General features: G+C 37.9%; 2 protein-coding genes across 5 annotated transcripts in view; one reads left to right on the forward strand and one right to left on the reverse strand.

Annotated features, from left to right (window-relative positions):
• Window positions 1–5138: 5138 nt before the first annotated feature.
• Window positions 5139–58730, forward strand: ANKRD42 (ankyrin repeat domain 42). Of its 3 annotated transcripts, none has more exons than XM_037042835.1 (12): window positions 5139–6047; window positions 7533–7699; window positions 13361–13468; window positions 17752–17871; window positions 19595–19730; window positions 27367–27567; window positions 31978–32103; window positions 36544–36649; window positions 39387–39562; window positions 49651–49777; window positions 53965–54109; window positions 57993–58730. In XM_037042835.1, exons 1-12 carry the CDS (start codon window positions 5990–5992, stop codon window positions 58080–58082), a joined length of 1560 nt encoding a protein of 519 aa, XP_036898730.1. In that variant the 5' UTR covers window positions 5139–5989; the 3' UTR covers window positions 58083–58730. The 3 variants fall into 3 exon arrangements, with proteins under 3 accessions (XP_036898730.1, XP_036898731.1, XP_036898732.1); XM_037042837.1 differs by lacking the exon at window positions 5139–6047 and adding an exon at window positions 6543–6706; XM_037042836.1 differs by lacking the exons at window positions 13361–13468; window positions 17752–17871.
• A 5365-nt stretch (window positions 58731–64095) lies between these two features.
• Window positions 64096–72089, reverse strand: part of CCDC90B (coiled-coil domain containing 90B) — a 16986-nt gene continuing 8992 nt past the window's right edge. For both annotated transcript variants that reach the window (XM_037042838.1, XM_037042839.1), the window contains exons 4-9: window positions 72076–72089; window positions 71144–71185; window positions 70978–71049; window positions 70825–70878; window positions 69667–69781; window positions 64096–64668 (exon numbers count right to left, since the gene is read on the reverse strand). The exon at window positions 72076–72089 is cut by the window's right edge and continues 88 nt beyond it. In XM_037042838.1, the coding sequence (XP_036898733.1) occupies window positions 64613–64668; window positions 69667–69781; window positions 70825–70878; window positions 70978–71049; window positions 71144–71185; window positions 72076–72089 (353 nt within the window). In that variant the 3' untranslated portion in view covers window positions 64096–64612. The remainder of the gene's footprint in view (window positions 64669–69666; window positions 69782–70824; window positions 70879–70977; window positions 71050–71143; window positions 71186–72075) is intronic.

A 72089-nucleotide genomic window follows, 5' to 3' on the forward strand; every position in this document is an offset into this window, starting at 1 on the left:
TGAACTAGTGGGAAAAACTGATTTATGGGGGATTTTTTGGGACAAACTGATTAATTACCTTACTTTGGGAAACCTAAGGTGGAGGTGGAAGAGGACTAGCCATTTTTACTAATTGAAACCATAATCTTCCTGCTTACAAAGGGTTCCATTTCCTTAGAATGCTGAGATGCCCACTTCAGTGTGTTCTGACACATTTTTTCACTTGAGAAACTTCATGTCAGTCCATTACTTACCTTAAAATTCTGTGCAACCTGGTTTTTACATCTTGACCACTTCATTAAAATTGCTTTGAGTATCATCAATGACTCCTTGCCAAAACCAATGTACTTTTCTTAGCCTCTTAATCTCTCCTGGGTCATATACCCCTTCAAATTATCTTTTGCTTTATATTTATGTGACAGTGCATGCCTTTCTGTACATCTGTATTTTTACTTAGGAAGAATTAAACTTCAGAAATCAAATACAAGTATAGAAAATAGTCTTTCATGTCCTTTCTTGTTGTATAAGGTAACCACTGAGTTAACAATCTGGTATAGATCCTTCCCAAACTTAGAAAAAATTTTTACCAAGTTATTTTTAGAAATTAAATGAGATCACATACATATATCTATCTAGTTTTTCCTTTTTTCATCTTACAAACCTTCCATGTTAATGCATGTAGATCTGTATGTCTACTGCTATGCATTTCCTATCATGAATATAACATACTTCAGCCATTCTTTCACTGATGGATACTCAAAATTTCTAGTTACAAACTGCTGCAATGACTATCCTAGTACATTCATGTCAGCCAGTTAGTTTGAAGATTTTACAACTTGAAAGCTGCTGGTTCAAGCATAGTATCTATTTAGAATTTTGACAGGTGTGAAATTGTCCTTCATGGGTCACACCTGAGTCTTTCACCAGCAGTCTTGAGTGCTTTGTTTAGACAACATCTTGCAACACTTAATGTCCGTAGTTTTTATCACTGTGCTGCTCAAACAGCCTATGAATTCGTTCTTCCTTTTGTTAATTTCCACTTGGTATTTTTATTGTTTTTTGCTCATGATTTTGTTATTTTCTTGACAAATTTTTAGAATAAGTGTCTTCTCCGATCTTGACTTTAGAGTAACATAGGTTGTAGCCTTTTAAATGTTTATTATGCTAATTTTTTCCCTCTGTGGTCTCTGGGGCTTGTCTTGCTTAGAAAGGTCTTCCTAAGATGAAACAATTTTCTTGTATTGTCTTCCAACACTTTATATGTTAATATCTTTAATTCTGAAAATGTTGTCTGTGAAAATACAGAAGAGCTATTTCTCCATTTGAAAAAACCTCTGTAACAAATAAATGGGCTTATTTCTGCATCCTAAGTTTGTTTCACTAATCTGTTAAGTCCTGTTCCTAGACCACCCTGTTCTAAATACTCTAGCTTTATAGTTCTAATATGTATCTAACTGTCCTTTTTCAGAAATGTTTTTACTCCTACACATTTAATCTTCCAGATAAACTTGAAATTATCTTGCCAATTTCCACTAAAAATTACATTAGAATTTACTTGAAATGCAACCAATTTATGGTCTCAGGAGAATCCAATCTACAGTACTGAGCCTCTTCACACAGGGACACAGCATCTTCCCATCTATCCGGATCTTTTGTAACATCCATAAATGAAGTTCTGTGGTCTTCTTCTGGTAGAGTTTGCTTGCTTCTTGATAAACTTATTCCTAGAATTTTCCACCATTGCTACTAATGTGAATGAGATCTTTCTTTACATTTAAAAATTGATTCTAATTAGTGGGAAATCTTACTGCAGTATGTTGCTATCAAGCTTAACCATCTTACTGAACTTTTTATTCTAACATTTAGTATCTTACACTTATCTTAGACGTTCCAGGTAAACAATGACATCACGTCTTAATTTCCTTTCCAATCATTACCTTATTTATCTTGCTTATTATTACACTGGGACCAAAATGTGCAAACCAGTGCTGACTTACAGGAATGACTGCAAATAACATGGACTATAATATTAAGTGTGCTGTTTATTTGTTCATTCAGTTAAAGGTTCTTTTTATTAATATGAATTTAACTTTTGAATCAGTAATAGATGCTAATTTTTCAAGTGACTTTTCAGTATGACTTAAGGTCATATAGTTTTTCTCGTTTATTAAATTAGGATATTTTCATTGTTATACTGTCTAATGGTAACCCATCTTTGTACTGGTAGGATAAACCCAACTTGGTTATGACATCCTCTAAATGCACTGACTGCTTCATAGTTTCCTTGGGATTTCTGCATTCATATTGATAAGTGAGACTGAGATACAATTCTTTTTTCTTTCAAAGCTCTCCAATTATTTAGCATCTATTAGGTTGGTACCATCATAGTTGGGAAATATTATTCTTTATGCTTTGTTCCTGGTGCCTTTGTCAGGCATACATAGGTCATTCTTTTATGATTATCAGTTTATTAAGGTTTTCTAACCCTTAGCCCAATTTTTTGAAATTTATACTTTCCTAGAAAACTATGCAAGTCAATTTTCAGGAGTATTAGCCTAAGTTTACATTAAATCATTTCTGATTTCCAAGACCCTCATATCTGTAATATGTTCCTTTTGTTTCCCAATTATTTTCTTTCCTTTTCTTCCTCAGATTTCCTAAGTGTCTATTTATTGTTCTTTTCAAGTACCAGCTATTATCGTGATCAATTTATTTTCCATTTCATTTATTTCTGCTTTAATTTTTAAATCCTTTTTAATCTCTTTTGGGAGATTTTACTTTTTCTGCTGTTTCTGTTTCCTTTTCTGTTCCTTCCTGCCATGTGTACATCCTTTAAGGATGTGCTGCCTATTCCCTCAGTGAGTTTATCCATACAACAGAGCAAAAAATGAACCCTTTACTATTATTATGTAAGTGGCTACAGCACTATATTAATTTGGAGTCAATCATAGTTGGTTCCAATCCCCCACCTCCTAGTTATGTGATCTTGGCCAAATCTGCGCTGTTTCTTCATCTGTAAAAACAGAAATAATAATACTGATTAAATTTGAAACTATTTGCAAATCCCTTAGCATAGAAACTGTCCCATATTAATAATTCAACAGATATCTGGTAAAATGCCTCAACTACCCCATTTCTAAAAATGAGGTAATTGGGATGACTAATCCCCAAATCTCTTGTACGTTTAAAAACCTTTACTTTCAGTCTGTCAGTTCATCCACCAGACAATCGACCAGTCAGCCGACCCACTCACCCACACAGCAGTTAGTAAGCTTTTTCCCCTTGAACTATGTATTCTAGACGTCAGGAACTCCAAAATGAAGAAAGAAACCAGTACCTACCTTCCAAAAGCTCAGAGTCCTTGAAGGGTAGGGGTGAAAATCAACTGTTAAACAGGTAATTATAATACAATGTGATAAGTGGTCTAATATAAAGGTTGCAGGAATCCAGAGACTTTGAGGAGTATGTGCAGCAAAATCAAAGATCTAGGTTGGAACCCTGATTCAGGCACTTCTAACTAACTAGTTGTGTGTCCTGAGACAATTAACTTTAGCGCTTTATCTGTGTAAAGCAACAGTAATACTACCCTGCAAGGTTATATTAAGGATTAAATAAAACTAATATAAAGCACTTACTATAGTGCCAGACTCATCATATGAACTCAACAAATGGCAGTTATTAATACTACAAGATGCTGTGGAAGTTAAAGAAAGGCAATTTACTGTATTTCAAGAGGAAAAATACGGTCAGGGGAATTTCCCAAATATGTTCAGAGCACAAAACCTATGGCAAAGCAGAGGTCAGGAGGTTAGAGGACGGGGTGAAAAAGGTGAAGGGATTGAGAAGTACAGATTGGTAGTTACAAAACTGTCATGGGGATGTCGGTACAGCACAAGGAATACAGTCAATATTGTAATAACTGTGTGATGCCAGGTGGGTACTTAAATATCAGGGGGAGGTCACCCTGTAAAGTATTTGATTGTCTAAAACTATGCTGTACACCAGAAACTAATACAAAATAATAGTGAATGTCAACTGTAATCGAAAAACAAAATTTAAAAGTTTTGTAGCTTAAAAAAAAAGTTGCAACTATAGCCAACTACAACCACCCACGCCGCACCCCCCACCCCCCAACCCCGCGGCAAGGCAATAATGATAGGAAAAAAAAAAAACCAGGATGAGGAGAATCAAGGTGGGTGATGACACTGGAGGACAATTTTAACTTCTGTATTCTCAGCTGCTAGTAAGTTTGCACACATTTGACCCATACATTTACAATAAATAGTTAATGGAAAAATACATGTTAAGCAATAGGGTTGAAGAAAAAGATCTGGGCCAAACTGTCCAAAGTAAGCATTTTACAGTTACAGTGAAAGGAACCTTGAATTTTAAGTCAGAAGACCTGGAGCAGTCTCTTGACAAATGACCTGTGGTTTTTTGTTTTGCTTTTTTTTGCACTGGTTCTACAACTTACCTGTTCGGCCTTAGCAAGTCACTGATACTTTGAATGTCCTTACCTGTAAAATACGTATAACACCTACCTTACAAAATTATTGTGAGAATTAAGTACCAAACGATTATCAAAGGACCAGGCAATAGTAAACACTCAACAGTAAGAGCGGCTGCAGCTACTACCTTCTCCTTTAGGTCTTTTTCCACACTTTTGAGAAGTTAGGATTAAGAATAGCTTTTCTCCAACGTCCCAACCAGCACTTAAACAATCACACTAGGTTTGCCAAGGACGAAAGGCCCCGCCCGGCACGCGCCACACAGGTCACCTACGCAGACGGCAATCCTGGAGCCTCCACCTGAGCGCTGAGCAATGAAGGGCGCGATCCAGGCCTGGCAGTTACAAAGACAGGGCCTAGATAAGCCTGGGTGTGAAACCGAAAGGAGGTTCACCGAAAACCGGTGTACACCAAGACCCGACTCCTCTTCAAGGAAAGCCTTGAAAAAGGTGAAGGAAGGGAAGACGGAAGTGACGCAAGCCCTAAGGAACTGGAAATGACCAGAGCACGCCGGAAGTTTATTCGTTTCCAAGGCGACGGCTCTGCCGCCGCTCCAAAGCAGGTGGCGGGAGTCAGAACGCTGTAAAGTTACTCGGAGGAAAGCGTACCCGTGTTTGGCGGTCGCCGCCACAGCGACTCGCAGGGAATAGCTGCCGAAGACGGCGGCCGCCACAACTGGCCCTCGTGTGTGGAGGATAAACGGCCGACCCAGCCATCGCGGAGGTCCGTCAAAGGAAAGAGGTAGCGAAGACCAGGAGTTCAGTTTTAGCGAAGACAGGGAAAGAACCCATGAAGATGATGACCGTCGCTGCAGCGTCTCTACGGGAAGCGTAAGTGAGGACGTTATCTTCTCCATCAGTGACTCCAGAAGGGTCAGTGAAGACCTGGGTCACCGCCGCGGTGCTTCTCGGGAGACAGTTAGGGGAGATGGTCGCCACGGTCACAGCAGTTCTTGGGAGGGAGTGAGACGGGACCGCGGATTTGGCAGCAGCAACATCCGTTTCAGTGAAGTGGGCGGCCACCAGTCTAGTGACTCTGGGGGAACCTTCAGAGAAGTCTGCGGCCTCCACCTCAGTAGTACCTGGGAGCGGGTCAGGGAAGTCCGCGGCCCCGGAACCAGCGACTCCGGGGAAAGGGGCAATGAAGACCGCAGCTTCCACCTCAGTGGCTCTTGGGGAGGAGGGAGTGTTGATGGCGGCCTCAGCCTCAGTAGTTCCTGGGAGGGAGTAAGTGAAGACCGCGGCTACGCGGCCAGCGACTCCTCTGGGGTGAGCGGCAGCCAAGACTCCAGCCGCCGCCTCGGTGGTTTCTGGGAGAAGGAAAGTGAAGACGGAGGGTTCCGCTGCGGGGGCTCCTGGGAGAGAGCAAGGGAGGACGGCGGCCCTGGTCCTAGCAAAGACGAAGGCGGTCGCGGCGGTGGCTCATGGGTGATAGCCAGTGAAGACCGTAGCAGCAGCAGGGGCCTGGACTCATCTCCGCCCCGGAGTTCGTGGGATCGCACCATGCCCGGGGTGCCCGGGTCAGGCCCCTCCACCTCCTCCACGGAGAACGCAACCCCGTGTGAGTCCTATTACTTCCATGGCCCTTGTCTCCTTTTCTCACTTCTGCCCCTAGCAGCCTTACCCTTTCTGGCAGTTGTCTTTCTCAGTTGTCACTCCTCATTTCTCCTAAGTGACCTATTTTCAGTGGGTCTCAAAACTGTTCACCTTTTCTCCAGCCTCCCTCATTTTAGCTTTACTGCCTTTCTTTCCACCTGCACATTTATGAGTCTTCTCACCCATTGATGTCCACTCTCGTTAAATCTTAAGAACCCTTTTAAATTCTTCCTTGTCTTCTCTGAATCATTTACCTTGTGGAGATGACATTTGACTTACCTAGTTTTCTTCCTTCCATTCTGTTGACTGTCCCTTTGCTGATTTTCCTTCATCCTCTCCTTAAATGTTGCTTTTTCCCCCTGGACTGTGCCATCACTGGTGCTTTTTTCCTTGTTATGTACTATGACTTCAACCCTACTGAGGACCCCCAAATCTATGTTATTCATTCAGCCATCTGGTAAAGATTTATGAAGTGGGTAAAATGCACTGTGTCTTAAGGATGTATCATTAAAGAAGACAAGCATATTCCTTACCTTCTACTGGAGAAGATAAATGCTGAACAAATAAATACTAATGTGATGAGTATCATGAAGAAGAGTAGAGTGCCATTAGTTCCAGTAGGAGGTGAGGATGGGTATCAGAAAAACCTAGCTAATTCTGGGGCACATCTAACACTGAAGTCTGAACCTCACATCTCTGCTCTGAGCTGCTGAGTCCCTTGTGAAACTTGTTTGGGCACCTGGAGCACATGTCTATGGATAATTTTGTATCCATATGCCTTCTCTGTCCTTTAGCATTGGCTGTCTCAGTGGCACCACACCAGGGAACTAAGCCAGACTCCTTGGAGTTATACTAATACTCTTCCCTTATTTTGTCCACTATTCACATCCAATTTCAGTTCAACCTATTTTCATAGTATTTGTTGAATATTCTGTTCCTAATGCCATTCTCTTGGTTGCAGGTCTCAACCTTTCTGCTGTAGACTATCATAGCTATTTTCTTACATGATCTTGCTGAATCTTTAGTGTTGAAATTTTGCTTCGTAATCAATCCCCTAACCACAACCAGTCCTATACACCCAGCATTGCAAATCTGGTAATTATTATTCTTCTGTTTAAAATCTCTCAATGACTCTCCATTTAAGTGCTTCTAGCTCTTTATGGTTCCAATGACTCCTGCTCCAGGTAAGCTGAACTCTAATGTGTTTCTCTGTATTTGCCTGTCTTTCCTGAGAACTCATTTCTTTGATCAGCCCAAGAAAAGTCATTGGTTTTCAGTTTGTTCACCAGTTCTCCATGCTTGTTTCATGTTAGAGCTGAAATGGATCAACATGTTAATCACAATTATCTTTGTAGTAAATTATTTGGAAAACCAAAGCCATTTTGCTCTTCTTTTGACTTATTGCTTCAGTATTTTTTTGAATTATAATTTAAACAATCTGATTTTTCAGTAGGTGCCAGGAGGAAAGTGCATTTTGGTAGCATACACGATGCAGTACGAGCTGGAGATGTAAAGCAGCTTTCAGAAATAGTAGAACATGGAACCAACATTAATGAAGTTGACATTCTCCACAAATTTACCCCTTTACATTGGGCAGCACATTCTGGAAGTTTGGAGGTAAGAATCTAAATAAAACTAGGTTAAGTTTATTTAACCTAAACTTAATCAGCAGGACTGAGGTCCTGTATGAGGCACTGCAAATATTTTCCTTTTCAGTTCAGTCTAATGTTGTGTGTTTTGGTCACATTGGCTTTGTAACAAATTAAACCAAAAACTTAGTGGCATAAAAGAACCATTTATTTATGCTCAGAAGTAAACCAGGAATTTGGATCCCATTGACAGCTTGTTCTGCTCCATGATATCTGGGCTTTAGCTACAGGTTGAAAAGCTGGGGCTGGAACCTTCTGAGGTCTTGTTCACACAGACGGCTGGTGGTAGATGTTGGCTGTAGGCTGGGTGCCTTAGTTCTCCTCCACATGGGCCTATTTGTGGAGATTCTCCACCTGGGCTGTTTTGTGCTTCCTCACAGAGTGGTGGCTGGGTTCCAAAGGCAAACATAAAGGGTAATCCATCCAATTAAGCAATTTGCTATAATTGCTTCAGATTTTTTGGAAAACAAATGTAATATTATAGATACATTTGAAGTCCCTGTGGCCCCTCCTAGGCACCATTTCCCTCCTTCCAACTCCAGAGATAACTATTACCCTAAATTTAGTGTTTATTATTCCCATCTTTGTTTTAGGCTATTATTGCATATGCTTATATCATTGTCTTAAATGACATGTATCATTCTGCAGCTTGATACATGTAGTTGAATATATGTAATGTCATTTATTTTTTAAAAGATTTTATTTATTTATTTTTAGAGAGAGGGGAGGGAGTGAGAAAGAGAGGGAGAGAAACATGGATATGTGAGAGATAAATTGGTAGGTTGTCTCTCACATGCCCTCAACTGGAGACCCGTCCTGCAACCCAGGCCTGTGCCCTGATTGGGAATCCAACTGGTGACCCTTTGGTTCACAGGCTGACTCTCAGTCCACTGAGTCACACCAGCCAAGGCCTGTACTATATTTCTTTCAGCCATGTTGTGATAGTCTATTCTTCGACTAATAACAGAATTCATTCATTTTTCAATTGATGGATATTTAGTTGGTTTTGATTTTAGCTAGTATAAGCAGTGCTTAGTAAATTTTTAATGCAAAATTTCTTATTCTTGGGCTGTGTACAAAGATACCTGAGATTTTTTCTCAAGATTCAAGGCTGTGTATGGGGAGCTTATTTTATCTACTGTGTTTCCCCAGCCTGCTGCAGTAGGTCTATTCACTATGCAGTTGTTGTTTTTTTTGCTACCCCCCCAGCCCCCGCACTTGATCTATACTTTGGCAGTTTTCCCATCTGTTTTGTGATTTGAGTGTCAGATGTCTCTTAGTTTCAGGAGTTTTCTTCCTCTTTTTCTTTTTTTTAAATTTTTTAAAAAAGATTTTATTTATTTTTCTTTAGAGGGGAAGGGAAGGAGAGAGGGAGAGAAATATCAATGTATGGTTGCCTCTCATGAGTCCCCTGCCGGGAACTGGCCTGCAACCCAGGCATGTGCCCTGACTGGGAATCGAACCATGATCTTCTGGTTCGCAGGCCCGCGCTCAATCCACTGAGCTACACCAGCCAGGGCTCTTCTTCTTTTTCTTTTTTTGATGATTATATTCTGCCATATTCTAGTAGGATAGGACTAATTAATATACTATTTATTTAATCTCTTTTCTGATATCCTTTCAGCTTCTCTGATTACACTCACTTAGGCTTCTTTGGTACCCTGCCTATTTCATAAATATAGATTTTTTTTATGCTTTTACCTTCTTTCTCTCTCCAGGCAGTTTTTTTTAGATTTCCTTGGCTTTATCTCTTCTACATAATAATTCATGGATTTCCTTTCTCTCCTGAATTCTGGCTTATGTGTTGGGTGCTTGATCAACAACTCATGCACATCTGACTAGCATCTCAAATTCAATTGCCATTAAGCTAAACTATTATTCATTTCTATCCCTTTCTTAGTTTTCAAGGCTAATGGACTTTGAATCATTTTTGAGTTATCAGTTTTTTGACCATCTAAAGCAGTGGCTTTCAACCTTTTCCATCTCATGGCACACACAAACTAATTACTAAAATTCTGCAGCACACCAAAGAATATATTTTTTTGCCAAAAATATATCTGACAAAAAACATATAATTTTGATTCATTCACACCATACAGCTATTGTTCTGTTGGCTGTTGTCACTTTTTAAACTTGACAATCTAAGGGGAAAGAGGTCTAATGTGCCTCTGACTAAATAGGTAGGTATTTCATATTTTAAAAATTCTTGCAGCACACTGGTTGAAAATCACTTTTCTAAAATATTTGTTGAGTAACAACAGAAAAACCCCACAGAACTATTATAAAACAGTATTGTCCGTTGTGATCATTGTAATATACAGTGCAAAGCAATTTTCTCAGAAATCTGAGAAGCACCAAATGTGATAATTTAAAAAGTATCTGCCTGAGTTGTCTCGATTTTTTCAGAAGCATTACACATTATCAACATTTCTGTAGATGAAGGTGCCTTCATGGTGCACATTGATGCAGTAAGAACTGATCACTAAGTCACTTGGTTCTGTTCCATCTTTGTTTTTCAATTTTGTCTTCTTCATCCTCATAGCCACTGCCTTAGATCTAATTAATTTTCTCTTTTTCGTCTTGTCTACGTCTGGTTTATATTCTGTATGCAACCTTACCACTCTAAAACTAAAATCTGATATTACTTAACACTCGCCCTCTATAGGACAAAGTTCAAGCTATTTAATATGGTAGACTTATATCTCCAATCCCATCTTCCAACATACTTGGACATTTTAGCCCTGGCTGGTGTGGCTCATGGAGAACTAAAAGGTCACCAGTTTGATTCCCAGTTAGGGCACACGCCTGGGTTGTGGGCCACGTCCCCAGCTGGGAGCATGCAAGAGGCTACCGGTCAATGTTTCTCTCGCTCTCTCCCTTCCCCTGTCTCTAAAAGTAAATAATTAAGTAAAATCTTTTTAAAAACCTGGACATTTCAGATTACATATTGTAACAACTCTGGAGCTTGATCCTGCTCCCTCACCCCTGCCGGGGTGGTTGCTGCTGTGTGCTTGTTTGTTTACTTGCCTGGACTAATTAGGGGCAGTCTGGTTTTCTCACAGCATGTAGCCGCTGCTCAGTTGTTTCTTTTAATTCTTGTTTTTTTTTAAAGCCTAAAAATTCCATTGGGCTTTTTAGGGTTCACTCCTGGGTCAGCATAGTTTAGGGGTCAGCCAGTGACTTATGAGAGTGTATGCTTAAATACCTCGAGCCAGTAAGGATTTCTTTTTTTACTGATGGGTCTCTGTGCGTCTTGGTGAGTGTTTTCAAAATCTAAGCAATTTCAAAATTGGCTGGACATCTGTTTTTTTAGAAAAATATGTTTGTAAGGCTTCATGGTTAGCCAGGAATGTCTAGCTAACTTAGTTCCTCTTCAGTCTTTTCTTGAGTCTGAGCAGCCTTGTACATGCACATAGCCTTTTAGATTATAAGGAATAAGTGGAATCTTAGTAAAGCCCACTTCAACCATCTCATTTCTTGTGTTTCCCTGTTAATTTCCTGGGTACTCTGTAGTTTTGTGCTTGCCCCAACCAGCAACATGACTTCAGGCTAGCTCTGGTGTTGGCTTTCTCAGGCTGTTTTGAGGAGTGGAAGTGTTTTTGACAATGTGTCTGGACTTGGAACTTTTCATGTTTAGCTCCTAATTAAGCCAACCCTTCCAACAGGACGATGGAGCTGTCCTGTGGATCTGCCGGTCCATCGGTAGATCTGCACCATGCAGTGAGGAAGAGGGGCAGCTGTAGTCTCAGTCTTCCTGTTCTTGCTGAGATTCAGTAGATTTTCTTGAATAAATTCTCCTTATTTTGTTATATTGCCTCTGGGCAATTTCCAGGGTCTTTAAATTGTTATTTTTGACAACTTTGCCCAGTTTTATCATTGCTTCTTGGGGAGGATTTGCCAAACTCCTCACTTAGCCATTTCTGATTTCCTGATTTGTCAGTTGATTTTTGATAAAGATGCAAATGTAATCTATTGGAGAACAGATATTGTTTTCATTAAATGGTGCTGGCACAATTGGACATTTGCGTGTAAAAAAAGTTTGAAACTTAACCTTATAAAACTTCTAGAAGAAAAATTAGGAGAAAAATATTTGCAAATCATGTATGTGAACTTGTGACCAGAACAAGAGACTTACAATTCAGAAGTAAGCAATTAAAAAAAACAATTAAAAAATGACAAATAACTTCAATAGATACTTTCTCAAAAATATGGATGGCAACTAAACACATGAAAAGATACTCACCACCATTAGGCATCAGGGAAATGCAAATTAAAACCCCAATGAGATGCTGCTAGACACATATTAGAATGACAAAACAAAACCAAAAATACCCAAGAAATGATAATATGAGATATTGGTAAGGATAGGGAACAACTGGAACTCTCATACATTGCTGGTAGAAGTATAAAATGATACAGCCACTTTAGAAAACAGTTGGTGGCTTCTTATAAAGTTAAACATATGCTTACCTATGTTCCAGCCATCTCACTTCTGCATATTTATCTAGGACAAACAAAAAACCTGTACATGAATGTTTACAGTATTTTCCAGTACCGGAACAGGATTGGTATATCGTAGTCTCTCCAGAAATACTTGTTGAATAAATGAATGATTTACTGTGATTATTAGTGAAGTTGAGCTTTTTAAAATAGATATTATTGGCCACTAATCTCTGTGACAGGCAAATGATACCTAAATGGTAAGCCTTTTCAACAAATGATATGGCTATGACTGATTTTCATGTATTGCAATGATATAATTAATTAAAAAAAAAAACTTCCTGAAGGTAGAGCCTACAAACTTGAACATATAAAAACAGTAATACTACATGTGGCACAGACCTCTAAGTATTATGTTATAATGAGACTTAGGGTAATTTTTAAAAATCTTAAATGAAGATGCATTTGATTTCCACCCTTTTTTCAATATGAATCACTGTGTTTTTAGAGAGCATCATCAGAATAGCAAAGTTTGCTTTGCTACAGAAGCTTCTGGACCCATTTAAAACATCCTTGTCAGAGGTTGCAAACTAGCAGCCTCTGAGTAAATTTGGCTCACACATGCTTTGTTTGGGTTGTACAGTATTGGTTAAATATTAGATTTGGATCAACATTTTACTTACAGTGATGACTGGCTGGAATTGAATAGCACCTTATTGAGGAGGAGTGTTGTCTCCAGTTTGTCACAGTTCCCACTGCTACCTATTGTTTTCCCAATAGTAAAGCCAAGCCCTGACTGGTGTGGCTCAGTAGGTTGGAAGTCATATTGCAAACTGAAAGGTTGCTGGTTCGATTCCTGGTCAGGGTACATGCCTGGGTTGCAGGCCAGGTCCCTGATTAGGGGTGTGTGAGTGGCAACTGATCCATGTTTCTCTCCCTTTCTCCCTTCCCCCTCTCTAAAAATAAATGTATAAGTAAGTAAGTAAGTAAATAAATAAAATCTTAAAAGTCTAAATGTTGGTTACTGAATCATTGTGCCTGTGCTTTTGTTTTTCTTATACCTCGTTCCCTCACTCACTTGTGCTTCTCTGGCTGCAGTATTTCATGATACAGACTAAATTTAAAAGATATAAAAATGTTCAAAACATCTGCCGTATCACTTGTGAACATGATTATTTTCTTAATTTAGTGTCTTCATTGGCTCCTCTGGCATGGGGCTGATATTACACTAGCAACTACAAGAGGCTGGACAGCAGCTCACATAGCTGCAATCAGGGGTCAGGATGCGTGTATGCAGGTAATAATAACTTTGTTTACTTTTGAAAAATGTAGTAAGTTTAGTACTTCAGCATAGTTCTGATAAGCTATTGCTTTTATTTTAATAATTCGATTTTATTTTAATGGTTTGATTCAGTAGATTTAATTCTATTGGGTTGGCCAAAAAGTCCGTTAGGTATTTTCCATACGATGGATCTAGTAGTGTTTAGTTGTCTTCAACTACATTCGAAACAATTTTGTTGGATTGCATTGTGACAGGTATCCTATCAGCATTTATTTATTTATTTATTTATGCAAAATTTTTTTAGTTATTTAATTATATTATGAAGCTGGACCAATACCGGGCCTCATAAAACTTCTGGGGTGTTAGAACCTGGGCATGGACTAACAGGCAAAGTAAGAATTCAGGTGAAAGTTAAACAGAATGTGTTCAATGGAGTGGTAGTGAAAACAGTCATTTTACCTTAAATAATGTTTATTGGCCAGTTAGACATTCTCTTTAATCAAGCCCTAATACTCTGAAGTTATATACCTCCTTCCTTTCTTCAAACAGCTTCAGATCACCAGTCTAGGGATGAGAATCATGACAATTGCTTATTCCTACACAGCGTACTCCTCATAACAACTCTGTGGGATAGGGATTATTAGAATTTCCACTTTCTAAATGAGGAAACTGAGGCACAGAGAGACTGAGGAACTTGCGCAAGGTTACACAGCTAAGGGGTGGTAAAGCTGGAATTTAATTCAGACTGTCTGGCTTTAGTACCTGTGTGGCAACCTCCATGTTATACTCCATGTTGCTCATACCCTAATAAGCCAGTGGACATCCTGTCTGCCCTGTCCTCCCATACTTTTGCAGGACTGACCATCAGGTTTCCACCTTGTTGAGGAGATAGGACCTAGTTCCTTTGCCATCAAGCCGGGGCTGATGTAAAGGGACACAATCTGATCAGGGTGATAGCTAAGTATGCTCATGTTCTTTGTGCTGTTTAGAGTGCAAGGAATCCTTACCCCAGGCACAGGCTTCAGAGCTGGCTTGGAGCAAGTGCTTCAGAGGAAAGTAAAAGCTGCACAAAAAAAATGTTGAAAGGAGCGTCAGTTGCATGCAGATATAAGAAAAAAAAGGAGGGGTAGGGTGGAGAATGATTGTCGCCTGGAGGGAAAAAAAGCACAGGCCTGAAGCTGAACTGAGAGCACAGTTGAAGGCAAGACATAACAGTTCTGTTTGGGATCCAGTAACAGAATGCAAGAGTGAGGTGTCATTTTGGTCCAACCAAACAGGTTTCTGTTTGGGGAAGTAACTACAGCTGATTCATCAATACAGGTCTATTTTCAAATACCTAAAGTGATTTCCTTAAAGGAAAAAAAGGTCATGGTAGTTTTATACCAACCTTCAGATTATTCAGACAGGCACTTCATATAAACTATGAAGGAGAAATCCAAGGTTATGTTAAAATAATAATTATTTATTTTATATTTTGAGAGATTCTATTAGGAATATTAGAAAACCCTAGAAGGAATCTATATCTTAGAAGAAATGTTTATAAATGCCAGTTCTTTTGAGAAGTCCATGTAAACTTCAGCTGCCTGGAATACTCCACTTCTCACTAAGATACTTTTCTGGGCTTCCATCCAGATCTTGGCCTCACCCCTCCACCAGATTGCCCACTGCTGCCTCTCCTTCCTCACAGTCCATCTGCTAATTCTCTCACACCTTGCCTTACAATTTATGTTTCCAGCGTTCTCTCAATTCTCCAACTAAAACTTCTCTTTCAGCTAACACCAATTTCAAACACCCCTTTCCATATCTGTCACCTCTTCCTTGACTTTGTTCTACATTTATTTTTTAAAATAATTTTTATTGTATTTTTTTCATTACCATTTAATCTCCCTATACACCCCTCCTCCTGCAATCACCACACTTCTATTGGGTTGGCCAAAAAGTCCATTATATTTTTCTATATGACAGCTTCAGTAGTGCTTAGTTGTCTTTAATGTCATTTGAAACACTTTTGTTGGATTGTGTTATGACAGCTGTCATATCAGCGTGCATTTAAAAGAAACATCAAAATTGGTGAATTTTTCTGCAGCCATTTTAACATTGAAGATGGAAGAAAATATGCAACATTTTTGGCCTATTATACTTTATTTCATGAAAGATAAAAATACCACTGAAATGCAAAAAAAAATTGTGCAGTGTGTGGAGATGGTGGCATAACTGATCGAATGTGTCAGAGGTGGTTTGCAAAGTTTCTTGGCACTGTTGACCTTTTGGCCAAATAATTCTTTGCTTTGGGGCTGTCTCACACATTGGAAGATGTTTAGCAGCAGCCCTGGCCTTTACCCACTAGGAGCCAATAGCGGGACACCACTGACATACTTAAAATATACAAATCAATGAGGTTATTGGTGAAAATGAAAAATGTATCTTTTATTTTATGGAAAAACTAAATGGATTTTTTTTTTGCCAACCCAATATGTTCTAAATAAGAACTTACGGGATTCTGTGTCTTAGATATTTTAGTATCGACTATTCACTTAAACAAATGAGATAAGACAAGAGACCTTTTTATCTTTGAAGTAGTTGTTTATCTGTTTGAGTTGTTTTAAGGGCTGTGCACAGTTATACACAGTTATGCACAGACCAATTAGAGATTTTTGGTATACTCACTAACCATAGAGCGTGAAATTAGGGGATGGCAGTGGGAAAGAGAGAAAGTGATTTGACATCTACCAAAGCAGTCATAGACAGAGTATGGTGAAAATTTAAAGTTTTGAGTCAGAATGACAGATAATTATGAAACTGTAGATAGGGATATCTGAAAGGCCAGAGAGATTTGGGAGAGAAGAGGTTGAGTTCAATTTAGCACATTTTTGAGTTTAGAGTGCCTGTAGGTGTGGGCAGTTGAAAGGGGGCTGGAGACAAATATTTCAAATAATAAAGTATAGAGAAGAGTGAGTACTGAGTCTCAAATGATATAGAATGTTACTATTAAGGATGGAAGGAAGCAGAGAAAAAATGTAAGCAAATCACAGGAGGAAGTCTGAGAGGTAGAGCCAAGATCCATTAGGCTGTGTAAGTGAAGGAAGAAGTTTAAGAATTAGGTAGAGTATCAGTTATAGGATAAAACTAAAGGTAATAAAGCTTAGGGAAGTGCCATTGAATGTAAGAGCTCACCATAGGGGGAGGTTGGCTGTATTTCTATGCAGTGGTGGGGGTGACACTCAGTTTGCAGGTGGATTTAAAGTTGAGAATACTAATTTGAGAAGCAGGAAGTGGAAATGGTAACTTTAGGGGACACTGGGGGCAAATGAAGCTTTACTGGATACTTCCCTTCCTCTGATAATGAAGCAGTAGTTTAAGCCATCCCCTCTGCCTTGATTGTCCTTCTCTTTCGAAAGTGACCTCTTCCTTCTCAGAGCTGGTGTTGTGCTTTTTTTTTTTTTTTTACCATACGTTTAGTTCTTGTCAAGGACAGACTTGTATGGTTATCTTTGTCTCTACATAAGCCTAATTCCCTAAGTTGATATGTCTTCATATTCTTTGTAGTGACTTTTAAAACATAGTAAGTGCTCAATATATGGTTTGTGATGACTGAACTAGTTTGTTAATGTAAGTCAGATCAAATCATGGAGATTATTCTTAAAACTCTTGATAGGAGTGATGACTAAACAAACTTTTTCTAAGATACTAATAAATATGGGATGGTTAAAAAATGCTCAAGGAGAAAAATTAAAAAAAATTAACTAATAACTTTTTGAAGCGATTACATCATATACAGGGATATGCTATGTATATGATATAACCCATACACAGAAACTGGGCCACTTGTAAATTCAGATGGAATCTTCTCAGATGTAGTTAGAAGTTTGATTTGGAGCTTAGAACTAGTTACTTTAATAATGAAATCCTTTTATTGTATTCAAAACTCAGTTAATAAAACATTGTGCTTTTGAAATAATGTGAGTTTAAATTTGACTTTTATTAGCTTAGGGTTAAAGCATTTAACTCAGTGGTTATTCATCAGTGCTTATGAAAAGCGTGCCTTATAAACTGTACATAGTGCTCAAATCAGAATGTGAAATCAGGCATTATAAACACTCCCTAGGCAATGTTAAGAAAGACTTTAAACATTTTCTTTGGCTTAGATAAGAACTTCTCATACTTTGCCTGTGGCACATATATAAAAGCATATATAATAATTTAGGTTTATAAATTACTTACCTTTGAATAGTCTATATTTGCATTTATGATTTAATATCTATATTCATATGAACTCATTCTTATTTCTCTGTTGACAGGCTCTTATAATCAATGGAGCAAATCTGGCAGCTCAGGATGATCGTGGGTGCACTCCTGTACACCTGGCTTCTACACACGGACATTCTTTCACGTTACAAATAATGCTCCGGAGTGGAGTGGTGAGGGATTCCTCTTAATATGTGAGAATGTATAACCATATAAGTGAAATGCATTTGGTGGTCTGATTATCTTTTCCTGTCTTTCTGAATACTCTCCATGATTTTAGGGAAATGATTTTTTGTATCCTCACCCAAGGACGTTTTTTCATTGCTCTTTAGAAGGAGAGGAAAGGGGAGAGAGAGAGAGAGGTAGAGTGATAGAAAGAGAGAGAGAGAGGAAGAGAAAGAAACACTGATTGGTTGCCCCCACTGGGGATTGAACCTGCAACCCCCGGGTACATGCCCTGACCAGGAATCAAACTCAGGACCTTTTGGTCTATGGGATGACTTGCCAACCAACTGAGCCACAGAGGCCAGGGCTTTAGGGAAGTAATTTGATCTCTATAGCTTTTCTGTCTTTAAACATAGGAACAATAATTTAGATAAATCTTAAAAACAAACCCACTCAGTTTAGTAGTGTAAACTATTTCAGAGGCTATGGGTTCTTCATGCCAGTTCAGAGTTTAACTGGGAGGATTCAGAAGCTTTCAAACACACGTTCACCAGTGATTGTAAATCTTTCTGAATTTCTGTGTGTAGCTCTTATTTCATATAAGAATTTATCAAGTGATTTATAACTCCAGTAATTGATTATATTTATTTATTTATTTATTTATTTATTTATTTATTTATTTCAATGTATGGTTGCTTCTCGTACATCCCCTGCAGGGAACTGGCCCCTGTCGGAAACTGGCCTGCAACCCAATCATGTGCCCTGACTGGGAATCGAACCGCGATCGTCTGGTTCGCAGGCCCGTGCTCAATCCACTGAGCTACACCAGCCAGGGCTCATATTTATTTTTAATATTACTCAGTGTTTATAAAAAATAACTTCTTATAAAAAAAGAACTACCTATATTGAGGACATTATGGTAAGAGTTGGTACTTCTGTAGAGAAAAGTGAAAAATCTTAGTATTTTTTTCATTAACTCTTTCTTTATACTCTTAAAGATATAATTTGATCGTTTGAATCCATTCCTTTCATTTTATTGTCCAGGAACCTGTGACCAGTAAAATGACTAGTAAAGTTCCTTCTTTAAAATTGATTTCAGAGAGAAAAGAAGTGGGTGGGGGGAAAGAGAGAGAGAGACATCGACAGCAATTTATTGTTCCACTTACTTATGCATTTGTTGGTTGCTTGTTGTATGTGTCCTTACTGGGGATTCAACCCACAACCTTGACATATGCTCTTGACGTAGCACTCTAACCAACTGAGCTACCCAGCTAGGGCTTTAAGGTTCCTTTTTAAAAACTAGTTTTTAAAAAGATTTTATTTATTTTTAGAGAGAGGGGAAGAGAGGGAGAAAGAGAGGAAGATAAATATCAGTGTGTGGTTGCCTCTCACACACCGCCCCCTGGGGACCTGGCCTGCAACCCAGGCATGTGCTCTGACTGGGAATCAAACCGGTGATGTTGGTTTGCAGGCCAGCACTTAATCCACTGAGCCACATCAGCCAGGGCTTAAAAACCTATTTTTATATGACTAGTTATATTCTTTTTAAAAGTATGTTTATTAGCTTGTATGTTCAAATCAGTGGTTTCAGTAAAGTTTTCTTTTATATTTAGTGTTTGCCTTATAATTTTAAGAACAGCATCCCATTCTTATTTCAGAGCTAAGTTGCTAGACTTAGTGTTTCCCCCACAAAATGGAAAGAAACTTCGTCTTTGTGAATGTTACCTCTAGGATCCCAGCATAACTGATGCGAGAGAATGGAAACCTGTACATTATGCAGCTTTTCATGGACGGCTTGGCTGTTTGCAACTTCTGGTTAAATGGGGATGTGGCATAGAAGATGTGGACTACAATGGAAACCTTCCAGGTATTCACGAAGGAAATATTTTGTTTTTTCATTAATGTAAGCTTTAAAAATGTTGATCATTTTTTAAGAAATTGAATCTGTCATCATTCTAATAGTCCTTCACAAAACTTAAGTAGTAAATATGTTAACATGAACATTTAAAAAATCTTGTATTACTTCTATATTGAGTACCTATCATGTGATTGTTTTGGAGTATATCAGCAAATGAGAAATTGGCAAAATTAAATTCAGATTTTTTTCCTTTACCATTTAGTCCCCTTATACCTCCTGTCCCCACAATCACCACACTGTTGTCCAAAGTCCGTGAGTCCTTTTTGCTCCATCCCTGTACTCCCTCATCTCCCCGTGACCACCTAGCTGTCACTCTGGCTATGAGTCTTTATTTTACTTGTTATTCAGTTTGTTCATTAGATTCCACATATGCGTGAAATTATGTGATATTTTTCTCTTACTGCCTTATATCAGTTAACCTAGTGTTCTCCAGGTTCTCCAGGTCCATCCATACTGTCACAAAGGGTAAAATTTTCTTCTTTTTTTAAGGCTGAGTAGTATTCCATTGTGTAAATGTCCCGTAGTTGTTTTATTCACTGATCTACCGATAGACACTTGGGCTGCTTCCATACCTTGGAGATTGTAAGTAGCACTGCGATGAACATAGGGGTACTTACATCCTTTTGAATTAGTGCTTTGGATTCTTTGGATATAGTCCCAGAATTGGGATCGCTGGGTCAAAAGACAGATTCATTTTTAATTTTTTGAGGTAACTCCATACTGCTTTCCACAGTAGCTGCACCGATCTGCATTCCTACCAACAGTGCAAAAGTGTTCCCCTTTCTCCACATCCTCCCTAGCGCTTGTTGTTTGTTGATTTATTGATGATAACCACTCTGACAAATCTGAGATGGGATCTGATTGTGGTTTTAATTTGCATTTCTCTGATGATTAGTGACATTGAGCATCTTTTTATATGTCTTTTGGCTATCCTCTTTGCCCAATATGTCCTCTTTGGAGAAGTGTCCTTTGCCCATTTTTAAAAAAAAATGTATTTTATTGATTATGTTATTATAGTTGTCTCATTTCCTTCCTTCATTCCCCTTCACCCTGCACACCCTCTCCCTTTAGTTCATGTCCATGTGTCTTAAGTTCTTTAGCTTTTACGTTTCCCATACTATTTTTGCCCTCCCCCTGTCTATTTTCTGCCTGCCATCTATGCTACTTATTCTCTGTACCTTACCCCCCCTCCTTCCACTCCCCTGTTGCTAACGCTCAATATGATCTCCTTTTCTGTGGTTCTGTTCCTGTTCTAGTTGTTTCCTTAGTTTGTTTTTATTTTAGGTGTGGTTGTTAGTAATTGTGAGTTTGCTGTCATTTTAGTATACATGTTATTATCTTCTTTTTCTTAGATAAATCCCTTTAACGTTTCATATAATAAGGGCTTGGTGATGATGAACTCCTTTAACTTGACCCTATCAGAGAAGTACTTTATCTGCCCTTCCATTCTAAATGAAAGCTTTGCTGGATAGAGCTATCTTGGATGTAGGTCCTTGCCTTTCATGACTTGGAATACTTCTTTCCAGCCCCTTCTTGCCTGCAAGGTCTTTTTTGAGAAGACAGTCTGATGGGAACTCCTTTGTAGGTTACTGTCCCCTTATCTCTTGCTGCTTCTAGGATTCTCTCCTTCATTTCTATCTTGGCTAGTGTAATTATGTTGTACCTTGGTGTGTTCCTTCTTGGGTCCAACTTGTTTGCGACTCTCTGAGCTTCCTGGATTTCCTGGAAGTCTATTTCCTTTGCCAGATTGGGGAAATTCTCCTTTATTATTTGTTCAGATAAGTCTTCCACTTACTGCTGTTCCTCTTCCCCTTCTGGTACCCTTATAATTCAGATGTTGAAATGTTTAAAGATGTCCTGGAGGTTCCTAAGCCTCTCCTCATTTTTGTGAATTCTTTTTTCTTCATTCTGTTCTCGTTGAATGTTTCTTCCTTCTGGTCCACTCCCTTGATCTGAGTCCCAATTTCCTTCCCATCACTATTGGTTCCCTGTGCATTTCCCTTCATTTCACTTAGTGTAGCCTTCATTTGCTCATCTAATTTGTGACTAAAATCAACCGGTTCTGTGAGCATCCTGATTACCAGTGTTTTGAATTGTGCATCTGATAGGTTGGCTATCTCTTTGTCTCGTAGAAGTATTGGCTCTGGGGTTTTGAGCTGTTTTTTTGCTTGAGCCATAATGTTTTAGTCTGTTCGCACTTGCTATGTATGAGGGGTGGAGCCTTAGGTGTTCACCAGGGTAGGGCAACCCAAGTTGCTGGGTTGTGATGCTGTATGTGGGGGCGGGGTCTGAGAGGGAACAAAATGGCCCTTTGCTCTCCTCTCTGTTGCACCTCAGTCCCTTCTGCCGCTTCCCCCAAGCAAACTGGGCCTTTCTGGTGCTGAATCCCATGTGGGTGGTCTTGTGTATGTTCTAGGACCCTGTGGGTCTCTCCAATGAACTTTCCTGTGAGGGTGGGAGTCTCTCCCTGTGCCTTAGCCCCCACAAGTGTTTTTAATCAGTGTTTTGAGGCTAGGACCCTGGGTTGCACAATCTGTCAATCTCCCCAGTTATCTGCGCACAAATGTGGGACCTCTGCCCAGTCTGCCAGCCACCTTGTACATGGTGCCCCCCTTCTCAATTGCCACCTCTCTGGGTCTGTCTGTTGCCACCCCACGCCCGGGGTGTGTCAGCCGCCACCTGGGTGCCTAGGGTCTGCTGGGTGCTGGCTTGCACGCCTGGGGTGCCTTGGTGCCTTGCATGCCTGGTGTCACTGCTTCCTGTGCTGCGACCCCTCTCTGCTTGGCCTCCTGACTCTGCCCCACCTACCGGTCTGGATGAATGTGTCTATTTTAACTCTTTGGTTTTCAGACTTCCATACAGTTCAGTTTTCTTTCACTTTTGGTTGTTACTTTGTTTCTGAATTGTTGTTGCCCTTATTTTGGTTGTTGGAGGAGGCACAGTGTGTCTACCTATGCCTCCATCTTGGCCCAGAAGCTGAAAACTCCTTTGCCTATTATTTAATTGGATTGTTTGTTCTTTTGGTGTTGAGCTTTATAAGTACTTTATAAATTTTGGATATTAACCCCTTATCCAGATGTGTTGGAGAAAATGCTCTCCCAATCTGTGGGTTGTTTTTTAATTTTGGTGTTTTCCTTCATTGTGCGAAACCGTTTTAGTTTGATGTGGTCTCTTTAGTTTATTTACTTATTTTTGTTTCCCTTGCCTGATGAGATATATCCAGTAAAATATTGCTATGAGCAAGGTCTGAGATTTTGTTACCTATGTTTTCTTCTACGATTTTTATGGTTTGGGGTCTAATATTTAAGTATTTAATCCATTTGAATTTATTCTTGTTTGTGGTATAAGGAGGTGGTCTAGTTTCATTTTTCTGCATGTAGTTGTCCAGTTTTTCCAACACTGTTTATTGAATAAACTATCTTTAGCCAATTGTATGTGCACCACACTGTTTTGATTACTATGGCCTTATAGTATAGTTTGATATTAGGTAGCATGATTCCTCCAACTTTGTTCTTCTTTCTCAGGACTGCTGTTGCTATGCGGGGTCTTTCGTGATTCCATATAAATTTTTTGAAATATTTGTTCTAGTTCTGTGAAATACATCATGGGAATCTTGATAGGAATTGCGTTTGTGTCTATAGATTGCTTTGGGTAGTATGGGCATTTTAATGATGTTAATTGTTCCTATCCATTAACACATTATGTGCTTCCACTAATTTGTATCTTTTTCAATTTCTTTCTTCAGTGTCTTGTAATTTTCTGAGTGTATGTCTTTTACATACTTGATAGGTTTGTTCCTAGGTATTTTATTCTTTTTCAAGCAATTGTGAATGAGAGTGTTTTCTTAATTTTACTTTCTGTTAGTTCATTATTGGCATATAAAATGCAACTGATTCTGAATATTAATTTTATATCCTACTACTTTGCTGAATTCATTTACCAGTTCTAGTAGTTTCTTGGTGGAATCTTGGGGGTTCTTTATGTACAGTATCATGTCATCTGCAAATAAAGACACTTTTACTTCTTCCTTTCCAGTTTAGATGCCTTTTATTTCTTCTTCTTGTCTGATTATTATAGTCTGGACTCCCAGGACTATGTTGCATAAGAGAAGTGAAAGTGGACATCCCTGTGTTCCCAATCTTAAGGGGAGTGCTTGTGGTTTTTGCTCACAGTGTGATGCTAACAGTGGGTTTCTCATAAATGGCCTTTATTATGTTTAGATATGTTCCCCCTATTATCATTTTGCCAAGAGTTTTTATCATAAATGGGTGCTGGAGTTTATCAAATGCTTTTTCAGAATCTATGGATATGATCATGTGGTTTTTATTCTTCATTTTGTTTATGTGGTGAATCATATTAATTGATTTGTGAATGTCGTACCAACCTTGCATTCCTAGAATCAATCCCACTTGACCATAGTGTATGATCTTTTTGATGCATTGCTCTATTTGGCTTGCCAATATTTTGGTTAGGTTGGTGACTCTGTTCATTAGGGATATGGACCTATAATTTTTTTCCTAGTGTCTTTATCTGGTTTTGGAATTAGGATAATGTTGGCCTTGTAAAATGAGTTTGGGTGCCTTCCCGCCTCTGGAATTTTATGAAATAGTTTAAGAAGAGATGTCAGTTTTTCTTGGTATGTTTGTTAGAGTTCACCTGTGAAGCCATCCAGTCCACGGCTTTTGTTGGGAGGTTTTTGATTACTGCTTCAATTTCACTTGGTGTAATCTGTCTATTCAGATTCTCTAATTTGTCCTGATTTTGTTTTGGAAGTGTATATTTCTAGAATTTTTTGTTTCTTCCAGATTGTCTAGTTTGTTGGCATAGAGTTGTTCATAATATTTTCTCACTTTTTAAAAATTTCTTTGGTGTCACTTGTTATTTCTCCCCTCTTATTTCTGATTTTATTATTTGAGTTCTCTCTCTCTTTTTTCCTTGATGAGCCTGGTTAAAGGTTTGTCATTCTTGTGTATCTTTTCAAAGTACCAGCTCTTGGATTCATTGATCTTTTGTGTCTTTTTTTAGACTATTTTATTTATTTCTACTCTGATCTTTATTATTTCCTTGCTTCTACTCTGGGATTTGTTTTTTTTTTTTTTTAAAGTTCCTTTAAGTGTGTTACTAGATTATTTATTTGAGCTTTTTCTTGTTTTTTGAGATAGGCCTGTAATGCTATGAATTTCCCTCTTAGGATTGCTTTCCCTGTGTCCCACAGATTTTGGATTGTTGTATACTTATTTTCATTTGTTTCAAGGTATCTTTTGATTTCTTCTTTGATCTCGTTTTTGATTCATTCATTGTTTAATAACATGTTATTTAGCTTCCATGTCTGTGTGTTTTTCAGTGTTCTTCTTGTGATTGATTTCTAGTTTCATAGCATTGTGGTCAGAGAAGGTGCTTGAGGTAATTTCAATCTTAAGTTTATTAACACTTGTTTTGTGTCCCAACATGTGGTATCCTAGAAAATGTTCCATGTGCACTTGAAAAGTATGTATATTCTGCTGCTTGGGAGAAATGTTCAGAAGATATCAGTTAAATCCATTTTATCCATTTAAGGCCTCTGCCTCCTTGTTGATTTTCTGTCTGGAAGATCTGTCCATTGAAGTCAATGGAGTGTTATAATCCCTGACTATGACTGTATTTCTGTCAGTCCCTCTTTTTATGTCTGTTAAGATTTGCTTTACGTATTTAGTTGCTTCTGTGTTCGGTGTGTAAATGTTCACCAGCATTATATCCTCTTGTTGGATTGTTCCCTTTATCATTACGTAGTGTCCTCCTTTGTTTCTTAATATAGGCTTGATTTTGAAGTGTGTTTTGTTGGATATAAGTACTGCTGCCCCAGCTTTTTTCTTCCTTGACATTTGCATGAAATAATCTTTTTCTATCCCTTTACTTTTAGTCTGTGTGTATCTTTAGTTCTGAGATGGGTTTTTGGGAGGCAGTATATGGATCATGTTCTGTTATCCATACATTTATTCTATGTCTGTTGGTTGGAGCATTTAAGCCATTTACATGTAAGGTGATTAATGATAAATATGTATTTAGTGCCATTTTATTATTAGAGCATTTTCATGTGTTTTTTTCTTTTCTTTTTTTCTTCTTGTTCTTCTTAAAGCAAGCCCTTTAATATTTGTGGCAGACTGTTTTAATGTTAACAAATTCCTTTAGCTTTTTCTTGTCTGGGAAACTCCTTATTTCTTCTTTGATTTTAAATAATAGCCTTGCTGGGCAAAGTAGCCTTGGTTGTAGGTTCTTGCTTTTCATCACCTTGAATATTTCACGCTATTCCCTGCTGGCCTAAAATGTGTTTGTTGAGAAATCAGATGACAGTCTAATTGGTGCTCCTTTGTATGTAACTACCTGCTTTTCTCTCATGGCTTTTAGACTTCTCTCCTTGTCTTTATAAGCCTTGTCATTTTAATTATGTTGTGTCTCAACATAGGCCTCTTTATGTCCAACTTTTTTGGGACTCTGTGAGCTTCCTTGACTTGTGTGTCTTTTTTTCTTCACCAGGTTAGGGAAGTTTTTGGTCATTACTTCTTCAAATAGGTTCTCGATCCCTTGCTTGCTCTCTTCTCCTTTTGGTATTCCCATGACATGGATGTTACACTTCATATTGTCCAAAATATTTCTTAATCTCTCTTCATTTTTTAATTTTCGTATTTTTCTTTTTTAAAATATATTTTATTGATTATGCTATTACAGTTGTCCCATTTCCCCCCTTTTATTCTCTTCTGCCCTGCATATCCCCTCCAGCCCACATTCCTACCCCACACCTTACTTCATGTCTATGGGTCTATAAGTTTTGGCTTCTCCATTTCCTATACTATTCTTAACCCCCGCCTTACTATTTTGTATCATTTTTTAAATTCTTTTTTCTTTTTGCTGCTCTGCTTGGGTGTTTTTTTCCTACCTTGTCTTCTAAATCACTGATGTGATCCTCTGCTTTATCTAACCTACTATTTATTCCTTACAGTGTATTGTTTATTTTATTTTATTTTTATTTATTTATTTTTAAGATTTTATTTATTTATTTTTAGAGAGAGGGGATGGGAAGGAGAAAGAGAGGGAGGAAAACATCAATGTGTGGCTGTTTCTGGAATGTCCCCTACTGGAGACCTGGCCCACAGCCCAGGCATGTGCCCTGACTAGGAATTGAACTGTGACCTTTTGGTTTGCAGGCCCGCACTCATCCACTGAGCTATACCAGCCAGGGATCTTCCCCCTTTTTTGAAAAAATATTCAAATTTGTCATCTATCTGTCTTACATTGCACGCATTTTCTCCTGTAAGGGTAAGCTGCATAACTGGGATTTCACTTTCCAAGAAAATTTTCTGTGGCCACCTGTTTGGTGACCCTCATCTGGCCTTCCCACATGCACAGTAAGTATTGCTTTGTCATGACTAGAAGGCTGATAAGGATGTGCAGACTGGAAAAAGTTCTGTTGTCCTTGCTCAGAGTCTGTCTCTGTTATGTTGGGTAGGATAGTCTTTTCCCTATGAGGGTTAAAGCCAATGTGTTGTTTCTTTTTTTATGATTATTATCAATTCAGAAATGAAGTTCTTTTCATTTCTCTCACTTATAGTTCACTTAGCAGCCATGGAAGGCCACCTTTACTGTTTTAAGTTTCTACTCAATAGAATGAGCAGTGCAACACAAGCTTTAAAAGCATTCAATGATAATGGAGAAAATGTACTGGATCTGGCCCAGAGGTTCTATAAGCAGAATATTTTACAGTTTATCCAGGGGGCTGAGTATGAAGGAAATGATCCAGAAGATCAGGAAAGTAAGTAAAAAACTTGAAATGTTTTAGCAGTTAATATGTAGAATAAATGGAAAAGGAAAAGAAGTTGTAAGCTCAAAGTTATGTTAAAATGTTACATATCATTGTCCATATATTTACTCAGGCTCTTCACTGTGAAGTAGTTTAGGCAGAAATATATATGTAGATTAATATAACTAACAATGTTTATACCATTGGATTTAAGAATAAAATATTATAGATACAGTTGAATCTTTTAGATCTCTCTTCCTTAGTACCATCCGTTCCCTTTTTTTCCCCTAAGAGGATGTTTTGCATTTGTAATTCCATTCTGTGGTTTTACATTTAGTATATATGTACTCACAAAAATATGCAGTATTGTTTTGTGTAATTTGAGAGTAAGCAACCAAACTGCTATAACTAGAAAGTCCTAACATTCAGTGGTTTAAATGATACAGAAGTTTATTTCTTTTATATGACAGCTTGGGTTGGAGAGTAAATCTGCTGTATTTAGTCACCAGAGACCTGTTATCTTCCCAACTAATTCTTTGTAGTTGTCGCTAATTCAGTGGGAGGTGGGGAGGGAACAAGTGTATATGCACAGCACTACAGATTTTCAAGGTCTAATTTGCACTCATTACTTTTGCTAACTTTCCATTGGCAAGAGTTTTATTACATGGCCATATGTAGGTACAAGGAAGCCTGAAAAATTCACCACCTAGCTGAGAAGCCTCATTTGATTACTGATGAAGGAAAGGGATTTTAGTAGAAAACTAGCAGTTTTTGAAACTTCTTTTCAAACTTTATAAAATGGCATAAAGAAGAATATGTTTCTTTTTGTGACTTACATTCTATGACACATTTTTGAGAATAGGTTGGTAGATGTTATGTAGTTCATTTTTTAAGTGATAGTATAATATTATATTTTATGCAAATCGTTATCCATTCTCCAATTTGCCATTTACATTTTTTGCTATTTACATTTTTACAATTTTTCACTATTACAATTGATATGGTAATGAATGTCATTTTTTAAAAAAGATTTTATTTATTTCTAGAGAAAGGGGAAGGAAGGGAGAGAGGGAAAGAAATGTTAATGTGTGGTTGCCTCTTGTGTGCCTCCCACTGGGGACCTGGCCCGTAACCCAGACAGACATGTGCCCTGACTGGGAATTGAATTGGCCTGCGCTCAATCCACTGAGCTACACTGGCTGGGGCATAATGAATATTCTTGTCCATGTCTCCTTTTATGTGCATGTACAAGAGATTCTTTGGAATACTGCTTCCTTACCTTTCTCACACATAGTGTACACAGAAAATGATATTTGTATGGCACACTGGGAGCATTGGAGGAGGATTTTTGAGGTGCTGTTTGTCTTCTCTGAAGAGTAGGAGTTAGGAGCTCTGCCTTGGTAAATACTTGGGAAACTCTAGTTTAGGTTCGCTCTGTGGGATACGCCCATCTTCAGTATGAATAGCTATTGCCGCAGTCTTCATCAACATGGTTGGAGAATTTACACTCTTACCATCTATGTTTGCTAAGAATTTAGAGAAACAATATTCAGTGTTGCCATACTTAAAAAATTTTTGCCAATTGATAGGGTATGAATAGGTGTAATTTGTGTTTAGATTTGCGTTTTCTGACTTCTATTGAGGTTAAACATGTTTTTGTGAGGTTATTGGCTATTTTAGTTTTCTATGAATTGTCTGTGTAAACCTTTCTCCCTTTTAAAAAATTGTGTTCTTTGTCCTTTTCTAAATACTTTGAGTTCTTTCTATAGTCTCAGTACTGATCCTTTATTAATTTTATCTGATATAGATGTATTTTCTCACATTGTGGCTTATTTTTTCACTTTGATGATATCCTTGCTTTTAAAAATCAACTTTATTAATGTGTGATTTATGTGCAATAAACTGGATTCATTTAAAGTGTGCAATTCAATGAGTTTTTACAGTTGTGTACACTCATTGAACTACAGTCAAGATACAAAACATTTCCATCGCCTCAAGATCTTGTTTCTTCATTCCCCCTTGAAGTTCATCCCTCCTTTGACCATAGCCCCATAGCTGCTGATTTATTTTCTCACTGTAGATCAGTGATTTTCAACCTTTTTCATCTTATGGCACACATAAGCTGCTAAAATGCTGCAGCACAACCAAAGGAGACATTTTTTGCCAGTTTGACAAAGGTAATAGGTGTAATTTTGATTCATTAACACTGGACAGCTATTGTTGTGTTGTTGGCCGTTGTAATTTTTTTATTTGACAATCTAAGGGAAAAGAGGTCAGTGCTCTGGTCTAAATAGTCAAGTATTGTATGTTTTAAAAATTCTAGCACCACACTAGTTAAAAATGGCTGCTAAAGATTAGTTTGAAGTTTTTTTAAATTTTAGTTATTGATTTTAATGAGATGGTGGGGGCTGGGGGGAAGAAAAAGGGAGAGAGAGAGAGAGAAAGAGAGAGAGAGAGAGAATGAGAGAATGATACTGATTTGTTGTTCCACTTATTTATGCATTCATTGGTTGCTTTTTGTATGTGCCCTGACTGAAGATTGAACCCACAACCTTGGTGTATCAGGACAACACTCTAACCACCTGAGTTACTTGGCCAGGGCTAGTTTGAATTTTTAAATGGAACAGTTTCGAGTTTCATCTGTGTTATGTATATTAGTAGTTCATTCTTTTTTTATTGCTGAGTAGCATTTCACTATATGGATGTACCATATATATATTTTTTTGTCATTCATCTGCTGATGAATATTTGGATTGTTTCCAATTTGAGGCCATTAACAAAGAAAGCATCTTTGCACATTTACTTAGACATGTGTTTGCATTTCTCTTGGTAAATACATAGGAATGGGGCATATGGTAGATGTGTGCTTAACATTAAGACGTTTTAAAACTGCTTTCCAAAGTAATTGTGTCATTTACATCCCCACAAGAGATGCAGGAGAATTCCGTTTGCTCCATGGAATTCCCAACATTTGATATAGTCAGTCTGTTTTATTTTAGCCATTCTAATATATGTGTAGTATTATATCACTGTGGTTTTTTTTAAAATTGTGGTTTTAATCTACATTTTCCCAATAACTAGCGATATTGAGCATCTTTCATGTGGTCATTCACATATGTTCTTTATGGTAAAGTGTCCATTCATTTCTTTTGCCCATATTTGTATTCGCTTGTCTACTAATTATTGAATTTTGACACTTCTTTATGTTTTGTTAGATATATGTATTGCAAATATTTTCTCCCATTCGGAAGCTTACCTATTTTTTTAGTAGGGTCTTTCAAAGAGCAGAAGTTTTATCGTAAATTTTTATAAAGTACAATGTATTAATTTTTTCACAGGTCATGTTTTTGTGTCCTGTCTATGAAATATTTGCCCACTCCAAGGTCAGCAAGATATTCTCCTATGTTTTACAGTTTAGCTTTATAAATCATATTTTTGACCTGCATCAAGTTAAAATGTTAGGTATTAAGTGAAATAAAGTGTTGATTTTAATTAAAAAAAATACAGCCACTTGTCCTGGCACCATATTTTGGAAAGCCTTCCTTTTCCCCGTTGAAAATTCTCAGCAGCTTTGTCAAAAATTAGTCACCATATATGTATAGGTGTTTTTCTGGCCTTTACATTCTGTCTTATTGATATGCCTTTTTACTTACCACTGCTATACTGTCTTGATTACTGTAGCTTTATAGTAAGACTTAGATTCAGGTAGTGTTGTCTCCAGCTTTGTTCTTTTTAAATAGTCTTTGGCTGTTTTAGGTTTTTCCCTTTCTATATATAAAAATGAGAATAGCTGTATCTCAGAATTAAAAGGGTTGAATGAAGCATTCCTTAGATGTGTTTACAACTGTGGCTTTCAGTAAGTGCTCAATATGTGTAGTTATTAAAAACATTTAACCAAGTATTTATTATGTGCTAGGCACTAGGTGAGGTTATATTTACTCATGTATATGTTGCATGTATATGTATTTATACATGTATTGGTATTTGTATATGTATACATACACACATATACTTTACCTGCTTTTAGTTTCTTTTGCTTTATTCACTTCCTTACAAACTGAGGGAAAGAGTGGTTTGTGCAAATGTAAGACTTAAGACCAAATATGTCTTTTTTGCAAAGGGTTGAAAATGACCATTTCCTTGTGTTTTGTGGTAGAACATGGGTAGAAGTGAATATGGCTAAGAATAGTTCTGGTCTACTACTATTCCTAGTGTGTTTGAGGTCCTGAGGGTAGAAGGGCTACACAACTAATAATAATCTTTTATGGCTCTCCTTTTAATACTTGTCATTGCATTGACTGAGCTAATTCTGATATAACATTCTAGTACTTTAGTTAATACTAAAATCTGAAAGTGTGACTGCTCAAGGCAGGAAAAAAGAATAACTTGTATTTACTGAAATAATGAATTTTTTGTTCATAGCTTTAGCATTTCCAGGTCATATGGCTGCCTTTAAGGGTGATTTGGAAATGCTTAAAAAATTAATAGAAGATGGAGTAATTAATATTAATGAACGTGATAATAATGGATCAACTCCTATGCATAAAGGTGAGTTGTGATTCCTGCTTAAATTTCAATTCTGACACAATTGCTATTGAATTATTTACTTTTTAAAATAATTATACATCAGAAACATATGAAAATGTATGGTATAGAGAGTACTTAATTTTTAATTCAGTGTGATATTTCTTTTATGTTGTCAAACATTCACATATTATGACGTTTGAGGGTAATTCCAATAGAAATTCTCTTTTCATATCATCATGTGGTTAAGATGTGAAATTCATTGCTAGAGAAGTTTGTTAGGACTAACATTTTGATTAAAAATGACCTACTCATGCTAAAACAGAAACACATCTCTTGAAAAAGATCTAGCAGAATTTTTTTCTTATACTCTACAAAAATGTTTTTTACTTCCATAGAAATATCAATTAACATGTTATGAACACATTTTGAAGACGTTTACAACTTTTCTCTGTACTCTATTTCCTACTATGTGGAATTCTAAAGTGGTGCTCAGTTTTTTTGCTTTTTAATCAGGCTTTGTCAAATTGTCGACTCAGTGTCAGGAGTATATCTCTAGGATTTATCCTTGCCAATCTTTCTTTTATTTATAAAATCAGAACCCAAATCTTTAACCTACTGCACTTGAAATTTCCATTTACTTCATTTGTGATATGTTGTTTAATAATCTGATAGCTGGTAATTCTTGTAAAAATCTTCATCTGTTTGAATTGGACTGTATTTCATAAATAACTTTATGTTACAACCAGTCACAGATTATGTTTCTGTTGGTTAGGTTCTTAACTTAATCATTAAAGTTTGTTTAATTCATAATATATTTTAAGAATCTTAAGCACCACGTGAGCCAGTAGTTTTATAGGAGAAAGGGTGGTTGGAGCAGAAAGAAGGGGAAGTGAAGGGGGTTTCTTTCATACATAGAGAGGTCCTCACTTTGGTAAATACCAGTCTGTACTTGCAGGGTTTCCCTTCATTGATTACTGCTAGTTGGCTAGGCATTAAAGCTTTTTACTATGGGATTTATACATGGAGTGGAGACTGGAAATGTGCATAAAATATTGGTTTTTAAAATTATTTTATTTTTAGTTTTTTCATTTTTTATTGTTCTATTAAAAAAAAAACCAATTTCCCCCAATGCTGGCCACCACCTCTCACCCCGACTCTCACAGTCAATCCCCATCCTATTGTCCATGTTCATGAGTCATTTATACTTGTTCTTTAACTATGGTCTTCCCCTTCTTTCCTCTCTTATCCTCATCCCCTCTTCCCTCTGGTCCCTGTCATTCTGTTCCTTGTTTCCATGCCTGTGGTTCTATTTTGTTCATTTGTGTGTTTGGTTCATTAGGTTCCACTTTTAGGTGAGGTCACATGGTATTTGTCTTTCACAGTGTGACTTATTTCACTTAGCATAGTACTCTTCAGTTCCATCCATGCTGTCACGAAGGGTAAGAGTTCCTTCTTCTTTCTGCTGCATAGTATTCCGCTGTGTATATGAAACAGTTTTTTGATCCACTCATTTACTGATGGACACTTAGGCTGTTTCCAGCACTTGGCTATTGTAAATACCGCTGCTATGAACATTGGAGTGCATAGGTTCTTTTGAATTGGAGTTTCAGGATTCTTAGGGTATAATCCCAGCAGTGGAATTGCTGGATCAAAACGCAGTTTCATTTTTAGTTTTTTGAAGAACTTCCATACTGTTTTCCAGAGTGGCTGGGCCAGTCTGCCTTTCCACCAACAGTGTACTAGGATTCCCTTTTCTCCACATTCTTACCAGTATTTGTTGTTTGTTGATTTGTTAATGATGGCCATTCTAACCTTCGTGAGGTGGTATCTCACTGTGGTTTTATTTTGTATCTCTCTGATGGCTAGTGATGTTGAGCATCCTTTCATGTGTCTCTGGGCCTACTGTATATCTTCCTTGGAAAAGTGTCTGTTCAAGTCCTTTGCCCATTTTTTAATTGGATTGTCTTCCTGGCATTGAGTCATATGAGTTCTTTATATATTTTGGAGATCAAACTCTTATCTGAGGTATTGTTGGCAAATATGTTTTCCTATATGGTTGGTTCCCTTTTCATTTCATTTCAAGTTCATACTCTGATTTATTTTACAGAGGCACATATATATTCAGCACCAACCATGTGCCTGCACCATGGACACAGTATGAGATCCAGGCCTTACTGTTAAGGAGTTATATAATTACACCAGGAACAACTAAAGATTTGTTTAAGTCAGTATGTACTAAATGGCAAAAAGGATATGGTTGTTAAAATATCAGGTTGGCCAAAAAGTCCATATGATTTTTTTCCATAAAATAAAATACACGTTTAATTTTCACCAGTAACTTTATTGATTTAAATATTTTAGCTATCTCCCACATGGTATAATGTTGATTCTTCTCAATTAATGTCTCAATTTGATAGCTGTCAACTTCAACTGGTCTACCCGACTGTGGAGAATCATCCAGTGAGAAATCACCAGCATGAAACTTTGCAAACCACTTTTGACACATTTGATCAGTCACAGCACCTTCTCTATACACTGCACAAATCTTTTTTTGCATTTCAGTGGTGTTTTTAACTTTCTTGAAATAATAAAGCATAATATGCCTAAAATGTTGCATATTTTACTTAATCTTCAGTATTAAAATGGCTAAACAAAATTAACCAATTTTGATGTTTTTTAAAAATGCACTGATATGACAGCTGTCATAATGCAGTCTAACAAAATTGTTTCGAATGAAGTTAAAGACAACTAAGTGCTATAGAGCTGTCTTACGGGAAAAGGCAAATGAACTTTTTGGCCAACCCAGTACATGGCAATAGGAATTCAGGAGTAGAAATTGAACAGAAGTCACTAAGGCTCAAATTGTTGAGGAAGTGTTCAGGGGAATTCAGATACATATCTGAATTTAGAAATAATACCTTATGTTTATATGATATGTATGTATATCTATATATATTTAAAGATTTTATTTATTTATATTTAGAGGGGAAGGGAAAGGAAGGAGAGAGGGAGAGAAACATCATTGTATGGTTGCCTCTTGTGTGTCCCCTGCTGGGAGCTGGCCTGCAACCCAGGCGTGTGCCCTGAGTGGGAATCAAACTGTGTTTGGTTCACAGGCCTGCACTTAATCCACTGAGCTACACCAGCCAGGGCTATATGATATTTAATAGGGCACAAAACTGTCATACTTAATCCTTATTGTAATTTTATATAGCAGTAGTGTAAGTCACTGCTGCTTTATAAATATGAAATTATCTCTGTAAAAGATGAGGAAATTGAAGCCCAGAAGAACTAGTTTTTTTTTAAATCCTTGCCGGAGGATATGCTTGTTTCTTAAAATTGATTTTTTATTGAGAGAAAGGGGGAGGGAGGGGAGAGAGAGAGAAGGAGAAGAGAAATGGATGCAAGACAGAACACATCGGTTGGTTGCCTCCCATACATGCCCCGACTGGGTGTTGAACCTGCAACCTTCAATAGGTATGTGCTCTGACTAGGGATCGAACCTGAAACCTTTTGGTATATGGGAGGATGCTCCAATCAGCTGAGCCACTTAGCCAGGGTAGAACCAGGTTTTTTGACTGAGATTATTCAGCTGGTAAGAGCAAAGCTGAGATTTCATTCATTTTTTTCTTCATTCATTCACTTCTCAATTCTATAAACATTATTGCAGGTCTGTATATGCCCGCTGCTTGGTAAATTTTGTTCTGTCCTCCAATATAATTGTTTAATAGACTTAAATTTAGATCTTTTAAGTCTGTGAAGTTTTTTTCCCAGTTTTCCTGAGTCTTGAGATGGACCTAGAAGGATGGGTAGAAGTTAGATAAGTACATAGAGTAAGGGGCACTAGGTAAGAAGGCACATCAGCAGAGTTGTGGAGGTGAAAATTAATATTGAATGCATGTATTTTGAGGTCAAGATTTAGAAATAGGTGGTAAATAGTTTAGGTAATCAGTGAGGGACATGTCAATTTTGAGTTGGGAGGGTCAGAGGAATAAGCTATTAATATAACATGGCACAGGATTTTCAAAGTCAATGTGAGTCTCATAGCTAGATTGCATTCTCATTCTGGTGCGATGTAAGATTGATCAGCAGATATATAAATAGCAGCCGGTGAGCACTGGACAAATATTAGAAAAAACTAGATTATAGTTTCAAATCTCTTAATACTTGTGTGATGTTAACTAAATAACCTCTTTGAGCTTTACCTTTAATAACATAAAGTTCTCTGTGTAGGGGATGAGTACAGTAGATACTTGATTAAATGTTTGTTTAATGAATGAATAAATGATATAGAGAATATTAAATCTACCCAACCTACTTTCATTGGTTATTGCAAGGGTCAGTATTTATGAAAGTATTCTCTAATGGTACTATTCAAAATTTTGGAAAATTGCTACTAATAACAATCGCTTTTCTGTGTGTATTTTCTTGTGTGTGTGTGTGTGTGTGTGTGTTTTACAGCTGCTGGACAGGGCCACATAGAGTGTTTGCAGTGGATAATTAAAATGGGAGCAGACAGAAATATTCTCAACAAAGCAGGGGAGAAACCTAGTGATGTGGCGAAGAGGTATCCTCATCTCTTTTGTTCCTTTTTTGTTTTGTTTTTGAAGTTTTGCGTATACTCTCATATGCTCAGAAATTTCTGAAGATTTAATGGATTAGAGGACTCAAATACTGATGGAATAACAATCTTCAAGCTGAATAGACATTTGACAGTATATCCACTCTTTTCTATAAAGCTGTGATTTTCAACTGGGAGGTAGTATTGTCCCCTTTCTCTGGGGGAGGAGCATTTGGAAATATGCAGGGGTTTGTCACAACTACTAGTGACCATCATTAATATTTAGTGAGATTAGGTCCAGGAATGGTTAAATACTGCACGTTCTACAGTACTCAGAATAGTGGTACACAGCACAGAATAATTCCACCCAAATGTTTGTACCTGTTGAGAAATACTGTGTGCTCAAAAGGGGTAATCAAAAGGAGCCAGATGGCTTTTGAAACAAAGTTTGGTATTTACAGTTGGATTAAATATAACACCTAGTATCAAACACCTCCAGCTCATTCAGGTCAGGTCAGGCTCATTCTTTTGTTTATTTGGTTGGTTTTTACAAATTCAACTTTATTATACGTATCATGTTTCAAGTGCTACAGTTAGTGTTAGGATTACAAGGATGAAAAAACAGTTTTTGCCATTGTAGGAGCTTAGAGTCTTGTGGAGAGATAAATTATAATTATTATAATCATTATTAATTATAATCATTTTTTATAAACATAACTACTGTTTATAATCATTGTATCATGTTACATTATATGTAAGGTATAGTAAGAACATAGGAGACTTGCCCAAGGCTCCCTATTTAAAGTTGTGGGGGAGAAATATTAATAAAGATGATGTTAAGTGTTATGAAGGAAACTGTAGGAGCACAGAATTTATATAGAGATCAAGGAAAACTTTTTTTGGAGAAAGCAACACTTACGCTAATACTTGAAGGAGAAAGAGCTGTAAGAAAACACTTGTGTGTTTGAGGAACTGCATGTGGGTTGAATCTAAATTCTGCTTGAATCTAAAGTAGGAGTGTGTACCCTGGCCAGGTACCTCAGTTCGCTGGAGCATCACACTAATATGCCAAGGTTGCAGGTTTGATCCCCAGTCAGGGCACATACAAGAATGGGCCAATGAATGCATAAATAAGTGGAACAACAAATCAATCTCTCTCTCTAAAATCAATGAATTAAAAACAATAAAGTAGGAATGTAGTCTAACAGATGCAAATGAGTCTTGAAAGGATGCAGGATCTAATCATTCATTAAATTGACATGCAATTTTTGTTTGTAAGTTCACATTTCTTAAAATTTTGTTTGTGGAGTTTCTTTGAAACTTTGGAGTGTAGTTTCATTGTACCTAGGTTCATAATTAACTGAGGGAAATTTTGATTTTTATTTACAGCCCACTTTATTTTTATAAACAGCTTTATCAAGGTATAATTGGCATACAATAAAGTACACATACTTGTACAGTACAAATTAATGAATTCTGATCTATGTATATGAATACCCATGAAACCATCACAGTCAGGATAGTGAATGTATTCATGAACCCCCACAGTCTTCTTGTGCTCTTTTGTAATCTCTCTCCTTCTCACTGCTGGCTCCCCCAAGCAAACACTGAACTAGTTTTTAACAGTACGGATCAGTTTGCATTTCTAGAGTTTTATATGAATGGAATCATACAGTCTGTGCTCTTATATATCTGGCTTCTTTCACTCAGCATAATTATTTTGAGAATTCATATATATTATAGTTCATTTCTTTCTTATTGCTGAATAGTATTCTATTGGATATAGAATTCCAATGGCGTATTCTATAGTTTAGCTACTAATCTGTTGAAGGAGATCTTGACTGTATACATTTTTTTGTGATTATGAATAAAGCCGCTATAAATATTCACACACAGGCTCTTGTGTGAATATGTTTTTAGTTCACTTTGGTAAATCCTTAGGGGTAGTATTGCTGGGTCATATGCTATGGGTGTATTTAACTTCACAAGAAACTGCCAAAGTGCCTTTCAAAGTGATTGTAGCAACTTGCATTCCCACCAGCAATGGAAACTGTGGCTATGTAAGTGTATGAAAACATAGAATTTGAGATTTTTGCGTTTAGCGAGTAATTCTCCGTGTCCTAAGAGAAAGCATTAAACAGCTCAGTTAGCAAAACTGTAGAAAAAATATGCAGATCACATGCATTTACAACTACTCTCAAACCAAGGGTATATTACTCGAGTATTCATAGCAATGTGGGAAAGATCAAAGAAAATAGAAAATATGGATGGCAACAGTCATTATTTTCCCATTAAATTTAAAGCCATGCCAAGTACTTTGGATTGAGGAAGGATGAAGACTAAGGGGGCTAGACCTATAGTTAGCCATAGAACTGGAGCTAGAACTAATTCCACAGTCTAAACTAGGTCATCAGAAAAAGATAGTAAACGTAGGTGATCAAGTAGGGTGGTTTTGGGCTTATTTAGCAAATCTGTTTGGGTCTCCTCTCCCAGTTGGGTTTTTGCAATAAAAGTTATAGAATCTGTCTTTAATGTGACTCCTTGTCCTTAGCGTCAAGTGACTGTTCGAGTTTTCCATGTAGCTAACATCAAATTGGCCCTGATCTTCAGATACAGTTTTGCTCCTTTACTGATGGGTAGGTTGGCGGCATAATGTACAGAGTGTAATTCTGTAAATTAAGTTCAAACTGCAGTTTCAATTTGAAAATTGTGCTTCTTGTTAATTGTTGATTCTTTTCTGCAGGTTTGCCCACTTAGCAGCAGTAAAGCTGTTAGAGGGGCTACAGAAATACGATGTAGATGATGAGGATGAAATTGATGAAAATGACACAAAATTTTTTATGAGACATGGTGTTGAGGGAAGCACTGATGCCAAGGATGACTTATGTCTTAATGAGTCGGATAAAACAGATGCCAGAAGTAAGTGTGCCCACTCTGTTGTGATTTATTCTTCAAGAAATGCCATAGCCATTTTTTTATCACAAATTTGGAAGTTATCCTGAAGACATTTACCATCTACGAAGTAAAATACTTTGATTTTGGAAGGGAACCAGAGCTAGAATAATTTTTGCGCTGTGGGATATTGAACATTTGAAAATGTAAGACATGATCTCTTTCCCTCAAGGAGGAAAAAGTTATATGAAAGGTAACATTTAAGTGGATCATAGGAAGCAGGAAGAAACATCTCAAGAATTTCCCTTGTTAGTTGGCAAATGATTTTTACAGATAATAACGGCAGCAAATATTTATTGTCTACTATGTGCCAGATACTGTTGTAGGTATTGGTGAAACAGTGAACTACAAAATCCCCTCCTTACCACCAAGAGTTTACATTCTGGGGGTGGTGGTGGTGTCAGATAATTAATTAAAAAATAGGTGTATAATAGAATAAAGTAGGGTGGTGCTATAGATAAGATAACCATTAGAGGAGGCCTCTCTTAAAGGGGTGACATTGGAGAAGAGACCTAACCAATGAGAGTGAGCCATGTGAAGATCTCAGGAGACTGTTTCAAGCCAGTGGAACACTGTGAGGTAGAATCGAGCTCAGTGTGACTGGAGGAGTGACAGATTTGGTTGGAGACGTAAGCAAGGACTCAATGAGATCAAATAGAGCCTAATAAGGATTTTATGTCTAGATTTCATTGGTGGGTTTGAGGTGGGGATGGTATGATCTGATTTATGTTTAAAAATAACATCACTCTAGTCCTGACCGGTGTGGCTCAGCCTGTTGAGTGTTGTTCCACAAAGCAAAAGGTTGCCGGTTTGATTATTGGTCAGGGCACATTCCTGGGTTGCAGTTCTGCTCCCCAAATCGAGACAGATGCAAGAAGCAACCAATCAGTGTTTCACACATTGATTTTTCTCTCCTTCTCTTTCTCATTCCCTTCCCCTCTCTCTAAAAATGAGTAAATAAAATCTTAAAAAAATTACATCACTCTGGTAGTTGGTTGGAAAATAGACTGGGAGATGGGAGAGAGCATAGCATTTCAGATGTGTTTTGAATAGGTGGGAAGAGAACACACTCACCTGCTAATGTGGGGTATGGGGAAGTTCCTGATATAATTTAAATTTGCCAAGAATACTAAATTAGAATTGTACAAGAGAGGATGCAGAATATCTGCCCAGAGTTCCTGGGCTCCTAGAGTCCCTGGTGTAGGGCTGCAACTACCATGATGCTGGAAATCTTTATTGTTGTTTTGCTTCAGCCTTGTATACGAGAGGCTTTTGCCACCATTCCAGAAGAGCTTACATAAGCATCTGTTTATTTTCCTTTAAGGTAATATTATATACCCATATTTTTTTCATGTATGCATTTTTCCTCAAGTTCTTGAGGGCAAAATAAGGATGTGCGTTATAATTGAGTAATACCCGAAATACCTTATATCTTTTCTTGTGTTTTATAATCATATGTTACATAAAATTTCTTGTACCATAATATATTCAAAACTAAATGCTAAAATACCTTTATAATACAAAAAACAAGTATAGATAAATAAATAATTGAATTAAAAAATTAAAACAAAAGATTTTTTTCCTGAAAATTCGGGCCAAAAGCATGGGTGTGCATTATACACGGCAAAATATGGTCCAGACTTTCTTTGTTCTTGATTCAAACTCAGCATTAGTAAGACCATATTTATCTGGAGGGTCGTGGTGGAGAAAGCTGAATCAGGGTCCAGTTGGCCTTGACTGTTTTTGCCTCTAAATTGCCAGTGTTGTAGAAAGTCCATTTTCCTTTACACAGCAAAAGTAGAAGCAGGGGAATCAGGGGGCTGTGACCTTGGTTCAGGAGAGAGTTGATCATAGCTTGGACTAGGCTGAGAATGATGGAAATGGTGAGAAATGATCAGATTTGGGTGTATTTAGAACAGAGAGCTGATGGGACTTGCCGATAGATTTGAATATGAGGTGTTAGAGAATGAGAGTAATCAAGGCTGACTCTTAGATTTTTGGCCTGTGCTCCTAGATAGTGTGTTTAAAAGGCCTCTTCGCTCAGAACTATAGCGTAGCAGAGAAGGCTTTTCACAAGTGGAATTTTGACTTTTCCGTAAAGCATGGCCAGGGTTTAGATAGGCTAATAGATGAGGAAGGCATTCCATTCATCTAACATATATTTGAGTACTTACTGTGTGCACAGCCCTGGATTAAGGGACTTTAGGCGGTGCATCACAAATAGTGCTGCTTTTTGAAATTCAGAAAATGTTTTGAACCTACTCATTGTAGTATTAAAAGAAATGACTGAAATTGTGCTTTTTCAATTCTTTTTCTCCCACCTTAAAACATGTTTTTCAAGGACTTGGTTATGTGTCAGACACTGTTCTAGTGCTAGGGTTCCAATGGTGAGCAGACATCATTTCTCCATATTGGCTTGTTTCCTAAATTGTGTGATGCTGACTTTTCTAAAGCTATAAAAGTCTTCATTATCTGCTCTTATTTTAACTAAATAAAAGTTTATAACAAAATAAAAATACTTTTTTCTTTCATACAAATTGCATTATAGAGACATATATGCCAAAGATTTAATTTTCTTTTTTATCTTTTAAGTACGTTTGATTGATTATGCCATTACAGTTGTCCCATTTTTTTCCTCTCCTTCCCTCTGCCCTATATCATCTCTCCCAGCAGCATTCCCCACACCCTATCCCCTTAGTTCATGCCTGTGGGTTGTACAAATAAGTTCTTTGACTTCTCTGTTTCCTATACTATTCTTAACCTTTCCCTCTCTATTTTGTACCTACCATTTATGCTTCTTATTCCTGTATCTTTTCCCACATTCTCCCCACTCCTGCTCCCTGCTAATAGCCCTCCATGTGATCTCCATTTCTGTGATTCTGTTCTTGTTGTTTTTGTTATTTAGGTTCTGATGTTGATAGTTGTGAGTTTGTTGTCATTTTACTGTTCATAGTTTTAATCATCTTTTTCTTAGATATATCCATTTAACATTTCATATAAGGGTTTGGTGATGATAAACTCCTTTAATTTGACCTTATCTGAGAAGCACTTTATCTGCTCTTCCATTCTAAAGGATAGCTTTGCTGGATAGAGTAATCTTGGATGTAAGTCCTTGCCTTTCATGACTTGGAATACTTCCTTCTAGCCCCTTCTTGCCTATAAGGTCTCTTTTGACAAATCTTTTAACAAATGGTTAAACATTAAAGTATACCAAATTAGTGAGTAAAAGTAGGAGTGTTTCTATTTCTTAAATGGATATGTGATTAGGTTGATGTAAATGAATATCCAGGAAGCAGCAGGCCAGTGGCTTATCTCTGTTGTATTTATTATTGAACATATTGGAACTAAACTGAAGTTTAGCAATTGGAGCAAATTTAAATTTCTATAGCATTTCTACTTATAGCAAGCACAGTTACTGACACATCACTCTCCTTCAGGATTTTTATTCTCAGAAATTCTAGTAGTAACTGTTTATACTTCCGTAGTATTTTACAGTGTTTCCAGAACATCTGCACATACATCAGTAAGGCAATGAGACAGGTATTATCTGTTTTCTATCTCAAGAAGTGCTTGTTTAGTGTAATATCCTCATTTGGTAGGTAAAGAGCCTGAAGTTCAAAAAAAGCTAAGTTACTTGTCCAAAGTCACACAGTGACTAGAAATAAGACTTTAGGATTTCACTATATGGCACCCTTGTCACCATACACACTGCCTCATGAATGAATATTTTCTTGCCACATAACTCTAATTTTATTTCTCATGATATTTGGTCACAGAGCCATGGTTCATGTGCCTGGATGAGAAGAACTATTTCAATGGAGCTCTTTCCCACAGGAAAGATGGGAAGGATCTATTTGAACTGAGGGTAACCAGAACAAAGGCAGCTGTAGGAAAGTGAGTAGAACTTGGGTATTTAATTCAGATGTCAGAGCTTCATCACTTTCTGGAAAGTGTTCTCAGTTATCCTGGCAGGAAAAACTAGTTGTACCAAAAGTGTATGCTCTGAGGAAAATTTCTAATTTATGTCTACATTTAAAGAAAAATTCTAAGAACCCCCAGAACACTGTCAGGCAGAACCTTGTTCTCCAGGGGATGGTGGAAGCCTCTTTTCTGGTGAATGCAACCAAGGGCAGACCTGGAGAGGCTGAAAGGCTCCCAAGAAAGACCCCCCTAGATCACCTCACAGTGAGGTTCAGAGTTAATGGTATCTTCAGAGTTCCCTGACAGCTTTATTTTAAATAGCTTTATTGAGATACAATTTACATACCATTTGGTTTACCCATTTAAGGCTCATACTTCAATGGTTTTTTAGTGTATTCACAGATTAATGCAACCATTACCACAGTAAATTTTACAACATTTACATTACCCCCAAAAGAAACCTCACAACCAGTAGTAGTCACTCCCCATTACCTCTGCAACCTCCTCCTTTCCCCCCAAACCTCATCTCTAGGCTGTATCACTAATCTTTCTGTTTCTACAGAGTCGTCTGTTCTGGGTGTTTCACATGAGTGGAATGATACCATATGTGGTCTTTTGTGACTGGCTTCTTTCACCTAGCACAATGTTTTCAAGGTTCATGCATATCGTGACACGGATCAGTGCTTTGTTACTTTTTATTGCCAAACAATATTCTTGTATGGATATACCCTGTTTTATATATACATTCATTTGTCAGTTGATGAACATTTGAGTTGTTTGCACAATTTGGCTATTATGAATATTGCTTATATGAACACTGGCGTGCACTCTTTTTTGTGGATATATATTTTCATTTCTCTTGGATGTATACCTAGGAGTTAGAATTGCTGGATCATTTGATAACTCTATTTTTTAAATTCTAAGGAACTTCCAAACTCTTTTCCAAAGTGACTGCATTACTTTACATTCCCAACTGCAGTATATGAGGGTTCCAGTTTCTCCACATTCTTTTCTGATATTTGTTATTGTTTCTCTTATTGAATATAGCTATTTTAGTGAGTATGAAGTGGTATCTTGTAATTGCGATTGGTGAAAAGATACTCATTTTTTCATGACCTCACTTGTATATCTTGTTTGGAGAAATGTGTATTTAAATCCTTTGCCTATTTTTATATAAGAAAAAAAGTTAAGACTATTTTATTGATTATGCTATTACAGCTGCTTGATTTTTCTCCCTTTGCCCCCCACTACCCAGCAACCCCTGTTCTCTCAGGCAGTCCTCTCACCCTTGTCTATGGGACCTGTAAGTTCTTTGCTGATCCCTTTCCTATACTGTACTTTACATTCTGTAACTACCTCTTTTTGTACTTCTTTTTTTTAATCTTTTAAAAAACTTTTTAATTTAATTAATTTATTTTTAGAGACAGAGAGGGAGAGGAACATCAATGTGTGGTTGCCTCTTGCGTTCCTTGTACTGGAGACCTGGCCTGCAACCCAGGCATGTGCCCTGACTCGGAATTTAACCGGTGACCCTTTGGTTCACAGGCCAGCACTCAATCCACTGAGCTACACCAGCTAGGGCCCTATTTGTGCTTCTTAATCCCCTCACCTCTTACCCATTCTCCCACACCCCACCTCCCATCTCTTTATCTTTAACCTTTGGCATTTTAATTATGATGTGTCTTGGAGTGAGCCTCTTTGAGTCCATCTTGTTTGGAACTCTCTGTGCTTCTTGGACTTGAATGTCTATTTTTGTCACCAAATTAGGGAAGTTTTCTTTGATTATTTGTTGCAATAGATTTCCAATTTCTTGCTTTTTCTCTCCTCCTTTTTGCATCCCTATGAAGACAGTGTTGGATGCTTAAAGTTGTCCCACAGGCTGCTTACACTATTCTCGTTTTTTGGAATCTGTTTTCTTCTTATTATTATGAATTGGTTGTTTTTTTAAAACTGTTTTTTTTAAGATTTTATTCATTTAACTTTAGAGGGGAAGGGAAGGAGAGAGGGAGAGAAATATCAATGTATGGTTGCCTGTCATGCGTCCCCCGCTGGGAACTGGCCTGCAGCCCAGGCATGTGCCCTGACTGGGAATCGAACCTTGATACTGTGGTTCGCAGGCCCGCGCTCAATCCACTGAGCTACACCAGCCAGTCTTGAATTGGTTGTTTTTTGCTTTCTTATGTTCCAAATCAATGATTTGATTCTCAAGTTTATCTACTCTACTGTTTCCTGTAAACTGTTCTATTTCAATTAGTGTATTCTTCATTTTTGATTGGATATTTTTTAAGCTGCTGAAGTCCTAAGTTCCTCAGGCATCCTTATAACCAGTGTTTTGAACTCTGCATCTGATAGATTGCCTATCACCATTTTGTTTTACTCTTTTTCTGGAGTTTTGATCTATTCTTTCATTTGGGCCATGTTTCTTTGTCTCCTTTTTTTGACAGCCTCCCTGTTTTTGTTTCTATGTATTAGGTAGAGCTGCTGTGTCTCTCTGTCTTGGTGGTGTGGCCTAATGTAGTAGGTGTTCTGTAGGCTCCAGTGGCACAGCCTCCCCCCTATCACCCAAGCTGGGTATTCAAGGTGCACCTTTTGTGTGGGCTGAGTACACCTTCTTTTTGTAGCTGAGCTGTAATTGCTGTTGGCAAATCAATAGGAGGGATTTACCAGGCCAGTCAGCTGCAAGGACTGGCTGTGACCACTTACCATCAACCTCTCTCCTCTGTGGAGGATCAGCTGTGCAGGGGCAGTGTCGTGTGCTCTGATGTGGTCTGTAGCTGTCCACTGGGTGCACTGGAGCCTGGGGTTTTCTAGGTGGTGCAGAGCAAGATCAGCCCCCACCTGTGTTTTGCCTGGAACCACCCAGCCTGAGCTGTAAAGGAATCTGAGATGGCTGCTACTTGTGTTTGGTGATTTCTAGGTAAAGCCAATCTGTGAATCTAGGCTGCTAGTTCTGGGCCTGAGGCTCACTGAGGCCAGCTGCTGCTTATTTGAAAGGATTTAGGAAGTTCTGAAGCATGAGCCAAGGTCAGCCATTCATATGGGAAAAAAGCTTGTGTGGGCCAGTAAATTGGGTGGGATGGAGTCTCTGGGGATTCCAAGGTGGGTCGACAGTGTTAGCCGGGTTGCTGGAATCCTAGACTTGGTACTTGTCTGTTGGCTCTGTGTGGAGAGGGCCCAGAAAAGGAACAGTGGCCTCTGCTTGCCATACACCTCAGCCTCCGCCTGCACACCACTGGTGCCTCTCAAGCTGCCACCCCCACACCGGAGCCCAGAGGGAGTTGAATATGGGGGAAGCTGAGGTGTAGGTGAGTCCATGTTGGGGTTCTTTAAGAGGAATTGCTTGGGGCGCCAGCAGCTTCTACCACTGACTCAATCCCCACTGGTTTTTACAGCCGGTTATGGGGACTTATCTTCCTGGCACTAGAACCCGGAGCTGGGGGCCCTGGTGTGGGGTTGGGATTCCTCACTCCTGAGATATCTCTCCTGAATTTCTATCCACATGTGGGTGTGGTGCCAGTCCTTCTGTGTCTGTGTACCTTCTACCAGTCTGGATGGATGTGGTTTCTTTAATTCATAGTTGTCAGACTGCCATTCAACTTGATTTCTGTCATTTCTGAGTGCTGGTTGTTCTATATCTTAGTTGTAATTTGGTTGTGGTTGGGTGAAGAGGTGAGCCATGTCTGCTTATGCCACCATCTTGACTAGAAGTCTCCTTTGCCTATTTTTAAGTGAATTGTTTATCTTTTTATTATAGAGTTGTAAGAGTATTTCCAGCTTTAAGTCCCTTATCAGATACAGGGTGGGGCAAAAGTAGGTTTATAGTTGTGAGTATGCGAAACAGAGTTTACAACTGCATGCCTACGTTTGCCCCTACCTATATATGATTTTCAGATATTTTCTCCTATTCTGTGGCTGTCTTCTCTTTTATTCTGTGGCTGTCTTTGAACTTTCTTGATGTCCTTTGCAGCATGAAAATTTTTAATTTTGATGAATTTCAATTTATTTTTATTGTTTGCTGTTAGATTTCTTTTTTTGGTTGCATTCATAATTAATAAAGACTCAGAACTCTAGAAAATGAGCAGTCAATTTGCAGAATATCAGTTTATTCTGAAAAAATTTTTTTTTTAAGATTTTATTTATTTTTAGAGAGGGAAGGAGGGAAACATCGACGTGTGGTTGCTTCTCCAGCGCCCCCTACTGGGGACCTGGCCAACAACCCAGGCATATGCCCTGACTGGGAATCAGAACCAGTGACCTTTTGGTTTGCAGGCAGGCACTCAGTCCACTGAGCCACACCAGCCAGGGCTGAAATTTTTTTAGTAAGAGATATTTGTGAGGGAATCATTGCTAGTGAATTATAAAATTTTTGAAAGATGTTTCAGGAAAGACCAAGAACATGGCCAGAACAGTTTTCTGCTGTGGTGTGTCTGGTACAAATGCACTCTCATACCTTGCCGTACAGTCTAGCTCCCTGGGGCCCAGCTTGGGGGCTTGCAGCTAGTGAAGGTACTGTGTGTGATGTCGCGTGCTGTTTTCTTGTCCCTATTTAATTTTATTCCAGGGTGAAACTCAAAGGACTAGATGACCAGTTGTTCAGACACTAGGTTTTGCAGAGCACCTACGTGGAACTGAATTTCTTGTGATTTCTTGTGATCCCAGAGTTACTGGAACTGAGCCTCAATCCAGAACATTCTTTAACAGATGGTATTTAGGACCCTGCTATCAGAGCACCCTGTAACTCTTTGAGGTTTGAGTCTTGGCTCAACATTCCTGTCACCTGTCATCCAGTATCCACTTAATCGCCTTCAGTGACAAGAAAGCTCAGAAAGCTTTTTTGCTCAGAAAGCTCATTTCCATCTTTTGACAGGATTCTTGTAAGGAGTAAAATGTTTAGGGTACTTGATGTGGTATCTTGCACATCATAGGCACTCCATGATAGATGGTAGCTCTTGCAGTTTTTGTTGAAAAGTTTCTCCTTTGTTGAGTTAAAATCTCTCTTACTGGAGCTTGTCCCAATTAATCCTAGTTCTTACTTCTGATGACCCCATAGGATAGTTTTTTCAAAGCATAACCTTCAAATATTAAAGAATTGTTATATAAAGTGAATAGCCGCAGTTCTTTCTTTCCTTATGTAACATTTTTAACCCCCTTTACTTGTCTGCTAGTAGTTACAGTGGTTGCCAAACCTGTCTGCCCTTCAGAATTATCTGAGGAGCTTTTACTAAGTACTGATACCAGAATGTGTCTGTTATGGGGCTCAAGGGTGTACACTTTAAAAAGGCATCCCAGTTGATTCTGATGTATGCAGTTTTAAACCTGTAACTCTGACCTATTGAGAGATAAATCAGAGTGGTAAGTATAAGGGAGAGGAGTGTTAATTTGCTGACCTGGTCCTGTAAAGTAGGCTTTCTCAGTGTCTGCACTATTGACATTTTGAGCCAGATACTTATTTGTTGGAGGCGGGGGGGGGGGCAGTGTCACTCCTATATATTTTAAGATGTTTAGTAGCTTCCTGATCCTGGAGATGCCAATAACCTGTTCCCCTCCATCCATCAAGTTCAAAACAACAATGTACCCAGGTGTTGTCAGATGTCTCTTGGGGGAGAAAATCACCCCAGGTTGTTAGTACTCTCACAAAGGATAGAAAGTCCATAGGTGATTAGTTGGAGAATAGCTAAAAGTGGCTCTCAACATACCTCCTTCTCCTAGTATCCTCTTACATAGATATTACGTGTAACTAATCATAAAATTTAGGGGCTGGGTTAGTTCTTATTGGTTTTAAATAAATCCAAAGTATTTCAGTTTTTCTAAGTTTTTGACATACCATAGATTATACATGGTCCTGCAGTATTCCACTAGTCCTAAAATACTGCTAGTCTTTAAACCTTTTTGTTCATAGTATTAATAGTTAGAACAATCTGGTACATCCTCCAATAGCAGGCAAAGAATCCTCCATTTTATTTTTTTTATTGCTTGTTCATCCAAATATTTCATTACTGATATTTATCCTTCTATGCGTATGCCACCTCCCTCCACCCACTTTTCCAGACCACACAGACACTGGCGTTAGAGGAAGGACAGGCACCCTGTGACCACCTGTCTAAACTGCGTTTCTGTTGACTTCTGTCTCCCAGTGAGAGCCTATAAGAAAATTGTGGAACTGAGACATCTCCTGGAAATTGCTGAGAGCAACTACAAACACTTGGGAGGGATAACAGAAGAGGATCTAAAGCAGAAGAAAGAACAACTGGAGTCTGAAAAGTAATGTCCTCCAAACTAATGGTTTGTTTCTAGATATCTCTCCAAATGCCGTGTGAGGGCTTGTTGACCAACAACTTGTTTTCTTTTTTATCCCCACCGGAGGGTAGAAGATTCTATTCTGTTTTCCTCCTATGTCCCCAGATGGGGAAAGTGTTAAGATTTTTTGTTGTAAAATACACATACAATGTATCATCTTAAATATTTTTAAATATACAATTCAGTAGTGTTAAGTACATTCATGTTTTTGCACAACCAATCTCCAGAACTCTTCTCATCTTGCAGAGTTGATTTGTTTTGAGACTACAACTACTTTAAGCTTTTCAACCAACACATTCTCTAAGCATCCCTATCAAATTGGACTGCTTACTCATCAGTCTGAGGCCCACTGCTGTGTCCGCTGACTGTAGTACCGCATCAGAGAGTGCTTTTGTGTCTAGACTAGACGCAGTGAGCAGTTGCATCCTTTACTTCCTGCACCCCGAGTTGGCTCTCTGCACATTTGGTGCCTCTCTAATTAAACGCTGCTGGAATAGAGGATGCCTAGTTTCTCCCACTGCCCTTCTGCTTGCTTATCTGTTTTCAAAGTGGACAGGGAACAAAGACAGGAGAGGAGACTTTTGATTTAATCAAAACATGGTTTTATAAAGAGCAGTACACGTGGATTCTCCTTTCCCTGCCCTCTCCTTTGGTTGGGTTTCTTTGACTCCTACCCTTAGAACCTCCTGTTTCCTGTTCCTCCATCCTCTTCTGAATGTAGACTCAGTAAGAGGTCTGGTAAATATATTCAGAGTAACATCTAAATCTTTGATAAGGGTTAATATGTTATCCTTCCATGGGTACTTGGGAATTTGAAGAGAAGACACAGCTTTAAGCCAAAGTACTATTAGTGGGATTTTAAACACTAGGAAACTGTGGAAAACCAAAAGAAAATTTTAAAAAATCAGGGTCTTTCTTCATATCTCACAAATCACACCATTTAATTAGTTGTTCATTTCCTATATATTGATTACAGGGTTTTGAGATGTAGAATATTTTTAGTGTAAGAGCCCCACCTCACTAAACGTTTTTAGATCCCTTGTAGTCTAGAAAAGTACTTCACAATGGAGCGATTCTTTCCTAGATAATAAGTGTTAAAATGTTGGTTTTCTTGGCTTCTGTTCTAAGCAGGTTACTCTACTGTTGCTACAGCTGCTCGCATTACCTCCGAGCACTACCTACCACATGCTAGGTACTAGATAAGCCTCTTGTATACATTACCTCATGAAATCTTCACAGCTCCAAGGGCTTACTACATGGATTAGGAAACTGAGACTTAATATTGAGATAAAATTACTTGCATAACATCAAGTAGGGAGGAGAAGAAAGGGTGGGGCAGTGGGGTGGAGCCAGGATTTAGGGGAACCAGAATTTGAGCCTTAGTGTATGTCACTCTGAAGTTGTTATCTAAGATTATTACAATTTTAACAGAACTTTTAACTCTCATGTTCACATTTCAGTGAGAAATGGTTATATTATTGATGTAAATGATTTTGAACAGAATTTTTTTTGGAGATGGCTTTAGCTTTTGTGCCAGAATATAGTTTCCTATCAGCTGAGACTATAATGTTCCTTCTGAGTTTTGATTCTTTCCTAGAATTTGTTCTCAACTTTGTGTTGAAGGCATCTTAAGACATTTATTGTTTGGGTACAAACTCCTGATCTTAGATCTAATTGTAAAGAAAAACTAGGTAAGTATTGATTTGAGGGAAGTCCTTTTCTTTTTTGTTGTTTTCCATTAGTTAGTCCAAACTCACAGTGCAGCAAAACATTGTTTAGTTCTCTACCCTGGGGGTGATTTTCTCCTCGTATTTGCTGAATCCTAGTCTTCCACACTTGCCATTCATCTCTATATTCAGTCTTAACCCCACTCCTCTTGCCTCCATTTATTTTAAAATCTTCCTGATGTCTCTCAGTTTCCCATCACTGACCCCTAATCCTTCACCCCCATATCCTGCAGTCTGTTTTCAACACAGTGTACAGAGTAATCATTTTAAAAGCTAAATCTGGCCCTGGCCAATGGGGTTGGATGTTGACCTGCAGACTGAAATGTCCGGGTTCAATTCCCGGTCAGGACACATGCCTGGGTTGCAGGCCAGGTCCCTGGTTGAAGGTGTGTGGGTTGATGTGTCTCTCACACATCAATATTTCTCTCCCTTTGTTTCTCTCTTCCTTCCTTTCTTTCTAAAAATAAATAAATAAAATCATTTTTAAAAAACACCCTAATTCCAGTAAGTCTCACATACTATTGACAGAAAGAAGCCAGGCATACAGAAGTATATAATGTACAATTTCATTTACAAGCATAGGCAGAACTAATCTAACATGATAGCTATCTGGAAATGTGGTTGCCTACGGAAGCAGGATTGCCTGGGAAGGGCATGAGGGAACTTCTGTGGTGATGGGAATATTCTGTATCTGGTAGTGGTGGTCTATACAAAGGTTTACACATTAATCAAAAGTCATTGACTGGTTCACTTGGTAGTTGTGTATTTCTTGCAAAGTAAATTTTACGTCACTAGAAAAAAAAACAGCAAAGCCAAACAAAACAAAAATTTAAGTCAGATCGTGCCATTTCTCTGCTCAGACTGTTACCTGGCAGGGCAGCCCGAGAGGGTGTGCCTCGGGCTGGCCTGAAGTGTGTGGGTTTTTGACTTTGTGTAGGAAGGATTTCACAACATGAGTCCAGGTGATTTTGAGAGTATGTTTACTAAAGCTGGGGACAGTGAAACAAAGGAAGGCCTTAGGGTAGACAAAGAACAGGAGAGCCTGGGCAGTGTTCTGCTTTGGCTCCCTAAAATCCTACCAGGAAAGGAGTGAGCCAAGACGGGACTGCTGTTGCCTTACTGAGAAGTCAGAGAAAAGGTGGCCTTGATTCAGGGGGTTAGTCCAGGATGAGCTGCTGCTGCCCATTTCTCCCCTGGTCCCAAATCTCACCGGGACCTTAGAGTTTAAGGGGAAGTAAAAGTTCATGCCTGAGAAGGGGCATGGGTATGCTTTGTCTTGAGGTTTTTTAAAAATCTTTTTTCCGTGGGAGAGAAACTTAGAGGAGTGTTTCAGCAGGATATTCCTCAGCTTTCCAGGGCATTTTTATATGCTGATGCACCAAAAGAGTGCACGGAGGAGAGTGGGATTGTTCTTTGGTCTGCTTTACTGTTTCACTTTTATCTTGGGTCTGTCTGGCTCTCATTGAGTTTTTATTCGTGCCTCTTACTTCATCTGTCCTTGGCTTTAGTTGGCACAAATGGTGTGAATTGGGTCTCTGTTCTCTGTTTCCCAGATGGGGGTGATTTAAGCTATGTATTCTCTGGTTAGGGAGGAGAGGTATAAGCTATTTGCTCTCAAGTGTCCTTAGGAAAGACAAGGTCTTGTTATCTGCTAGCTGGCTATACGTTGATCAAGTTGTTTGGCCTTGTTTAATTTTGTAGTCTGTTTCCCTATCCTCACCCGGGAATTTTCCTAGCTTCTTACTATCAGGTCTCAAGATTCTCCAATGGCTTCCCATTTCACTCAGAGTGAAAGCCTAGGGCCTTGCTGTGCCTTATAAGGTTCTTTGTTTTCTGGACCCCTTTCACCTCTCTGACCTGCTACTCTGCCTTTTATACTTTGAACTGTTCCAGCCACATTGGCCTCTGGTTTTCTTCCAGGTCACCAGGCATACTTCTGACTTGCTGCCCCCTCTGTGTGGGCTGCTCCTCCCCTAGATGTCTACTTGATTCTCTCTATTTCTTTAGAACTTTCCTCAGAAGACCTTCTCAGTAAGGCCTTCCCTGGCCACTATGTATGAAGTGTTAACCCCCCTTCAGCAACATTTTATATTACTCTTTGTTGCTGTATTTTTTTTCTCCCATAGTATTTATCAACTTCCAACACACCATATTTACTTACCTATTTTCTTTACTGTCTGTCTTCCTCCTCTGCTAAGGCAAGCCCCACGAGGGCAGCTTTGGCCTGTTGGGGTCACTGCAGTATCCCCTGTGTCTAAAGTCTAGATCGGTGCCAGTTCATTGTAGACTCTCAATACATATTTGTTAACTAAGCAGTTATTTGTAAATTGCCTTAAATGTAATGCATGGATGCTTTTCACTATTATGAAAAATAATATTTAGTTCATATTGGAGACTGATTAAAAACAACATCTTTTTTGGCAGGACTATCCAAGAGCTGCAGGGCCAGCTGGAGCACGAACGACTACGTAAAGAACAGTTGGAATGTCAGCTGGATGAGTGTCGCGCAGAGGTGGATCAGCTTAGGGAGACCCTGGGGAACAGGCTGCTCCCCAACTTCATCGCAGCGGTTAGTGTCCTTCTTAACACACCTGTGGTTCTCAAGAAGTAAATGGCTGAAGTACTGGGTGTGGACTGGGGCTATTTGGACTTGAGTCCTAGCCGTAATCCTCTTTGGTTTGGACAAGTCATTTAACTTCTCTATGCCTTAGTTGTAAATTTATCCTTTCTAGAGTGTCATAAGGATTAAAGGAATATATGTGTGTGTGTGTGTGTGTGTGTGTGTGTATGTATATATATAGATACAGATATAACATTATATATATACACACATACATACAGGGGTGGGCGAAAAGTAGGTTTATAGTTATTTGTGTGGAAAAATACAAATTAATAAATAATAATACAAGATTAAAGTTCTTGCATATTCACAATTGTAAACCTACCTTTGCCTACCCCGTGTATATCCATCCATATGTGTATTGATTAGAAGAGCAGCCTGGTTGATTAATGTACAGTAAGTGTTATTGTTCTTATTATTGTAGCATGTAAGAAAAAAATATTTGCAGAGTAACCATTGATTCTATATCCTTAACTCTTTTCATAACTCCCACCTAGAATTTTGAATTTTGAATTCAGAACAGAGCTCTAGAATTTAGAGTGATAAATGAAAACGACAGATGTCCAGAACAAAGCTAAACCAGATATGCAGAAACTGGTATGCAAACAGAAACAAAGAACAAGTACAGGACAGCAGGTGGAGTATTTCCCCAGCGGAGTGACAGTGAGTGGAGCATTGGAAGTGGAGTGACCAGTCCTAGTGGTGCCTGCATTTCAGGCCATCTGGTCTCAGAGTAGAACAGGCAGAAGGTACACTGGGGGCACTTTGACCCTTGCTCTCTCTGGGAGTGAAGCCAGCCATGATGTGGCACCTGTGGACAGCTCATGGGACAGAGTGCAGGGTTGCAGGTACATTTCATATTTTCCTTCCATAGGAAAATGTTTTCTTCAATCATCGAGGGTGAATTAGTTCTGCTCCAGACTTGTATCACCTCAAATCTGATCTATAATGCAAACTTCTGGGCACTTTAAATTTTTATTTTGCACAAACTCATTAGTCTCTTTAAAATAGCCACTTTTAAATAATATACGTGCTGCTTGTAAAATATTTTTAAAAAGGGCAGACACTCCTCTCCATACTGAGTCCTGCTCTCCAGAGGAAGCTACTGTTAATGATTTGGTATGTCTCATTTCAGGTGATATTCTGTTCATTTAGAAACGTGTATATTTCTATGCATATACAAATTCAAACACTTTCCTGGGTTTGAATTTCCCAAGGAATATAATTAATTATAAGTAGTCCATTCTCCTCATTCCTGCAGTGTTCACCTTGTACCCCCTTATCCCCTGGGGAAACTTTCGTGTGGAGGGGCCAGTCTGTGCAGCCATGTGGAGGCGGCTGAAGACACACACTTTTTCGTGAGCTAACCACTTTTGCTCAGAATATGTTCCCTCCCACCTACAGGCAGGAACTCTGCTGGCTCGCACAGCCCCCTCAAAGGCAGGAGCATACGCTGTTCTTGTCCAGCTGCCTAGACCTTTTGGGCATCACCAAAGCTGACACCTTTTTAGTCATTCCAAAATGATTGTCTACTTAGAGAATTTTAGTTTTCTAGCTACTTAAAAAGTATCCTTTTTCTTTCCCAGAAGCTCTCTTCTCACCGTGGGGTTCAGTTTCATACTCTACAGCACATCCTTCTTAGAGCCTTGCTCTCTGTGAACCATGAGTCGGCTTTTCGGAGAGCCGACTCCAGGCCCCCACACTCTGGGCCGGCTGAGCTGTGCAGTGCTGCTTTAGGTGGTCTGGTTTTGTACATGAGCAGTGTCACTGACCTCTAATGGCAGCTGCAACCTTGGTGCTGCTTGTTTTCTACTGCAAAACTGTCTGAGTCTCAGTTTCCTCATCTTTAAAATGAGGATAACATCTACCTCATGGCATTGTACTGATGTTAAAGGAAATACTGTATAGAAACCCTGTCTAGCAATATTATAGTATTATAATCTCCCCTCTTCTTTTTTAAAAATATATTTACTTATTTTTAGGGGGGGGAAGGGAAGGAGAAAGAGTGGGAGAGAAACGTCAATGTGTGGTTGCCTCTCATGTGTCCCCTACTGGGGAACTGGCCTGCAACCTAGGCATGTGCCCTGACTGGGAATTGAACCGGTGACCCTTTGCTTCACAGGTCTGTGTTCAATCCACTGAGCTACACCAGCCAGAGCATCCCCTCTTCTTATTATTTTCTTTTTTTCTCATTCCTTTCCATTTTCTGTGTTCAAGTTGAACAAACATAACCTGTGGATAAATAAATGTGTAAGAGCCTTATATATTTGAGAGTAGGAGAAGTTAGTTTATTTTGGAGTTTAAATAAATAAAGTTTAAATGAAATGTACTGTTTTTTCAGTGCTCATTTATGTAGATTCTTCAGGAAGCTCTGACTTAAATTTTTCTCCTGCCACTTTCTGGTTGGAGCCTATAATTGATTATAGCTGTACTTTTAAGACTTTTCCCCATGTAATAGAATCTGCAATAGTGTAATTTTTATCCATAAAAAATTCTTATGATACTTTCTTAGGATAGCTTGATCTGTAATATGCACTTAAATAGCTTTTTAATAACATAACAACTGGTTTTGATAATAATTATTGTTATAGTGCTTTCTCACATATTGTCTCATCTTAGCCCACATTAAACATCACTAGCTTTATTTTTTTCTGTTCTCCTACATGTAGCCTGTATTTTCTGAACTTGCCCCACCACCCAATCCTTTGTTTATTTTCTCCATACACCTGGAAGGCTCTCGGCCAACTCTGCTTCTCTGATTCTTCTAGGAACCATCTCCTTTATGAGCCCTGACTTAACCCCAGGGCAGGAACACCCTGGGGAATACTAACTCCAGCCACGGGACCTCCCCCGGACGGGTTCCTTGTACTGTTCATGGAGCCCCTGCATTCAGATTGGTCCTGCCTACCTGGGTGCAAGCCTTTCTGACTGAAAGAATTATTCAAAGATAATTAACATCTAGTGAGCATCCACTGTGTTTCTAGCCCTCTCTTTCTCTTTCCCATAGCATTTATTAAGTGATTCTTCTGTGTGAGGTCCTGAGAAGAACATGATATATAAAAACACTCAGAAACAGTGGGTGGGAGGGCAGAGTGGAAAACAAGACAAGAACAGTAGAGGGACATTGTGTGAACACAGAGGAGGAGGAAATGGAGAAGCCAGGAAATACGATTTCTAGCACTACGGGGCTTGCAAAGAATACAGATGACATAGTAACACTTTGTGCATTTCAGTTGGCAATCTCTTGAGAAGTATTAGTCTAAGTCAGCGATTTTCAACCTTTTTCTTTTTTTTCCAACCTTTTTCATCTCATGGCACACATACACTAATTACTAAAATTCTGTGGCACACCCAAAAATGTATTTTTTGCAGATCTGACCAAAAAATGGGTATAATTTTGATTCATCCACACTGATGGCTATTGTGTTGGCTGTCGTCATTTTTTTATTTGACAATCTCAGGGAAAAGAGGTCAGTTGCTCCTGACTAAAGTCAGGTATTGCATGTTTTAAAAATCTTGTGGCACACTGATTGAAAATCGCTGGTCTAAGTTAGAAGCAGGAACAACAAGGTGTTCTATTTGGGGGACATTTTAGGTAGAGAATAGTACTGCGTGGTTTCTCAAGGTGCCTCCCAGTCTTGGGAGTCAGCACAATGTGATGTACTGGTTCTTCAGTTTTAAGAATTATTTATACAAAATCCTAAAAGAAGTGTAATCCAGAGTTGAAAATGTTAGTATCATTACTTCTTTTCTTTTGGAACAGATAATGTAGAAAGATAAAATGTGTCTAGGTGAGAAATCTTATTTGGTTCTCTTTTTTTTTCATTTGTAGGAAAATGACTCTTCTTGTGAGTCAAGCAAAGAGAAGAGGCGAGTGAAGAAAAAAGTGTCTTCTGGGGGCGTTTTTGTGAGAAGGTACTAATCAGTGAAATAACTTTAAATAAACTTGCTTGATTTCTCTTTTATTTTAAAAATTGATGTTAAGCTATGTAAACCCTTTAAAAAATACTCTGATGCACTGTAACTCCAAATCTGAAGGCAGAAGTATGTTACAGAACATCAAAGGAATTGTTAAAATTACATGGACTCAGTTGTACTACCCTCCCGATATATCCTTTTTATATTTATGTAGGCAAGTCAAGATTCCAGATTTATTGGTAATTTAGAAGATGTATAAACTTTATAATATGGTAGTGTCTAGAATTCAAGAGAAATCCAGTACTAGATACTAAAAATTGTTCTAGATATTAAAAATTATTAAAATTTCTATTATAGCATCATAATGGAATTATATTTCTTTTATTTGCTAGAGACTACCATTTACTACTACTAGGGTAGATATTAATTTTTCAACTTTTAAACTTTTCAAATGACTTTAAAAAGCATCTGGACTTGGGAGAAAAATGCAACATAAGACCAGTAAGTTTTAGAAACAGACAACTTTACAATAACAACCAAGTATTTCACTCAGGAAAGTTTTACAAAAAATGGAGAATAGCGCTTGTTAAAGGGAAAAAAACAAAACCATAATGTATGCTTACTAAGAATACACATTTAAATAAAACCTGCTTTCAGATTCAAACATTGCTCTGTCTTGCATGCTCTATAAGAAAGGATATAGAAATGAGGCAAATTACATAGGCTAAAAACATGTTTTATTGTTTTTTTCCCCCTTGATCTTGCTGACCAAAAAAAAACAACTGTGGCATTTCATTTCGGTTCTGACTTCAGTTCCCTCACTTGTCCCACCCAAACCCATTCCTCCATGACCGAGCGAACAGCTGTCTCTCTCCTGGGGCAATCGTCTGTGTCCTGCCTCCCCCTGAAGATCTGATTGGCAGCGTTGGGCTTTCCTGGCAGCAGCTTCTTGCTGTACATCAGACTGCCCACCTTCTAGTCCCTGGCATGTACTTTACATGGACACTAAAGGCTGTTTGGACCCAGTATCACCAGGGCCACTATGCCCTGGTATGAATGCACATGATTGCTAAGACCAATACAGAGCTGGTCAAAGGTCTTTAAGTAGTATTAAAACCTTTTTGATAACTTATATAGTCATTATTGTTAGTTTTTCTGTGGTCTCAAGCATTGTAGTAATAACTGTCAACGTTTATTGGGCACTTACTATGTGTGGGATCTGTGCCCAGTCGTTTATAGATATTCTCTCAATTCTCACAACAGCTACAATAGATATTTTATACATGGAAGTTAAAAATAATTTGCCCAGAATCACACAGCAATGTGGACCCAGGATTCTCACCTTAGCAGGTAAAGTTCAGTCTGTGTTCTTCTTTACCATACTGGAATTCCCAAATCCATATTTCTCTCACCATCTGGGACACAGCCTAACTTTTTCCTTCTAGCCCGATGACCCTAAAGTTAAACCCAGTCTTGGAAATAGTCTGTTATACTTGCTCCAGTTTTCTTAAGGCTTCGTCTCCAGTCTTTCTCTATATGAGTACCATAGGAAATGGAACAGTGCTGTAAGAGAAGTATGCACTGTTGTGGCCCAGATTCCCTGGCCGTCCCCCAGTATCCTTCCCTTTTTCCATAATATTAGAATTTACTTGGGCTTATGGCTGCTCAGGATAAGGACTTACCTTCTAGTCTCTTTTGCATCTAAGATACCAAGTTGTGGCCAATAGAGTGTGAGCATAAATGGTGTGTATAACCTTAGGCTCATGCCTCTAAAGGGAAAGGGTTTGCCCATCTCTTGCCCATTTCTTCCGGAATGTGGACGTTGGGGTGAGTCCTGCACCTGGCAGATGAGGGCCACGGCAGGAGGTAGAGCAGTGAGATAAGTAGGATCCTGGCCCCTGATACACAGAGCTGACTTACTAGCCCTGGAATGGTTACACTTGGGTGGCAGGTAAGAGAAATAAACCTCTCTGTTATTTAAGCCACTGTTATTTTGGATTTATTATAGCAGCCAGGTCTAAATTGTAATATAGCTCCCTGATTATAAATCACAAAAATATATTATCATGTTGAAGGTGGTGTTTTCTAACACTAACAAGCAATTCTGATTTGTCTGGATACCAACTGGGTGTTTAGTAATTCAGTCTGGACATCAACCACCAGGGTTTAGCATCAGACTCCACAAGTTACATGCTCAGTCTCACAAAACGGCTCCCACTTCAGACATCATGTGCAAGTCCCAGATTGTCACGGGTACTTCTAATTGCTATTCATTTGGGGGTTGCCATATTACCCTCCTTGGATTCAATAATTTGGTAGAATGACTTCCAGAACTCAGGATAACACTTCTCTTACTATTACCAGTTTATTAAAAAGGATACATCTCAGGAACAGCCAAATGGAAGATGCATGGTGGCAAGGTACGGGGTGAGAGGTGCGTGGAGCTTCCATGCCCTCTCTGGGTCTTTCCCCCACCCAGCACCTTGATGTGTTCACTGGGTTGGCGATTGATGGTTGCACTCAATCTCTAGCTCCTCTCTTTTCCTTTCCTTTCCCCTCCCTAAAGGTTTAGGTAGGGGGTGGGTGGGGGCACCTAAAAGTTTTAACTCTCTAATCATGCCTTGGTCTTTCTGGCAAGCAGTCCCTATTCTGAAGCTATGTAGCAGCTCCTAGCTACCAATCATCTCAGCAAAAAAAAAAAAAAAAAAACAAGAAAGAAAGAAACTCTAAGGTTTCCGAGGATTTTAGGAGCTATGTGCCAGGAATTGGGGACAAAAACCAAATATACAAGGGGGGAAACCTCCTCAAAAAACAGGATCTATTTATTTAAAAAAAGGGTTTTCAGGAACTACTGTAAAGGACACATGGACAAAACCAAGGGGGAGGGTGGAAGCCAGGGAGGGAGATAGGTTTGGAGGGGTTGGGGGGGGAGGGGTGCAGAGAAAATATAGACAACTGTAATTGAACGATAAAACAATTTAAAATAATTAAAATGGTGTATTCTTATATTTAAACTTCAGTCACCTTCAAAGTACTCTCCATTTGATGCAATACACCTATCGAGACGTTTTTTCCACTGCTCAAAACAGTTGTTGAACTCGACATTGATGCCTTCTAGTGCCCTTTTTTTGTTTCACCTCTTCCATACCTGTAAAATGTTTCCCTTTGAGGACTTTTCTAATCTGGGGAAATAAGTCACCGTGGGCAAAATGGGGTGCATAAGGAGAGTGGGGCACAGGAGTCTTGCCATTTTTGGTCCAAAACTGCTGAATACTCGGCACACTACGGGCTTGTAAATCACCCCTCATGGACTAGGCAAACACTATGCAACTCTTCAAAAACAATTCAGTGAAGCTAAACACAGCCTCTCACAACAACGCCAGCTACAGATGAGTTCCTAGGACACCCACCTAGTGGGGGAAGCCTGTACTACAAGGGACCTGCCCTCCAGAAGATATTCTGGGTTCTTTTGGTCCCCCCTCATATATTTATCATGCAACATTCTATTAATGAAACTCAAAGTAAAAAAGATGTTTAAAAGTATATATGTAGGAACTGCTACATTATTACCCCACACGTCAGTAGTTTGTCCATCTCTTGAGAAAGAGGACTCAACTTAGATGTTACTAGGGTATTGAGTAAGAACATGAGATTTGGAGTTTAAGTCTATGTCACTTATCTGCTGTGTGACCTTGGTAAGTAACTTAACTTTGCTTAGCCCATTTCTGTTGCTGTACAATGAGGGTACTACTACCTGCCTAAGAGGACTGCTGTGAAAACTAGGTGAGTTGATACATATTTTCTTTTAGCATATTCACTGTTGTATGGTCACTAGTCTACACAATGGCAACGACTAATTTCAGTGTTGGTGAGCCATAACCTTTCCCACTGTCTCATTTTTTTCTTTGTATTAAAAAGTGCTTAAAACTTTTAAATAGTTAAACTTTAAAACTGAAGATGTTACACATCTAAATTTTTAAAGATTGATAAACTGGGCATTATAAATGTTGTTTTTCAAGTATGGTGAAGGGTTTTTATTGACTTGACTGTCCTTACATCATCTTGCCTGGTCTACTGTCACCAAATAGTAAGAATGGGCAAGTTAGGATCTAGTCTAGGCCATATACAAGGTAAGGGTAACTAATCCTCTTAGGGATTTACTGTACCACCTCAGAAAATGCCAAAAAGGGTTAGTGTTCTCAGAAACACTATAAATGAAATATTCTTACCATACCCATAATAAAGTATTTAAAATATTAAAAGTCTGGGTTAAGATTGAGATCTAGTCACATCATTTACTCCACATGAATTTACGGAGTATCTCTTGTAAGCTTCTGGGAACTCAGTTTAGTGTAAGAAACAGATGTATACAACAATAGCTGTTTTATAATGGGTGCAAATGCTGAATAGAGGTATAACAATCCTCATTTTCCTTCATTTCAGATTTTACATTCCTTAAACAAAAGCCTATCTAAACTCCAAAACACCAAAATGAAGTCTCCCTGGAAAAGATAGGATCTAGAAGTAATGGGAGTTGGGTGTGGTGTGTATCCTTCTGTTCTTCCTCTATTGGGACACAAAGCACCTTGCTAAATCCTTAAAGATGGAACATCTGTTTTATCATTAATGGAACTGGGAATATTATTTGTTGAGGTTTGAGGAGATCCAATAAATGGCATCCCTCCTTCCCATCTGGGTTGTGAACCTAATTAAGATGAAGAACAAATGAACTGACAAGTCCCAAATAGTGCCTTTATTTACTGATACAGCTGATACTGGAGAATGTGTTTATACTTCAGTAAGTTCCCTATTAGTGAACCTCAGAAATGGACAAACTTATTCACCCTGCCCCCAGCATACTGCACTGGGGTGGGCTTCACCCTGCAGAGGCTGAGCCTGATCCCGCAGGAGCGGAACAGAATGAATGTTCTGTGTCAACAGGCTGGTCCTAGACAGGAGTGGGGAGGAGGTGGCTGCTTGGGCCCTGTTTCTCCTTTCACTTTACTTCACCGGGGGCAGGGTGGGTGAGGGGAGGAAGACACATGAAAGTAATGTTGTGCTACTGGAGTTTCTTTCACATGGAGGAAAGAAGTATGCCCTCTCAGTATTTTATAAATTTTAAATTGTAACAAACCAATCGTTTACTTACTTGTTTACTATGTTCTCCACTAAGATTGTCAGTTCCATAAGAACAAAATTGTGTTCACCTTTGTCTGCCATTCTTACTTATTCAGTGAACAAATGCACTGTAGAATTCATTACAATGGAACCTTTTGGTCTATATTAGTCCAATAAAAATGTATCTACAATGTGCCAAGAATTTTCTTAGGCAAGAAAATTCTGAAATAGAAAGGAATCAGAACATAACAAAATATTAAAATAGTGTTTTGTTTTGAAAACAACCCAGCAGTTAGAAGAAAATTGAGTTGGAAAGCCTCTGACTCCCACTTATTGGAACCTAAGGGCTAGTTTTTGCTCTATTCTTCAAACTCCCTATTTATAACTCAACAGTGATGGAGTTCTTTTTAATATATCGAATAAATAATGGTTATTGATCTTTTAAAGCTATTGCCAAGGCATTACGAAATTTTGAAATGTTTGGCATTTCCTGGCTTTGGCTTCTTTTTTTTTTTTTTTAATTTAACTCTTGTTCAAGTACAGTTTTCTTAGGCTTTGGCTTCTTAATCTGGGTAAAATTGAAGGTCTGAGTTGAAAATATTTTGTACTTTCCTTGAAATTACATGTATACTATTAATAAATACTCTTATATAAGGAAAAATATAGTTGACCCAATAGCAATAAAAATATGAGTTTCTTGAGAGTAGGCATTATATATCAGTAGATACTTACTGAATTTAAATATCATAAGAAAAAGCTTTATTTTATATAATAAATATAAAGCAGGGACAAACTGGTTTTTGTGAATCAAAAATTTAAAAATATGTGTAATAATCACAGCTCAGGATTTAGCAGCTCTATAGGTTTCCTATTAAGTCTCATATGCTTGCACTAGGGCACACATTTTAAGGTTTTAAATTTATTGTTTTTAATTGTTCATTACAAAATAACCCCCAGACAATCTGCAGCTATATGGTTACTTTTCAAATGCAAACAACTGTCTTATATTTTATTTTATATGAAAAGGCAATAATAGTGCAGTAGTTATCAGGAAAGTTGTATAACAAAATATGTAGGCATAAGAGAACCAAACAAATCCTGTAGGATTTGCAGAATTGTTTGCGCAAACACTAGAAAACTCTGGTTCAATTTCTGTGAACCATCAAAGGACACAGACGAAAGACCCTTCTATCTCAAATTAATCAGGTTTTGAACGGCAGCTTTTCAACATCATAAAATACATAAAAACAAAGACAAAATACGTTTTCTAAAACATTTCTTTTTAGTACCTATGTAGTTTGAACAATCTTGTTGTATTAAGTCTTGCTTAACTTTCAGTGTTTGAAGTATACCTATCATGGTGCAGTTGTAAGAAATCAATAGCAGCAGGAGCAGGAGCATCATGTAGTCGTTTCACTATTTCCAGATTCTATAAAATCCCAATGCTATTGCCAGGCAAGTAAACACTGAGGCTGTGAACAGAAGAAACCATGTTTCAGGTCATGCATTTGAGATTATTTTGCAGAGAGAAACAGAATAATGTCATTTTCAATTTAAATGGACAAAAGGCAAAGGGAATCCAACCAAATTTCTATCTTAGGGTTTTGGTTTTTTTTTTTAAGATTCTATTTATTTTTAGAGAGATGGAAACAGAGGAAAAGAAACATCAATGTGTGAGAGAAACAACTGATGGGTTGCCTCTCACACTCCCAACCAGGGACCTGGCCCCAAACCCAAGTATATGCCCTGACCGGAAACTGAACTGGCAACATTTTGCTTTGTAGGATGACACCCAATACTTGCGCCCCCTCCCGCCCCCGCACTGAGCCGCACCAATCAGGGCAATTCGGTTTTTCATTCCCTAGAAAGATAAAAGGTATCTTTTGGGGGCAGGATTGATGCCAGTTCTTATAAGTTTCCTGTATTTTAAACCCAGTAAGGAAGACAATAATTTAAAAATGTAGATCATATGTCAGTTGGAATCTATAAACTGTTTAAAGTCATTATTAACAGCATTATAACCTCTAATTTCAGATCTTATAGTAAGTGAAAAACTATTTCACCTATATCATCCATTAGAAGAAAATTTTAGTTGCCTTTTCAATATGTTTAAAAATAATTTTTCTCATAACTATTAGGATTTATATTAAAAACTAAATAAAAATTAAATTTTAATGAAAATCCTTGATTTTTTTCAAACACAAGCAAACATTTATTTAGAAAGTCACAGAGATAGAAGTGAGTCAACTGGGCCACGTGGGCTCAGGAAATAAGTTGCAGAGGAAAAAGGAAGGGCCCTTGGAACTCGGGAGAAAGCAAAGGTACATGCCTTCAGGAAAGAAAGGGGACAAGGTACAGGCATTCTCCAAAGAGAGAGACTGAAAACCCTTTAAAAAATCTCAGTGAGGTAGAAGAAATGGCAGTGCAAGCATCAGACTTCGTTTCCAGTTAATATACCACCTGCTCTTTGTGACATCATTCTGGACAGAAAACCTTCCTGTTCTTCTTAAGAAGGTGAATCTGTGTGAGACTTTTAGGGACTCCCTAGTTTCTAGTTTGTTTACACAGTCATGACTCCCTCCCTACCCCCATGCACAAATGTATTACATTATTATTTACATAGAAAATAACTGGAAATAACCTAACTATAACAGGTACTTTATGACACTAGGCTGCCTATTATACAGCCATTAAAAATAACACATACTCATAGAATAAAAGACTAAATAAATACAGTAACACGACAGTAATGATTACTTCTAATTGGTAGGATTATGAATGACTTTAATTTTCTTCTTTATAATTTTTAAACAGCCATGACTTTTAAAATAGAGAATCTGAGCTGAAGGGCAAACTTCTTTGACTACAGACACAAGAAACAGTCTTTCATAGTACAATTATCCTATCCTAATTTTAATGTATACATTTCTATATTATCTCATTTGATCCCATTCTTAATGAAACTTGGTTAGTGATAAGATCATTTCCTTTGTTTAATCAACTGAGCTACTTTGCCAGGGCCTACCTAGGTGATTATATTCTTTGCTAACTCAAATGGCTGATAAATTGTGTTAGACTACCAATAAGCATTTTATTCCTTAATTAGAAAACATAACATAGTGGTTTCTAAGTTTCTCTTTCATTTCTGTTGTCAGCTGTTACTTTTCATTGCTATCACTGTGCCAGTCCCAAATTGCTTTCGAATTTGTTAACCTCTATGGCCTATCCAGGACACTGCCTTTGGATACACAACATGCACAGGTGAGCATGTGGCTGGTACATCTTAAGTACTGTGTTTATTATTTTATTATTCCTCTGCCCAGAACAGAATCTACCACATTAACTCTATAGGTTAAATGGCAACTACCATTATCTTACAGCTCTTGTTTCCTTGGCAACAGTGATCTGGGTCAAAGGTGGTGTCTGACTCAAGATGGGTCATTCAGATCCCTCCCTTGGGATTTTCTGAATTGAAATTAAGGAGAGAGATATAAAACATAAGACTGTGAAATTAAGGAGAGATCGTTTTTCTTGGTTGGTGGAACTGGAATGATACAAAGCAGGAGCTACTGGATGCCATGTTTCTAATCTGGGACGTAGAGAAAGTTGTGATTCCAGTTATCCCTGGGCTGCAGCTGTACCTCTGTTCATCATTTAATATGTAAACCAGTAAACGCCCCTTGGCGTCTAAGCTAGGCCAAGTTAGAAATATGATACTCGAAACTTAAAGAGCCTTGGTTGACGTATGCTGAGAAACCAAAATGATTAAAATTCACTTTTAGAAAGATTTCTTCTCTAAGAATATAAGACCTTCAAGTCTTGGGCTTTGTTAGTATTTTTCCACTCTGTGTTTATAATTGAATTTAATATGTGAATCTCAGGTAAGTAGAGCATTATTGTCTTGCAACATGGCAGGTACTCTAGGACCCAATGGATCCTCTCATGGCAATAACGTCCCACCTGCTGAGCGTGTGGGACTGATTTCCTAAAAGGCTTGTCAGTAACAGCAGCAGTAAACACATTTGGAGAAGGATAAGGTAGGAGAAAGACAATGCCATTAGAAATACTGCTGCAAATCCTCACTGAAAAAAGGGGAAGTAAGATAACTTAGGAAAGGTACTTTTCTAAACAATGACTTGCTCATTTCTTTTGCCACTGCCATTAAGACTATTAGAGTCAGGCTTGTATGTATCCACTACTGAAGGAAAGCCCTTGGAGACCATCACTATCTTCAAACCGAATATAAATATTATTTTTAACTATGATATTGCTTCTTTCCGTAATGGAATTTGAAGCTGTTCCTAACCGGGATTGCTCTGAAATCTATTTTGAAAGTAGGAACAAACATTCCAAACTGGGCTGTTTGGAAATTTCCCAAACACTACCACTGAATTTTCTCCAGTTCTAGACTTTGCTAGAATAGAAGTGGTCAAAACTCGTTTTCACCTTAGAACCCTTTCTTCAAATAAATCTTTGGCAGAAGTCCAAATTTTTTTTAAAATATTTTATTTATTTATCTTTAGAGAGGAAGGGAAGGAGAGGAGAGAAAGATCAATGTATGNTTCCGTAATGGAATTTGAAGCTGTTCCTAACCGGGATTGCTCTGAAATCTATTTTGAAAGTAGGAACAAACATTCCAAACTGGGCTGTTTGGAAATTTCCCAAACACTACCACTGAATTTTCTCCAGTTCTAGACTTTGCTAGAATAGAAGTGGTCAAAACTTGTTTTCACCTTAGAACCCTTTCTTCAAATAAATCTTTGGCAGAAGCCCAAATTTTTTAAAAAATATTTTATTTGTTTATCTTTAGAGAGGAAGGGAAGGAGAGGAGAGAAAGATCAATGTATGGTTGCCTCTCGTGAGTCCCCTGCTGGGAACTGGCCTGCAACCCAGGCATGTGCCCTGACTGGGAATTGAACCGCAGTCGTGTGGTTCACAGGCTGGAGCTCAATCCACTGAGCTACACCAGCCAGGGCAGCCCAAAATTTTAAAACAGAGAGAAGTTGAGCCATTCAAGTTATAGAAATAAAGGGTTATGCATCAGGAGGGCTGGGGGCTCCATCTTTACTCCTACTGCCACCTCATACTTAGTGGCTGTCCAGAAAACCCGATGGTATAAATCAGCAATTTTATTTTGAACAACGGTTTGATAATACGAAAGTTTTTAAATGTGTGTATCTTTTTGACCCAGAAGTATAGATGTGCAATGCAATGTATATAGAAATACTAGCATGAGGGCACAAAGGGGTGTAGGGGTGTGTATATGTTTATGTTTATTAAAGCACAAACATATATTGTTTGGTGCAATAATGGTTTTAATGATAAAAACTGGTACCAGAATGTCAATAGGTATTTGGATAAATAAATTATAGCTATTTCATACAATGATTACTATGCTTTCTAGTAAAAAGATGTCTATTGATGTACAAAGATATTTAAGACATTTGGTTAACTTTTAAAAAGTTGTAGTCTGTACAGTATGATCTAGTTATTTAAAAAATTGTAATGTTTATATAAAGAAAAATCCTACAAAGATATATACTACTAATAGGAAAAATACCTATGAGGAAGTAGACTTTTACTATATAGCTTTGAATTACATAACAATTTATAATGAAAATATATTACTTTTTATAAAAAGAAAGGAAAAAATTACTACTTGACTAGTACATTCTTCCTGCCTCCTTGGGGTCCTGTGATTGTTTCAGGTAACATGGCACTTGACCTTCAAGTCATGGTACTTGACTTGAGCCCAGTATGGTTCAAATAATCTAATTTTGGGGTAGTATCTGTGTTCAGTCAGTTGGATTCAAGATAGGAGGTGTTTTTCCTCTTCGCTTGCTATGATTTTTTAAAAATCCTCACCTAAGAATATATATATTAATTTTAGAGGGAGAGAAGAAGAGGGAGAAAGAAAGACTGATGTGAGAGAGAAACACCTATCAGTTGTCTCCCATAACACATGCTGATTGGGGGTGGAACCGCAACCTAAGTGTGTGCCCTGACTGGGAATTGAACCTGCAACCTTTTGGTGTATGGGATGACACCCCAACCAACTAAGCCACTTAGCCAGGGCTGCTTGCTATGAATTTTAATGGCCTATATATATTTTAGTTATGCTTCCTCTTCAGTCCACTCAAATACTGATGGGAGAGCACATCCAGAAAAAATAACATTTTTTTTCATTGTGGAATACCTTTCTTTCCATCCTTTTGTAGTTGTGTTTATATATTTCCTGGACATCAATAATTTTTTTCTCCTTAATAAGTTGCAGAGCTGCCTGTTAAACTTATATCCTGAATTTACTGCATATCAAACTTAGATTTTTCACTCACTGCAGGGACCAAGCAATTAAGGAAACCTGTGATAGCTTCCTCCATTTTCTTCTTCTGTGCTGGCCAGCATTACCTGGTAGGAGCTGACAGGTCTGAAAGTCAAATGATAATAATTCCTTTGTTTGACAGCCTTACCTGCAAGATAACGAATTGTTTCAAGCTTGTTAGATTCCATTAGTGTTTTTAAAGAGGCAATTTCAGTGTCAATTTTATTACTGGTCTCTGAGATAATACTGTTGGTTTTAGTATCCTGTAGCAAATAAGAATAAAGATAATTAAGTTTTGTGCTTATGTATACTGGCAAAGATATTTATATTAGAAACCCTTATTTGTGGGTGAATTGTGTTTTAACAAAAGTCGTAATTGAGGAAACATAGTAAAAGCAGTGTGATGTTTTTTGTTTTTTAAATATATTTTGATTATGCCATTACAGTTGTCCCATTCCCCCCTTCACTCCCCTCCACCCTGCACACCCCTCCCCCACCATTCCCCCCTCCTTTCGTTCATGTCTATGTGTCACAAGTTCTTTAGAGTCTGTATTTCCCATAGTATTCCTGCCCCCCCCGTCTATTTTCTACCTACCGTCTATGCTACTTATTCTCTGTACCTTCCCCCTCCTCCTCCCAATCCCCTGTTTCTAACCCTCCATGTGATCTCCTTTTTTGTGGTTCTGTTCCTGTTCTAGTTGTTTCCTTAGTTTGTTTTTATTTTAGGAATGGTTGTTAGTAATTGTGAGTTTGCTGTCATTTTAGTATACATGTTTTTTATCTTCTTTTTCTTAGATAAATCCCTTTAACATTTCATATAATAAGGGCTTGGTGATGATGAACTCCTTGAATTTGACCTTATCTGAGAAGCACTTTATCTGCCCTTCCATTCTAAATGAAAGCTTTGCTGGACAGAGCAATCTTGGATGTAGGTCCATTTATTAAGATTATCATATTCGGTGCACATTCTACTAGAATCCTCATGGTAAGATATTTGAGACTTAATTATATGAGGATAAACTAAGAAGAAAAAAATGTAGTCATTGAACTATCATTTCATGTATAAGAAGTCCTTAGGATTAGATAGTTAAAAATTCAAATATATTTGAAAAAGAACCTGAACCAGGTTTATAATGTGAACTGGCACCAATATGAAAGGAAATGGCAGAAATGTTTGTAGGGCATTTTACAGGGCGAGATTCTACAGGGCGAGCTGTTTAAAGTCCAAAGTTATGAAACAGTACACATAAAGCAGTTACAGAGAGCAGGGGAGCTGTGCAAGAGAAATTTTTATGTAGTAGCTTACCTTTTTGGTAAATTCTGTGGTTGCTTCCATAAGTTTCTTTTCTTGATCTGTAAACTAAAGGATATCATGCATTAGGAGGGTAACAAAAAAAAAGACTAAAAAGGTATTAAAAAGCAATAAATAATCAAGAAAGTACACTTAAAAGCACATTACCATATCTGTTACTCTGCTCCTTTCTAGGTTGATGTCCAGTTTATTATCTGCTCTGATTTGACTGGTTTCATTCTTTAAAGAAAAATAAATTTTTAAAAAGTGATCTTGTAATGAATATTCTGAAATTGATAAAATATTCTTAAGTGGGAAGACGAGTTTCACTTACTATCAATTGTTGCTTAACTTGTTCTAATTCAGTTTTCATTTTCTAGGTATAAGAAAGATCATATACAATTAACATTAAACTAAGAGCCCATATTATAATTTTTTTCATAAAATCTGAAACCCTAGGTTAGCAAAAACTAGATGATGTATGGATTTCTAGTACAGGATTTGGTTAAAAATAAAGACAAGAAAGAACAGTTCTTCATATTCTGAAAATAATTCTTATAAAAATATTAGAAAATGTATTTGTTAGCCCTGGCTGGTGTAGCTCAGTGGATTGAGCACGGGCCTGGGAACCACACAATCGCAGTTCGATTCCCAGTCAGGGCACATGCCTGGGTTGCAGGCCAGTTCCCAGCAGGGGACTCAAGAGAGGCAACCATACATTGATATTTCTCTCCTTCCCTTCCTCTCTAAAGATAAATAAATGAAATATTTTTAAAAAATGTTTAAACAAAAGAAAATATTTGTTTTAGTATTCTACCTTTTTAAATGATTAATATTCTAAATTTAAAAATAATTAAGCTGGTGGATAACAAAATTCTGACTGAATTACAAAAACACATTTTTCTCCTAAATGACTAAAGTAATTAGTACAGAATCTCGTAAAATGGAAAATGTCACATTACTTTTATTATACTATGAACTATGCTAAAATTGTATATAATATATAGAGCTCAAATATTTATATAATTTTTCTATACATTAAGATACAACTCATTCTTTAGTATGCAGGAAACTATGCTTTATACATAGAGAGATTAGGCAGAGTTAAAGAGTATATTTTTACCTAAAAACTTGTAAATAGAAAAAAAAGAGCTTGTAAATAATTATTTAATAACCACATAAACTTGCTATTTGGTCCTATTATGCACCAAGTAGACTTCTTGTGACACATTATTTTATTGGTAATAAAATGAAAGTTTCTGTCACCTCGTTCTCTGCTC

Source organism: Sturnira hondurensis, unplaced genomic scaffold, assembly GCF_014824575.4.
Source record: "Sturnira hondurensis isolate 20B ecotype Veracruz unplaced genomic scaffold, ASM1482457v3 Scaffold0003801, whole genome shotgun sequence".
Taxonomy (NCBI): domain Eukaryota; kingdom Metazoa; phylum Chordata; class Mammalia; order Chiroptera; family Phyllostomidae; genus Sturnira; species Sturnira hondurensis.

Coding starts and splice junctions, on each gene's coding strand:
- ANKRD42 (XM_037042835.1), top strand. CDS start 5,990: ATGCCCGGGGTGCCCGGGTCAGGCCCCTCCACCTCCTCCACGGAGAAC. Junction 32,104..36,543: donor ATCAACTCCTATGCATAAAG/GTGAGTTGTGAT, acceptor TGTGTTTTACAG/CTGCTGGACAGGGCCACATA. Junction 39,563..49,650: donor GGATAAAACAGATGCCAGAA/GTAAGTGTGCCC, acceptor TCTGTCTCCCAG/TGAGAGCCTATAAGAAAATT.